Source organism: Nannobrachium achirus, assembly GCF_963921795.1.
Source record: "Nannobrachium achirus genome assembly, chromosome: 24".
Lineage (NCBI taxonomy): Eukaryota > Metazoa > Chordata > Actinopteri > Myctophiformes > Myctophidae > Nannobrachium > Nannobrachium achirus.
In genome coordinates this window covers 31522669-31594757 of record NC_137831.1, presented here as the reverse complement: position 1 = coordinate 31594757, position 72089 = coordinate 31522669, and the positions used below count along the sequence as shown (strand labels likewise).

General features: G+C 42.6%; 4 protein-coding genes across 4 annotated transcripts in view; 2 read left to right on the top strand and 2 right to left on the bottom strand.

Moving 5' to 3' along the window:
* LOC308280051 (low affinity immunoglobulin epsilon Fc receptor-like) overlaps positions 1-3336 on the top strand; it is a 9344-nt gene extending 6008 nt beyond the window's left edge. Inside the window, exons 5-7 of the mRNA XM_080720310.1 lie at positions 700-845; positions 1162-1268; positions 2909-3336. Of these exons, the coding sequence (XP_080576436.1) occupies positions 700-845; positions 1162-1268; positions 2909-3047 (392 nt within the window). The 3' untranslated portion in view covers positions 3048-3336. The remainder of the gene's footprint in view (positions 1-699; positions 846-1161; positions 1269-2908) is intronic.
* Positions 3337-14798: 11462 nt separating this feature from the next.
* On the bottom strand, positions 14799-40347 carry map3k2 (mitogen-activated protein kinase kinase kinase 2). The gene is made up of 17 exons (XM_080720303.1): positions 39935-40347; positions 37514-37586; positions 36341-36462; positions 34980-35020; positions 34275-34374; positions 33100-33213; positions 32555-32651; positions 31425-31555; positions 30863-30942; positions 28629-28693; positions 26961-27053; positions 22308-22562; positions 21423-21571; positions 19853-19984; positions 18227-18356; positions 16720-16897; positions 14799-15882 (listed from the first exon to the last, which is right to left on the bottom strand). The coding sequence occupies exons 2-17, from the start codon at positions 37566-37568 to the stop codon at positions 15663-15665; spliced, it is 1962 nt and encodes a 653-aa protein (XP_080576429.1). The 5' UTR covers positions 37569-37586; positions 39935-40347; the 3' UTR covers positions 14799-15662.
* Positions 40348-42311: 1964 nt separating this feature from the next.
* Positions 42312-50005, top strand: sumo1 (small ubiquitin like modifier 1). Its single transcript, XM_080720311.1, has 5 exons — positions 42312-42425; positions 42798-42872; positions 44194-44271; positions 47770-47841; positions 47995-50005. Exons 1-5 carry the CDS (start codon positions 42414-42416, stop codon positions 48061-48063), a joined length of 306 nt encoding a protein of 101 aa, XP_080576437.1. The 5' UTR covers positions 42312-42413; the 3' UTR covers positions 48064-50005.
* Positions 50006-60802: 10797 nt separating this feature from the next.
* fzd7b (frizzled class receptor 7b) lies at positions 60803-62476 on the bottom strand (the record flags this gene model as incomplete). The annotated part of the gene is made up of 1 exon (XM_080720480.1): positions 60803-62476. One exon carries the CDS (start codon positions 62474-62476, stop codon positions 60803-60805), a length of 1674 nt encoding a protein of 557 aa, XP_080576606.1.
* Between the last annotated feature and the right edge of the window lie 9613 nt (positions 62477-72089).

Genomic DNA, 72089 nt, shown 5'->3' with positions numbered 1-72089 from the left:
CTTTGTAGATTTGGATTATTATTACAAAACTTACATTAACAACTTCAGACCTACAGTATAGGCTTATAAACATTTTGGCCATTTGAAAATCTGCTATTTTCTAAATATTTGTACAAATTTGAAAACTTGAAATGGAACATTCTGCATAATGAGTACTTTTACGTTTTGTACAAGTACATTTTGATACCAATACTTTTTGAACTTTTTTGAACTTGTACTTTTACTTACCTCTGCCCCACATTTTTCAAATGGCCGTTCTAGCGCCACCTTGAGGCCGATGTTTGCAAAACACATTTCTGTACACTACTACAGATTTTGACAAAAAAATCACGCAAATCGGTAGACAGCGTCTCTACAGTCATGTGATCGACACAGATCTGTCTGATTGTCCATATTCCATCCTGATCTATGTATTGATGTTGATGTATTGATGTATTACCTTGCTATTGTAAGTCGCTCTGGATTAAGAGCATCTGCTAAATGCCTAAATAATATATCAGTGACAGTCACACATGAAAGACTTTTTAATACTAGTTATTACACATAAGTCTAAGAGGTGCAGAAACACCATCTAAATAGGTTTACCATCCACTATACATCCCTGACTAATACAATTATTACAAGTATGTGTTGTTAGAAATTGTTATCAGTTCATTGATAATCATTTCACTGACACAAAAACGTCCTTTTGCTGTTTAGTCAAGCCGTGTCCCGAAGGATGGAAGCCGTTTGGATGCAGCTGTTATTACAGATCTACTGGTCAGAAGAAAACCTGGGAGGAAAGTAGTAAAGAATGTTCAGTTATTGACGCACATCTGATGATCATTAACAGTCCAGCAGAAGAGGTTAGTGTGTCTGTCAAGGCCTGTCCATACTGTCTCCGAAACCGAACTTTTCGTCGGAAAGATCCGGTTCAACTACAAAATGACGTCATTCGCTACTTCTGAAAAACATTACACCGAATTAGAGTTTGTAAAGATGCACGTCGGAAAGTCGCAACTCTCCGCCGAAAAAGTTCGGTTTGGGAGAGACAATGGACAGGCCTTCAGTCTGTGCCAGATGTCCATCATCAACCCTTGTCTGTGAATTCTATGAATATAGATAACATCGAAGTGTAGTAGATCAAATATAATTATGGTCTAATTTTTGACAAATCATCAGGAATACATCAGAAATTGGCAGAGTGCGGTAAAGTCATGGCTTGGACTGAAAAAGAAGACTGGAAGTGGAACATGGAAGTGGATGGATGGAACACCAATGATCAATGCGTGAGACAAGTTTATCGTAATTCTGTCAAAGTCACTGAGTGGATGTGGTTAAATATAGTGGTGGGAAGTACTGTACTAATTTCTTTTACTTTACTGAAGTATTTCCAACATTCAATAATTGTACTCTAATCATTACACGAAACCGGTATGATTAGAGGTCCCTCTAACCTTTTTAGGTGTAGTTTAAGTTTATCTATTTGGTCATCAAAATTTCAAAAAGAGTTTTGAAAGCTTTTTATCATCAATTTAAATGTTCCCTTTAATATTGTGTAAAACTTACATACATTTTATCTCCATTCCAGAAATTATCTTGCCTTTCTTTTAGTAGACACCATGTCTCAGATGGCTGCTAAGGAAAGTGGACTTGAGATATGACTACTAAAAATTAGAGAATTCATAAATTGATATTCACATAAAACCAGCAATGTACTCTATTGCTGGTCATGTACACACACACACACACACACACACACACACACACACACACACACAGCTCCACTTCACACGGGTGTGATTTTTTTTTTAATAGATAGATGCTTAATCATTAAAATCACATTATATAGCTCTGTCCCCCAATCGCACTCAACCCTGTAACCTGTTACACAAGTCATGTTCCTCTCTGTAAAAAGTATGAACTGCCCCTTTAGTGATATCAACAACATGTATGGCATTCTACAAGTCTTCTGAGCTAGATGCTGCAGAAAGAGGACATTTCCCAACTTTTTACACCTATTTATAGTCATTTATATACTCATAGTGTTTTCGTAAAGCTTAACAACTCAACCCCGTTACATGAAATAAAGATATATGAAAATCTTTGTTATTTCAACAATGTATCTGACTTCCTAAAGTGGCTCCAGACCATGAATGCAGTTTTTACTATGGTGAAAGAAATGCAAATGCCCTCTTTCCATGCCATACCTGAAGGCAGCATTCAAGAGAATTGCCTTGTCCAAACTCTCCTGAACTTGAATGCAGCATCTTATGTTGAAAGAATTCCCCTCTCTGTGTAGAAATCCATGCCGTACTCATCTCCAGTCGACTTTATTATGCTTAGTTTTGTGTGGTATCAAGCACCGAAAATAGTCAACCTCTAAGCTCACAACGAGCTTGGAGGTCTGATATTTTCGATATTTTCACCAAAAGGCCCTTTTAGATAATTTCAGCCCCTGCCTCTTTAACATTCTCTGCACGTCCCTGGATGTTATTGTTTACTCTGCAGGAACTGGACCCCCGGAAAGTGCCAGCAGTGCAAGTTAACCCATTCAGAACGGGTACACATTATTGTGTATCATTATTTTATGCTTTAACTATTGAAAAATAGCAGATATACAAGCTCACAGCGCGGCACCGAGTGCCGCGCTGCGAGCTTGTAGATCTGCTATTTTTAAAAAATCTTGAAAATTTGAATTTTTTACCCGATTCTATAAGTGTCTTTTGAATCCTTCTAAGGTTTTTTGAAAAACCTATGTTTCTATGTCAGCAATCTGGCCAGCCGTCGTCAAAGAAAAGGTCCTTTTCACTTGACTGGAGCTCAGTTAGTCTGTTCTTGAGAGACTACTATGTCAGTGGTTCTCAAACCTTTTCATGTGAAGGACCCCCAAAATGATATTTATTTGGCCATTTTGTTTACTCTGCAGGAACTGGACCCCCGGAAAGCCTGGCAGCTACGTTGACTGGAACTGTGCAGAATACCAGCACAGTGATGGAAAATGGGCCGATGCAAAATGTGATGCTGAAATGAACGACTGGATCTGTGAGAAGGGTCGTTCCTCTTAAAGTCATAGATGAATCTGCAGCTTAATTAGTGCTCTGCTTTGTGAAGTTGAACAGTAGTAATTATGGTGGTTATGAGTACAATATGTTGCATAATCATATTAATACAAACCACTGGCAATGTGGTTATTCGGGAGAGTGTTTTCTGCTGGTTTTTCAGTCCGAGCGTATCAAAGGGTGCGTTCGGAAATGCGCACTGGGTCTGGTTAGGGTTAGGGTTAGGGTTAGTTTTTTTAGGCATAGTTTTTCTGAGGTTAGGGTTAGGGTTGGGTTTAGGCATAGTTTTACTGAGGTTAGGGTTAGGATGAGGGTTGCCGGTGCGCATTTCCGAACGCACCCTTTGATACACTCGGACTGAAACACCAGCAGAAAACACTCTCCTGTGGTTATTCATTTTGCTTAGTTAAAGTGGCAATATGTACATTTCTTTTAATTAATACGTTTGCATTTAGTCCAATCTGTATGGTATAGTATGTTAAATACAATATATTTTGTCTCCTTGCTTTTCTATTGAGACAGTTAGTTTGTGTCATGTCTCACCTAGACACAGGATCTGACACGAATTGTGACCTGATGGACAAGATTCAATTTATCCCCTGAGCAAGCCAGCAGGCTCTTTTAAAAGCTCTATTACAAATGTCAGCACTTGCACTGTAAGCCGGGCTCAAATCCAGGGAAAGAGGAAAGTCACATATTGCAGCTATGTAACATAGTAACATGTAACACCATCAATTTGGAGGTGAAGAATGTGAGAATGTTGTTCACTGAATACAGTGCAGTATTATTCAACGCCATTGTGCCCTCCAAGCTCATCACCAAGCTCAAGCTTGAATCCAGGATTCAACTCAGGATGTGCTTCTGAATCCTGGACTTTCCTGACACTGACAGACAAACCCCCGGGTCACAATCTCTGTACAATGTATTTACACTTTATTTATTTTTTTCTTCTTTTGTGTATATGTGTATATTAACATATCATTACTGTCGGGCAGAAACATCAAAAATAGCAGATCTACAAGCTCAAGCCTTTCGGTCTCTCTCGTGTCGGTGCAATTTCTTTTATGTTTTTGAATTTGAATCCTGAAAAGTAAGTCTTGGACATGTGAGGTTTCCACCCGACAGTGGCGATATGTTGTTTGTATTTCTGTTTTGCTTTTATTTCATGGCTTTTTGAACTTATTATATTTCATAGTTAGGAGGTTGTTGAGGAGGCTTTAAGTACAATTTTTTCACTGACAATGTTGCCACGTTTGTATTAGATGTGTAAGACAAAAACTATCCCATTGCAGTGCTGTTTGAATAAAATATTATTTTAATCAATGTGTATGTTATGTTTATAGCAAGGGTTTCCAAAAAAACCTTTTGACTCAGGGCACCCCTGTAAATAACTTTTTCATCCACGGCACCCCTGAATTACACTGTTCATTTTTTGAATCTTACAACATATTGGAGAAATATCCATTTCCACCAGAACTGACTGGAAATAACACGGGGGAAGTTTCAATTTTTCCCATGAATAATAGCAGGTACTCATGCTCGCAGCATGGCACGAAGTGAGGCACTGTGAGCTTTATATCTTATATTTTTGAATAGCCAACGAAAAAAATCTAAGATGACACAGATGCAATCCCATACAAGTAACGTAACGGCAGGGGAAGTAGCTAAGAACGTAGGCAAAGATCTCAGCTATCCGGTTGCGAGTTGGAGTCTGTAGATCCAACCATGTGCTGTGAGACTCTGTTCATGCAATTCGAGGCACATACAAAACAGAACAAGTACAAAACTATGGCACCACCTCTTTAACCACTTGAACCTCTGTATACCAATTCTGGGGTGAACGTTATGCAAAAATATAGCCTATCAACAAGCTTGTGAGCTTGTAGATCTGCTATTTTTGGTAAAGAGGCCTGGTGTTCCGTATAGAGCACACATGGGCAACATACGGCCCGGGGGCCGGACCCGGCCCCTCGACCATCTCAAGACGGCCCTCAAAGTCCTCAAGAAAAACAAAATTACCTCCATAAAATCTACATCTTAAGAGGCAGCATCATCTTTTTAGGGAATTCAATTCAACTCCAGTTAATTATTAGTAACTCATACGTAGGCCTATGTACCATTTGAGTATATTCCATCCATTTGTACTCAAATGTTAAATGTTTATAATGTACAGTACAAAATGCCATGGATCCATATTTATAAAATAATTCATAAGCCTTAGAGACACCACGCAAATAGGCAATATGTTTGTTGTGTCTATCAAATTCATGCCGTTTTAACTTAATTCAGCTCTATGTGTTTCAAGTTTCAATTGTCCAATATGTGTGGCCCTTCACTCACTTTATCAAAGTCAGTATGGCCCCCTGGAAAGAGATGTTGTGCACCTTTGGTATAGAGGCACATGGGTACCATCTGCTGGATGAACATAATATCTAGAGATGGAAAAAACAATGTCTTATTATTCAGGAACATGGTGAATTGGTCATATTTAAGCGGAACACCGGGGGAAAGCAGAATAAGCATTATAATACTTCATCTTTCTAGTGAAACTGACCCTATCGCTCGTCTTAAAAGCAGAACAAATGTGTGGGACAGAGGAGCAGTGTTTCAGATACAGCACAGAGACAAAGTGCAGCAACAAATACGGGACAATGTTACTTCAACTACTCAACTCGATCTCCAGGCTGCGGGGGAAATACTGTAGGTCGTGCAAGTGCACATTTTTGAATATTTTTAAAGCGAACATTTGTAACTCAAAATTTGCTTCTGGGGTCCCTGGGACAAAATATTTTGAGATGGGCTCCATGGCCAAATAAATACATATCATTTTGGGTCCTTGACATAAAAAAGTTTGAGAACCACTGATTAAGAAGGATTTAGAAGACATTTTTAGAATTGGATCAAAATATTCAAATACTTAAGAAATAGCTGATCTACAAGGTCGCAGCGTGGTAGTCTGTCACACTGTGAGCTTGTATATCTGATATTTTTTAATAGAAGATCTGTAGAACAGCTCATTTCATTTACACTTTTGTGGAGTTTATCTTGAATTCATTTTAATTGTTTTAAATTAATTTCATTCATGAAATTCCTTTGATAAGTCGTTTGAATTTCTATTTAATGTATGAAAAATATACATTTTTTTTTTTAATCTTTTGAAATAACAAAAAAATAATAAAGAAATCAGAATAAGGTGGGGGATGATTACTTGCAACCCAGAAAAATCGGTTCGTGACCCAAAATTGGGTCCCGACCCACTGTTTGGGAAAGTGTATGACATTGGACATTGTAGGGCAGGGTTCCCCAATTAGTTTTCCCCAATGGCCGAATTATGTCTAGGGTACCAAGCTGAGGGCCACAACATTGCAGGGGGCAAGTAGCGTTCCCGCTACTCCAGCGACAGTTTTCGTCGTTGTCGGGTGAAAATCTTGTATGTCCAAAACCGTTCATTTTGAATTTATCATTTTAGAAATGATTTAAACAAGTGAAAACAGCCAATCTACAAGCGAGGCGTTGTGTATTGTAGATCTGCTGTTTTCACTACTTTTGTACGACAGCCTTATATGATTTGGGAAAGAGCATACAAATTAGGAGATACGAGATTTCCACCCAACAACGACAATATACTAGTGTTGTTGCTGCTCTTATACCACCATTATTACTGGGGTTGGTGTGGGCCAGACAGTAGACCCCCTGCGGGCTGCAAATGGCCCGCGGGCCGCCTATTGGGGAATCCTGTTGTAGGGAGTCTGAGGGACACTAGGGCTTCGTGTGGTTTTGAAATCACACAGACAGTCACACCAGGGACATGAAATAAATATCTTTTTATTGATTTCATCATCATAGTCATAATTGTCGTGGTAATCATGAACACAGAGCGTCCGTCTGTTCCGACACCCCAGTCTTGAAAAAAAAAAGCAACTATTTCGTCAGCACTGCTGCGTCTCTCAGGACCCAACCATGCATAAAATCTCCCATTTTTTTTCATATTTTCTAAAAAAAGAAAAAGAGGTAAAAGTAAAATAAAAAATATATATTAAAAAATTATACGTACCACTGATATACAGATCTGATATAAACAGACTCATTGGTCACAAACCAATCAGAATTATAAACATGGCTTCCTTTACAATACACAGACCAAACGTGAGGGATACAAGTGACGTTTCTTTTTAAAAAGGGTACATTTTAGTTTTTTCTTTTTTTTCTTTATTTTATACATTTGTACATGATTTAATGTTTTTTTTCTTCTTCCAATTTTCTTAACATTTAAATTTTCCTCCTACAGTCAAAATGCGCAAGGCATTTTAAGGGGACGCAGTGTCCACCCGAGCACAAACTGCAGTAAACGCACGTGCACGACACGCAAACACACACACTAAAACAGACGCACGCACGCACGCACACACACACACACACACACACACACACACACACACACACACACACACACACACACACACACACACACACACACACACACACACACACACACACACACACACACACACACACACACACACACACACACACACACACACACACACACACACACACACACACACACACACACACACACACGAGTGGCAGCAGTGGCTATAGACACAAACGACCTTGTGAAACTATTGGCGTATGTATTGGAGCAATTCTGTAGGCCAATGCAGTGTAGGGATGGGACGATATGAAAATAACGTTACGATTATCGTGACCAAAATAATGGTGAGTTACGATGTCATCGGGATAACCAAAATATCCGCAACATCCATTATTCTGGGGGCGAACGATTGGCTATTTTTGGCAAAGAGATTTGGTAGAGAGTGAAAAAAAGACTGTTATTTACAGGTCAGTTTCACCTATATTATAGAGGGGTTAAGTGGTACCAGATATGCACTTCAGCAAATAAAAGGTGAATTGATCCCGGTGCATGACGGAGGACAATTTCAGGATAAATTTAAATCTCCACAATACGATTATTTTGAGTGTTTTCTATCACAATAAACTGTAAGAACGATTATCGTCCCATTCCTATGCAGTGGAGAACACATTGGCAAGTAAGAGACAGAAAAGTATCTGTACTCTAACAACATTTTATGCTTTGCATCGTGAATCATAATTTTCTGGGTTACACATCTCCATTCGGAAACATTGCCATTCAGAAGATTGACTTCCATTATTCTAAATGGAGGTGTCACCTAGACCTAACCTAAACCCTAATCTCAGTGGGGGTATTTCTGAATGGAGATGTTTCTAAGTGGGGGTGTTTCTGAATGGAGGTCTGCTCCCCATTTTCTGCTACACGGAGGCTCCTTCCTTGGTAAGAAGCCTACATTTTCTCCACTGCATAGGCCTATTTGTCCATTACATGTATTCTTAGGGATCCTTGCCGTTGGGCAGGCACATGTCTCCTTTCCAACAACCTAAGAGAGCTAACTCACAATGGTGAATTTAGGCCATCAAACAGTGAAAATAAACCGTTACATTCATGTAGAATCCTTTGCTAACTGAACCACAATTAGCGCACAGACACAAACACACAAACACACACACACACACACACACACACACACACACACACACACACATTCACTCACTCACTCCTTTACCTCTGTGTAAAAATAAGAATCAATCTTAAAATGTGCAAAAGGTCAACATTGCTGACAAAAAAATAAAATAAACGAACAAAAAAAAGAACACATGCGTCCGTGCTTAACCAAGTCGTACAAACGACATCCGAAGCGGAATCGTGAAGAAGCATCAGTGATTAAAAAAACAAAAAATGGTAAAAGTAATATATATCTTTTTTTTCAGATATAGTGCATAACGGTTAAGTTTGTATCAAGGCTCCCAGCACCAGCAGAGTATTCAACAAGCGACGCACCAGTCGTGAAATGTTTGAGGGAGTGGTTAACAATGTATACCAGGGCTATGCCGCCATGTTGAAGAAGCTCCAGCAAAAATTTTACACACTTTAGTGCTAAAGCCCAATTTAAAATTTGACACACTTTAGTGCTAAAGCCCAATTTATGCTTTGTTGCATGAAGTGCGCTTTATGCGTTTCTTCATGGCCAAAATCTGATGGCTCATTATGTTTTCACTCAGAATTTCCATAAGGCAGTGGTTCTCAAAGTGGATTCCAGGGACTCTGTGGGTTCCTTTATGGGGGTCAAAATGTACCCATGCAAGTCTGTAACTCTGACAGTGTACAAATGGAACCAAATGGACCCTAACGGGTCCATTTGGTTCCATTTGTATACTGTCAGAGTTAAGGGGAGACCTTGAAACGTGAAGTTTGAGAAACACTGCCATAAGGCAGTCTCTTTGTTTTCTCCATGAAGAGACCACTATCCTGTCTTGTCACTATTCAAACATGGTTGCGTGTCCCTCCTAACCATTGGCAGCAACTTATAAAACACTTCATGACTGGTTCTCTCTGTTGCCCAATTTCTTCCAGAGTACCATACGTATAGTACCAGTTAAGTATCACACACATTTATGGGGCAATGCCCATAAAATGACCAGGACTCATTTGCTTCTGAGAACCAACCTGAGGCAACCTTTATGGACTACGTCGAGCTGAATTAAGGGCAGCTGGCGAGAGAGCCAATGATATAAACCAGACAAGAATGGAGTCATTTCATAGAAAGCAGTTAAGGTCCATATTTCTTATTAAGCAAACTGACAAAACAAGTGCTTTTGCAGCAAGTGTGTGTGTGCGAACTACAGTATGCTGCTGTGGTTTGATGTGGCCCCTTAACTCATTAACTACCATTGACGAGATCTGACAGACTTATTGTTTTATCGCAGTTTAATCGTGTCCTGCCTCTGAACACCATATATGGTTCCCGCTAGGCCAGGCCCATTTCCGTATCCGGAGATTTTGATCTACATCCGGGTCAATGTTATTGACGTCCACAAAGGGTCGATTACCTCAGAATCTATTAAATAATTATTACAAGTAATCAGGGGGCAATTTAATTGGAATTAGCCAAAAGCCGCTTTTAAAGGTTCTGACCTATGGGTCGGAACCATCTTTCAATCAAGCTGTCCCTGTCCCACCACACAGTCCAATCTATGCTATGCCAAGTACAACTTAGGAGAATAATGTCCACTGGAGACCGAGTGCTCCATAGAGAACTTGAGGGTGATTTTTTACTCAAGACTGAAAATAGCTCACAACACGTTGTGCTGTGACGCCTTGTCAACATGTAGATTTGCTATTTTCAGTGTATGGCGCGGCACACGACAAAGTAAAAATCAGGCATTTGGTAAGCTTGGCCAATGGAGAAACTGAAGCTGCCGTCTTAGTAGCTCTGGTCCATGGCGTTAGAAGAACTCCTCCTAACGCTATGGACCAGAGCTACCATCTTAGCAAAGCACCACACACGAATGACAATATTGTTGTGGGGGATGCTGCGGCGAAGTTGCAATCCTTGTTAAAGATTTTACTCATACCGAGAGGCTTGTGTATTCTTTTGTAATGCTACGTCTTCATTTGTGGTCTCTCCGTATCCTGTTATTGAACTTTATCCTGTTATCAGCGATCCGAAGTTCAAACTTTGTTTTGATACATTACTTTTGGCATGTGTAGTAAAATGTGACACTGCATACCCTGTTTATGGGCGTTTGGATATAGGCTGTGCGTACCTTAAAGCAGAGGAACGGTACTCTTTTAAGTGCTCTGACCTTATCTCTTTTATACTGAACACCTACCTCTTCAGTGTGTATCTACTTTGCAGACTAGTGGAGTGTGTAAAGCTTAATAAAGTACAACCAAGCCGACGGTTCGGCTGAAAACAGCAGGGGGGTTCTGGGCGTTTGGGGTGGTCTCACAGGCTATAATCCTCACAGTAGAAGTCAGGATTCCGATTTTATGTTTATTCATTTTTAAAGCTGCTTGGCTGTCGCCTTGGTCACGTTTTAGCCAATTAGAGAACTTATAATACAACACCGTGACAACACCTCCCCCGCTGTTGTCCACCAATGGTCAGCATGGTCCATTTTGACCATGAACATAACATTTGACACCAAATACACCAGTATAAACAACAGTGGTGGCTTTGACTGAAGCACATTTTGTAATGGTACCATTCCAACACTGGAGTGTACGAGGACCCCCAAACATCTGTACGATGCTGGATGTTCCTGCGCGTTGTGTGAAGCTTTTTATCTTTGACAGATCAGTGCAACGACTTAAGCTGTCCTGGTCACTAGTTCCAGGCAAAGTACCTGTGGCCCCTGATGGCCCGGTATCGAGTAGCTAGCTAGCAAGCTATGAGCTTCTTTACAGGCAAACGGATCTTCACAATCGTACCTGGTTTGTTAGGCTAATAAACAGCCATTAACAAATGAGAAAGAGGGATTCTGCACCCAGAACACTCAAACGAATGTTCTTGCATGTTTACGCCCCTCGGAAATATGCACCAATTTGAGTCTACAGCACAACAAACATGGATAAACGTGTAGGCTAAATCATCAGCGGGTGAAATCTAGCCAAAACTAAACCTGACAATACCGGGACAGTGTCATATAGCCGTACATACAGTATGGCCAATCGACTGTGAGCGTCCCTCTCCCTGGCCGTCTATCGCTGAATTGCTCAAACAGCCCTGCTGATCTAACATGAGGACCTAGGTGCCTAGACCAGTGTTTCTCAAACTTTCAAATGTCAAGGTCTCCCCTTAACTCTGACGGTGTACAAATGGAACCAAATGAACCCGTCAGGGTTCATTTGGTTCCATTTGTAGGCTGTCAGAGTTACAGACTTGTATGGGTCAATTTAGACCCCCCTAAAGGAAGCCACAGAGTCCCTGGAATCCACTTTGAGAACCTCTGGCCTAGATGCTTGAAAAACAGAACCCGTCTCCTCCCATTCCAATAGTGGCAGGGTGACATGACCACAGCGGTGCCGTTTTAAGTGCACCCACACAGTTGAGACAATATTCCACGGTGGCAAAGTTAGGGGCATAAGTGAGCAACCTCCGGTTTTTGCTTTGGTTGACTGGCTGGCATATTCAGTGCTTCATTTCAAGCAGGGCAGGAAACTGCCTTTTCAGCACAGCACCAGCTAATTGAAATAAAAACAAAATGACCAGTCATTTTCACTATTTTTACAAGCTAGCTCAACAGTAAAGGAAAACATTTGACCACAGCATCTGACTGGTCATGAATCCCAACCTTGACGGTTATTTTTCAAAGACCACAGGGGTACAGAGTAGACATTCCGTCGTGGTTATTTTTTTTTTACCTGACCCAAGTGTTGGTAGATAAACTGACCCAGCCACAGCTAAACGCTCACCAGCGGTTGTCTGCCGACTGGTGGCAACGTCCCGCCACGTTACCAAGCTATCTGTAGCTGAGCTGAAGAGGGGTAGGGACCAGAACATCCCTGCTAACAGACAAGGCTGAGGTGGACGTCAGGGCTGAAATGGAGATCACAGCCGGAGTGAAGCTAACGGAAGTGAAGGCAGTAGATCGAGGAGGCACGTACACTTAAAACCATATAGACCTGGAACAGATTATTACTTTAATCGTTGTTTTATGCTTTAGATATTGAACAAAAATCATATCTACAAGCTCACAGCGCTGCAAGCTTGTAGATCTGCCATTTTTGAAAGAAATCGTGAGAATTTGTGCAAGTCTTTGAATAAGTTTGACACGACTCCTAAATCTCAATCCCTAGGTTTCTGAAAAACCCATGTTTCTATGTCAGTGGTGCTCAAGCTTGGACCAAGGACCCCCAAAATTATATGAATTTGGCCACGGACCCCCATTTCAAAACAATTTGTTCCAGGGACCCCCAGAAGCAAAATATGAGTTACAAATGTTCGATTTAAAAATACATATATTCAAAGATTTGCACAAATGTTCAGGATTTTTCAAAAATAGCAGATCTACAAGATTGCTTGTATATCTGCTATTTTTCAATAGTTAAAGCATAAAATAATGGTTAAAGTGGTCAAAATCAGACCTGGTCCACACAGACGTCTGACAGTTAAATGTCAGAGCTTCCTGTGGATGCTAGAAAAGCTTCCTATGCTGTTTTCTTTTTCTATTTGTCGTTTTCTTTTACAAAGAAAAAAGGCACACGGCACAAAACAAAAGACAGGGGGTGGGGGGTGGGGGTCGAGGTCAGACGAGTAAACTAAACTGACAAATGGACATGTAAGCAGGACGACAGGAAACCCGAGAAAGACGATGACCGGAAATGGAGTGTGGTGGTGGTGGTGGTTCTCATACTTTAATTTCAAGGAACCACCATAACTCAAGAGTGTACTTCGTACATTCTCAGGGGCCTTTTCCACCGGCAAAAGAACCGGTTCGGGTTCTTTCTCCCGCCTATGGGATGAACCAGAGGTGAGCTTTTCCACTGAGAACCGAGTTGGTTCCGAAACGTAAAAGTTGGTTCGCAGCCAGTTCGCAAGAACGAACCAAGGTTCCAAAAAGGTTGCCATCCCATAGGCGGGAGAAGTTCTTTGCCGGTGGAAAAGGCCCCTTAAGAGTTACAGACATAGAAAGGTATAGACGCCTCCTTCGGCTCTGGGGCATATGCATCGCAGGACCCAGGGATTCTGCATCGCTTCCGCGTGCATCGCTTCCATGCGCGTCCACAGAAACGGAAGTCGGTAGGCCAATCAGAGGCAGGTGGGGGCGGGTCTTTTCGTATGTCGCTTCTAAAGAACAGCCGAGCAGCCTGTGCAACATCAGAGGAACTAGATGGAAACATGCCAATAAAGCTCGATGGGCCAGTAGTCACTCTGACTGGCAGCGGTCCCTCAGTTCTTCCGGACGTCCGGCCTCCAGTTGTTACATGTCGCTCCAATGACGCTGCAGCAGCGGATGAGGTATCTAGCTTTTTATGCCATTTTGGAACCCACTAGAGCAGTGGTCCTCAAAGTGGGGTCTAGGGACTCTGTGGGTTCCTTTTGGAGGCCTAAATTGACCCTTACCCGTATGTAACTCTGACAGTATACTAATGAAACCAAATGGACCCTTACGGGTCCATTTGGTTTCATTTGCATACTGTCAAGAGTTAAAGGACCACTTCACCTCTGGGACAACCAGATCTTATTTTATTGTTGTTTGGGACAGGATCAACACAATCCTGAGTTATTTGTTGTGTTCAATCTGTGTTTTTAGATATTTTAGTATTTCATCATACAACAAAGCATCATTATAATGCTTTGTAGCATACTCCCAAACAACAATAAAATAAGATCTGGTTATCCCAGAGCTGAAGTGGTCCTTTAAGGGGAGACCTTGACATTTTAAAAGTTTGAGAACTACTGCCCTAGAGGAATCTTTAAATGGAACCGCTAAGGAGTCGGACTGCTACGAGGGAATTAAGGAAACGGCATCGTGAACATCCTAAAGGAATCTCCAACCCTAGTCAAGTACGGTGTGTGGTCACTGAATGGGATCTATGTCAGTGGTTCTCAACCTGTGGGTCGGGACCCCCAGGGGGTCCCCAAATTATTTTGGGGGGGTCACCAGATGATTAGCTTAATGTGCAACATTGTTTTCTCACTCGACAGAAAACAAACCAACTTAAGGTTTAAGAGTATAGAGGGTATCTGTACATTTCTAAATTGACAATTTAAGGACTTTTTAACACCTCTAAAATGACAAATGAAACATTGGTCAAATTGTTAAATATCAGAAACAGAAATTGTGAAAATAGCCGATCTACATGCTCACAACGCCTCGCAACGCAAGGCGTTGTGAGCATGTAGATCTGCTATTTTCACAATAGAACCATGTTATACAAAATGTAATGCCTCAACTCTTAGTGCTCGTCAGGGTGGGGGGTCCCCAGTTAAAATATGGTTATTTTGGGGGTCGCGGCCTGAAAAAGTTGAGAACCGCTGCTCTATGTGACACTGAGCTGTGCTGGTAAGAGGGCGTACGGAGGGGACGTAGAAAGGCAGAATCGTGACAGCTGGGGGTGTCCGTCTGGGGTTATGAGGAGTGCTCTCTCTGCTTCCCGTGTTCTGACCGGGATCATCTCGTTTAAAATCTATAGCAGCGGGTCCGGGAAAAAACAACCCAACAACTGGGTTTCTTTTTTTTGTTGTTGCAGCAGAGTACATTCTGGGGTCAGGTCGAAAGGATCAGGTGAAGAGGGAGGAGGAGGGGGAAGCCACTCCAGATCCAATATCCTATATGCTAGGTCCACAACACCGATTTAGTCCCATTCACAAAAACAAAACAAAAAAGGAAAAAACGTTTGGGGGAAAGAAATCGTACAAACATAAAAAAGGAGAGACATTTTCAAAAGGAGTTCATCTCATCTTTTAAGGGGGGGGAAGTGCTTAACCCCCTTTTCTATGTGAAATTAAGGTGCAACTTTGTCTTAAAATAAAAACTTTTGCGTCCTCCGACGGGCGGACCTCCAGAAGGGACACCCAGGAGGAGTAGGTCACCGCCCCCCTTCCCACCGACACTCCGGCTTTCCCGTTCGCTAAAGATCCTCCCGGCGAGTTCTTTCTGGTCCAATGGGAGGGGGGAACGGGGTCAGAGGATGGGGACACCCTATCAGGTAAGGCCGTGTCTGGCGGTTCGGCAGGGGAGGGCGAGGGGAGAGCGAGGGGGGGGGGGGGTTCAAGGTTCAAAAAGGGCCAGGGGCTAATGTACAAAGATGTGCCTCAGTAGTTCGTCGGCGGACGGCCTCTGCTTGCTCTCCACAAAGATCCGCTTGAGGAAGTCGCGGGAGTGGTCGGAGACGTGGCCGGGCAGCGCCGGGTTGGTGGGCTGCGTGGCGATCTTGAAGATGGCAGCCATGGCCTCGAACTCCGCCCACGGCGGCCGCTGGGTCAGCATCTCCACCACGGTGCAGCCGACGCTCCTGCGAACGAACGACAGGGAATGGAATGAACAGCGATGACGGCATCCTCCGAAGACACAAACAAGTGGGTCGGGAGCCGTTTCTATGGGTCGTTTTTTATTTTTTAAGTTTTAATCTACAAACTGGGCTTTCAGACTTTCACTTGTTTGGGTACCGGTAAAGACATCCAACTTCTCTTATGTGTCTCAAAACATAAACATTCCTGTTTATGGATATTGAAAGTGTTGGACCGTATAGCAGTGGAACTGGTACAGGTGGCTAATGGACTAAAGAGGTATCACACGGAGCCTGATGAAAAGGGACAACAAGACACTGGCTTGTAGTCCAAAATAATTGCTTATTATTATTATTATAAATAATCAATTAAATTGATTAAATGGATTAATAAGATTAACTGTGGTACCCCTAATTGTCGGTGGAACATTGCAGACAGTAGACAAACTCGCATCAGGAGCGTGTGTGTGTATGTGTGCATCCCCCTGAGTAGGGATGGCACGATATGCAAATATGCAAAAAATAGCCGATCTACAAGCTCACAACGCGTCGCAACGCGAGTTTGTAGATCGGCAATTTTTGGGCAAAGACATTTGATAGAGAGTGAAAAAAAGACTTATATTATACGTATATTATCACGTACCTTTTACCAATTATAGAGGGTTTAAGTGGTACCGTATATGCAGCTCGGCAAATAAAAGGTGAATTGATCCCAGTGCATGACGGAGGACCATATCATGATAAATTAAATCTCCACGATATGATTATTGTGAGTGTTTTTTATCATGATAAACGATAATATCGCTTATCGTTCCATCCCTACCCCTGAGGCTCCAGTCTTACCAGATGTCGGCCTTCCTGCCGTAGCCCTCTCCGCTGATGACCTCCGGGCTCATCCAGTAGGGGGTGCCGGTCACCGACTTGATGCCCGTGCCCGAAAGGCAGATGGTCTGCAGACGCCTGCTGGCCCCGAAGTCGCCCAGCTTCACGTTCCCCACCGAGTCACGCAGGATGTTGGCCCCTACGGGAGGAAAAGGGGTCAAACGATCAAGCCACTGGCTGAAACACAAAACGGCATTGGCCCATGTGCCATGCTTGGCTTCTCTCCCCCGAACGCAGGTCAATTAATGTGATTGTGTAGACGCTCGACAGAGACGGATGCACCACAGCGGATTCGAACTCTCGGTGGTGGTGGGCAGGCACTTTACCACTGCACCACCCGAGCGCTATAAATGCCTAACTTGAACCTGCAGGCAAACTGTAGTCTTGGGTTAGTAGAGGGTTACAGCTATGCACAGAGACTATTGAGGACAACAATTGTCAGTTAAGGACTGTCCATACCGTCTCCGACCTTTTTGTCAGAGAGTTCCGACTTTCCGACATGCAGTTTTCCTAACTCTAATTCGGGGTAAGGCTTTTCAGAAGTTGCGAGTGACATTTTGTAGTTGAACCGGACCCTTCCGACAAAAGGTTTGGTGGTCGGAGACAGTATGGACAGGCCTTTAGTTTCCCAAAAGACAAATGCACATGTGTAGCCTATAGGCGTAGCCTATAGGAAATCTCTGCGTAACCAGTACATCTGGCGATAAATTCAACGTAGGGGCTTGAAAATATTTTTTTTCTCTTTTTCTCATTTTTATCTCTTAACTCATTGAGTGCCTATCCCGAATTAGTTCGGGATATATTATCGCATCCCAGAGTGCCTATCCCGAACTAGTTCGGGATATAAAAAAAAAAAAAGTGAACATGATTTCAATCGCGATTTTGCATGTTCCACCCCCATACAACCCCATCTAACATACAGGGCAGCCATGTTTGTTTACATAACATGTAAAACATAATGGCGATTATCTCAAGAATGCCTGAACGGATTTCCAATCGGATTTTTTTGTTTGAAAGCTTTGAACAAACTGCACAAATCCACTCCAATGCAATCCAGGATTGCATTGGATTTTTTAGAGCTCATTCTTCTCTGTTTTTTTCCCATGCATGAGGTGTGCAAGGTTTAATCATGGCTAAGTTGACGAAAATAAGGCTTCTAAAATGCTTGGTAGCCAATAGCTAACTTCAAGCTAACTTCATCCTCTTCCTGTACATGCACAAAGGAAAGTGTTCAGGCAAGTCATGGCTGCAGGGCTTCTGCATATACCAGCATATCTCTATGGGATTTTCTATGGCCACTGGGCGCCCTCTAGTGGTGAAAGGGGTGGCACTAAATGAGTTAATTGTTTCCACCCAGTTCAAGCCCCTACAGCGAATTGAGATGTCCCCAGATGTGGGTGGAGATCTCCAATGTTTGGGTATGACATACAGTACATGTGCACACACGCACGCACACACACACACAAACCTTTGATGTCCCTGTGGACGATCATATTGCTGTGGAGGTAGGAGACTCCCTCTAGGATCTGGCGCGTGTAGCGCCGTGTCACGTTTTCCGTCAACGCCCCGTAGGACTTCAACTGGTCTTTGATGGAGCCCTGGAGAGCGGCAGGGAAAAGAACACGGTGAGTACCTTTCCGGAACGACGTGACTATTTTATACTTTAAAAAACTATTAAACTAGAAGCAGTGCTCTTCCGAGCACAGGTCTCCACCAGGCCGTGCGTCCTGGTGGTGCTACCGTATAATAGGCCAATGTAAAAAGGGTGGCATATGTTCTTCACCTTAGATCTTTCATGGCAATCGGACGCTGCATGCATGATTTCAAGCATTGTGTTCCAAAAATGTGTTTTGCTAAAGTCTACCTGCTGGTGGCGCTATAACAGGACAATGTTAAAAAGGTAGCATTTGTTCCTTGACCTAGTGGGAATATGTGTGGCAAATGTCACGGTAATCGCAAGCTGCGTTGATGATTTGAGGCATTTTGTTCAAAAACGGAGCAGTCCTGCAAACTTTGGAAGCTAATATTAGCCAATCAGGATGGAATGTGAAATATCAGACGGATCGGACTTGATCACATGACTATAGAGATACTGTGTACCGATTTGCATGATTTTTGGATAAAATCTCAAGGAGTAATATCCAAAAATGTGTTTTACATAAGTCGGCCCAAAGGTGGCGCTATAAAAGGCTGATGTGAAAAATGCAGGGCAAAGGTTTATCCTTAGCCTCTAGGGAGTGCGCTTACAACGTTTGAAACTGATCGGTGGAGTTATAGGTAAAACCACAAATCGGGCTGTTATAGCGCCACCATGAGGCTGATAAAAAAAGAATTAAGTGGCATTTCTTCCTCGGCCTTGTGGGAACGTGTGTGCGCGATTTCATGATAATTGCACTTTGCGTTTGTGATTTGAGGCATTTTGTTCAAAACGGCTCAATCCCACAAACTTTGGAAGCCAATCTTAGCCAATCAGGATGGAATATGCAAAATCGGACAGATCCGTGTCGATCACATGACTGTCGAGATATTGCCTACCGATTTGTAGGATTTTTGGACAAAATCTGTAAGAGTAGTGCACAGAAATGTGTTTAGCAAACATCGGCCACTAGTTGGTGCTAGAAAAGGCCCATTTGAAAAATTTAGGGCAGAGGTTCTAGATTGGCATCCAGGGAATGTGTGTGCTCACTTTGGCAGCGACCGGGCCAACGGCGACTGAGATTTGGCGTTCACAAACTGCGAGGACGCACGGACGCGCGGACGGACACACGGACGGAGGGGAAAACATACTCTCCCTCAGCCTTCGGCTGGTGGAGACAACTATGGCTATTAAAAAATAGCAGCTACTTGTAGTTCTGCTACTTATGGGGGGGGCGGGGGGGTCATGAAAATATGTGCAAATCTTTTAATATACATTTTTGATTTTGATCTAATCTTTGCTTCTAGAGGTCCTCGGCACAACATATTTTGAGATGGGATGTCCGCAGCCAAATACGTATATTTGGAGATCCGCTGCACAAATGTAAAGATGAGAAACAATGAGAGAGACAAGGGACAGACAGAGAGAGAGAGAGAGGGGCATGGGCAGGGCTCTCACCCCTGGCATATACTCCATGAATATGGAGAGGGTTCTCTCCGTAGAGTCTCTCAGACAGCCGTAGTACTGGACGATACGCTCATGGCACAGGTTCTTCAGTAGCTGGATCTCACACTCCAGGGCATTCACCTCCTGCAGAACGGAGCAAATCGTTAACCCATTTAGGCCTAAAATGATTTATGCGTTAACAACTGAAAAAGATCTACAAGCTAGCAGCGTAAAAGCGAACATTTGTAACTCAAATATTTGCTTCTGGGTGGTCCCTGGAACATGATGGGGGTCCGCAACCAAATACATGTAATTTTGGGGGTCCTTGACGTGAAAAAGTTTGAGAACCACTGATTTACTTTCCAGAACCAAGAACTTGCAAGAACCTGTGAAGTTCTGAGACCAAGTTCTGCAAACGTTTCTATATAACCAGACCTAACCGGGAACGTCCCAAAAAAAAAAAGAGCAGCAGCGTTGCTGGCCCCTCCCATAGGTTCCCAGAACTCAAGTTTAGTACTACATCAAAAAACCCTAAAAAAGGTTCCCAGAAACTTGTCTGAATCCGGGCCGTGCGCTATGGAAACAAAACCAGAACCAAAAAAGAAAATTGGTTCAGGTTCTGGAAAGTTCTAGTTCCACCTCGTAGTGGAAAAGGGGCTTACATATATTATATTTTCTGTTAATCCCATGATCCGTTGTCATTTTTATCAATCTTCTGTTGCGAGTCCTATGAGCTTTTCTTTTAGCTGCTGGTATTAACAGCCTGAACAGGATTGTTAAATTCTGTTCTAAGATTACAGGAGTTAAACAAAGAGACCTTTTTGTAAGTAACAAATCCCCTGTAAAGCTGAGAGCATTTTTGGCTTCTCCTGGACATGTTCTAGCAGGGCGTTGCTATACGTTTTACACGCTTGCAAAACTACATTCTAAAATCGCTCATCCTCACGGTAGTAAGACTTTTGAATTTGTGACTTTTTTAGCCTCGTTTTTACCTCGTAACTTGAGAATATTTAAAAACGTGTTATTCTGCATGGAGCTCCTTGGGAGTATTTGTTTGATTGTATGTTGTTCTTGTATGTTTACGCGTTGCTCGTACAAACTAATTGCTGTATAGTGAGATAAAAGCTTTTTCACGATTAAGTTGAGTGCTTACAAGTTACGACACTTGTGTTGTGTGCTGCCATCCAGACAGTGACTGAAACTAAATCAAATCTTGCATCTTTGAATAACGGTATATATATTTTTCAAAGGAAACTTCTGTAACTCAAATCTCAGCTTCTGGGGGTCCCTGGAACAAAATATTTTGAGATGGGGGTCTACGGCCAAATACATGTAATTCTGGGGGTCCTTGACGTGAAAAGGTTTGAGAACCACTGATTTAGAAGAAGGATTTAGAAGACATTTACAGACTTCACAATTTCTCCAAAATAGCAGATCTACAAGCTCGCAGAGCGGCACTCGGTGCCGTGCAGTGAGCTTGTATATCTGCTATTTTTCTATAGTTAAAGCATGAAATAATGCTTAAAGCGGTTCAAGTCTTGTTGTCAAAATCAACACTGCTGCCATGGAGACTCTCTCTCACCTTGCTGGTCTCGGGGCTCTCGGGGTCAAACTGGACCTGCTTCACGGCCAGTTCCCGGCCGGTGTCGGCGTCGTAGCAGAGGAAGACGCGGCCGAAGGCTCCCTGGCCCAGCAGCTTGCCCAGACGCCAGTTGGTGGGCGCCCGCGGGGCTGGTTGAGGAGAGGAGAGGAGAACATTGGAACCCATAATTTTAGTAGCATAGTTCATTTACAGATAAAGTATTAAAAACAAGAACAAAAAAAGGGAGTTGTCATCAGTAACCCTGACCAACTTAATCCATTATAACCAGGAAAGCATCTGCGTTTCTTTGGCTATCAAAAATAGTAGATATAAAAGTTCATAGCATGTCACTTCGTGCCGCGCTACGAACTTGTAGATCTGCTCACAGCGCAGCACTTGGTGCCACACTGTGAGCTTGTATTGCAGATCTGCTATTTTCCAATGGTTAAAGCATAAAATAATGGTTAAAGTGTTTAAAGTCATCTCTGTGTCTTAACACACTTGTTGCCAGGATTAAAAAGCGACCATATGTCTTCAATTGCCAATATTTTACCTTTTAATGTGCACGATGGTGCACAGGTCATGCACGGATAATGCACGGATCGTGCACCACACGTGTGCACGCCATTCACAGCTTTCAAACAAAACAATCTGCTTGGAAATCCGTTCAGGCTTTCAGGAGAGAGAGGCTATAGTGTTTTCTTCAAATGTAAACAAACATGGCCTCCATGTTTGAAAGATGGAGCTGTTCTGGGAGTCAGACATGCATTTCGCGATCGTGATCATGCCGAAACAGGAAGTAGGGAGAGCAAAAATAAAACGGCCAACTCGGGAAACTCGTGTTTGGCACAGGTTGTTAATGGGTTTCCAAGGACGGGGACTCACAGCGGCTGGGGGGGCTGATGTCCATGACGGAGAGGGTAGGGGTCGACGAAGGGGCCGCCTGGGGGTTGCTGGGCTCGATGTCGCTGCCGCGCCGCGGCCGCCTGGCGGCGGGGCCCGGGGCCTCCTCCAGGTCGGGCGTGAACACGCTGCTGCCGCTGCTGGTGCTGGGAGACTGGAGCTCCGTGGGACTGAAGCTCACCGGGGAGCGCAGGCCGTGCACCTGGGTCCGCCGTGCACGGGGGAACGTCTTCCGACCTGCAGGGGAGGGGAGGGGAGGAGAGGAGGGCAGAGGAGAGGAGAGGGGAATTTATCAGGTGAAATTTATACATTTGCGGAAACTTGCGAAAAAAACTGCTGGAAATGCTAAATAATGTGAAATATGCGGGAGAAAAAAATGTATTTTCCCACACCCTATGGCAGAGATAATCAAATAGCTGAACCTGTGGGCCACGCCACATTACAAAAATGACAAGGGTCGAGGGGCCAGTTGATGAAATGACAACAATACTTGATAACATCCGTCTTTCATTTCTGCCTTATATTATCGATCTTAACACATCGGACGCACACGTGGTTTTGATGTCTTAATTTGCTGGTGCCCATGGCAACGCGTCATTTTACCTGGTTCTCCTCCTACCTGTCGGACCGGACCTACCAGGTCTCATGGAAAGGTTTGCTTTCATCCCCCCGAACCCTCCAAACGGGAGTCCCCCAGGGATCCGTACTTGGCCCTCTGCTGTTCTCCCTGTACACCAAATCCCTTGGTGCTGTAATCTCTGCTCACAATCTATCATATCACTGCTACGCTGATGACACTCAACTGTTTTTGTCCTTCCCCCCTTCTGCCACCCAGGTGGAAGAGCGCATTGCTGCATGTCTGGCCGACATCTCACAGTGGATGTCAGCCCACCACCTCAAGCTGAACCCGGACAAGACGGAGCTACTCTTCTTCCCAGCTAAGTCTTGCCCCATGCAAGATCTCACTATTTCCATAGATAATGCATTGGTGACTTCAGTTCCGACTGCTAGAAACCTTGGTGTGGTCCTGGACACCCAGCTATCATTTAAGGCACATATTGCATCAGTCACCCGGTCCTGTAGGTTCACACTCTATAACATCCGTAAAATCAGACCGTTCCTCACCCAGGAGGCAGCGCAGCTCCTCATTCAGACATCTGTCATATCAAAACTCGACTATTGTAACTCTCTCCTCACTGGTCTCCCGGCATGTGCACTTAAACCTCTCCAACTGATCCAAAATGCCGCGGCACGACTGGTCTTCAACCAGCCTAAGTTCTCACATGTCTCTCCCCTTCTCCGCAGCCTCCACTGGCTCCCGGTTGCGGCCCGCATGGAATACAAAACACTGATGCTGACCTTCAAAGCAGCCAAAGGTATGGCTCCTCCATACCTCCAAAAGCTGATCAACCCCTACACCCCCACTCGTTCACTTAGATCAGCCAACACAGGGATGCTGACCGAACCCTCGCTAAAAACTCCAGGGCAAAAATCCACTCGTCCGAGACAGTTTGCCCTCTTGGCTCCCAAGTTGTGGAATAAACTCCCTGTCGCACTTAGAACAACGGACTCACTCGCTACCTTTCGCCGTGGACTGAAAACTCACCTTTTCAGACTCCACCTAAACCCTTAGCACTACAGTAAAATCAATGACCATACATGAAGCATTTGTTTGTTAGGTTTCTTTAGAACTTGATTATATTGTGTTTTTCTCTAGATAGATATCCATTTACATTGTTATATTGCTGTTAATGTACTGACCTATTATCTTGTTTATTATTGCGATGTTGTATCTGCTTATTGTAAGTCGCTTTGGATTAAAAGCGTCTGCTAAATGCCTAAACTGTAAACTGTAAACTGTACCTACCGGCGAGAGTACTGGCGAGAAAAGTAATCCGAGTAAATGTAATCCGAGTATGTCCTGTTTATTTCGCGAAAATCTTTTCTTTCAGTCAGGACCGTTTTTTATCATTTCTAAGCCACAGTGTTTGTGTTACGGCATGTAGAAGAGGCTGCCGTTTTGAGAAAAAAATGAAAAAAGGAAGAGAATCCGGAGAACAGCATTTTTGTGCAGCCGCTAAACAGGAAGTCAACGAGACACACAGCACGTCCGGGTGACGTAATTGCGTGCTGCATGTTGGGAAATGGAGTTGTTTCATCACCGCGGTAGCCAAGTGCAGTAGCTACAGTACAGTATAGTTTACTGTACAACGCGTCAAACGCGTCGTGGGCCTCCAGCAACATCAAAGAAATTGACTTGTAGACACCACGTGGGCATCCGATGTGTTAAGAACTGACACTGTTTTCTGGTAAATTAAACTAAGTGGTATTGAATTTGCATGAGATGGTAAAATGAAAGCGAAAGCATCCGTCCATTTTGGGTTAAAGAGTCGCTTCTCTGCATCAACTTTTCGGCACTTGCTAAGGCTCATCTTTACAGCTGCTCTGAATGAGCGTGCGCAGTTTCCCCATCCTGGATGATTATTAATGGTATTAATGGTATTAGCCTGATTTCAGACTAAGCTTCCTGAAGCTTGAGTCTGACATTGTCTCCATTGTAAGCGATTACAAGGGAGAGGGGATTGGTGGGAGGGGTTGGTGTTTGACTGACGGACCCTTGCACAGCTGTTTCTGCACAGCACTATGTTCAGAGTGATTATGTACATACTGTACCGTTGTTCGTAAGATTAAATCCAAAAACAAAATAAAAAATCACACCCGTGTGAAGTGGAGCTGTGTGTGTGTGTGTGTGTGTGTGTGTGTGTGTGTGTGTGTGTGTGTGTGTGTGTGTGTGGATCATGTGTACCGATTTTTGTGACATTTGAAGAAAATATGTAGGAAAAGGAGCAAAAAGTGTGTTTTGGAGAAAATTCAAGATGGCGGAAAATCTATCATGGCGCAAATGGGCGTGGCCTATATGGGGAGATGCGTCATGACCCAAGGAATCCAGGGAAAAAATATTTTTAATTTTCCGACCTACGGTTCAAGAGTTACAGGCCAAAACGTAAAGTGGGGTGTTATGGCGCCACCATGCGGCCAAATGACACAATTATTTTTTATTTAATCCTTGAAATCATTATGAACCTCCTCTCCAAGTCTTGAAACTCTAGCCCCTATGGTTTGCGAGAGACAAATAATTGAATGTGAGTTTTTGCGATTCCCATTATAAGTCAATGGGGAAAATTAATTCACTAATAAATTAATATCAATTAAACTATTGAACCTTTCTCTTAGCAAGTTACTAGCCCACGATTCCCGAGTAAGCCGGTCGATTTGACATATGGCGCGAGTGTGTGGTGGCAAAACTGTGGGACTAGTAGCGTGCCGAAGTTTAGGAAGTTCAGGCTACATACACACAGACACACAGACAGACAGACAGACACACAGACCCACACAGCCACGTATAGGGAGCCTGTGCTTCACACAGCTCCAAAAAGTACACAGACCTGCGCGCGCATACATAACGTGAGTACATGCGAGAATGAGTGCTCGCGTCGCGTATCAATCAGACACCATTCACATCAGCCGTTTCAGACGGGGGACTATTAACATATTAAAGATTAAAATAACGCCCGAGTGTCAACAGCGTGAATTAACATAGGAATCAGACTGTATGCAGTCGATCAGACAGTCACTCCTCTCCTCCCCCTCCGAGTCTGCACTGGCAGTCAGCTGAGTCTGTAACAACTACACTTCCTCAATCATGTTCAAGGCTTGCACGGTCCCTGATTTGCTTGTCGTTAGACCCACCTCTGCCTCAGACTCTCATTGGATAATACATCCTGGTACTGAAGCAACTCTAGGTTCAAAATTACAACACCAGACCAAGAGAGGCAGTCCGCTCTGAGAGTGGTCGGGGTCTATGGTCTGGAGCCAGGCTAGTATGGTATTGGTTCTCCCAGCGGTCCTTTACGGGGGGCTCCAGCAATATTTATAAATATCATAAAAATCTATAACTATTTAACCACTTTGATCATAATTATATATATATAGTACACTGGCTATTTTAAAATAGACGATCTACAAGCTCAGAACATCACTAAAGTGACATGTTGTACATGTGATCTGCTAGTAATCTTGAAAATAGTTGATTTGGAATTCTTGAAACATAACAACACAACTCTTGTATGGGGGTCCCTGGCACTAAATACTTTTTAGATGGGGGTCCGCAGTCAAATACACATTAATTTAGGGGCCCTTGAGTGAATTGAGCTATGCAAAACGGACATTTTGTCTGCCTTTTTAACTATCTGCCTTTCAATTACCATGTGTCAAGGCAAAGAATTACCCTATGACCTATGTCGTCGCTAAGGATGCAATACAAAACTCTGGTTTATTATGTAGTTTTACACTCTCTAAAGGGATTTAAAATGTTATGCTTACAAGGGTTGTTGCTATCTGCTTCCATGGAATACTACTACTTTTGTCTGAGGTGCAGGTTTGCTTTGAAGGTTGTGAAAATAGAAAAATCGACAAGCTCAAAACACCTCACACTGCTTTTTTCACAATATTTATCTGTGGAACCGAGCCAAAAACAAAATGTAAATGCCTACAACTCCAAGTGGTTGTCAGGGTGATTATTTTGGGGTCTGAAGGGTTTGGGAACCCTTGTTCTATGGTGGTGAGCAGACTCACCGTCGCTGTAGTCCTGGAGGCCAAAGGGAATGCCGTAGCGTCGCGGGTACGTTCCACCCTTCCCCGACTTCTCAAACACAGGGATGTCGTACTCTGCAGGAAGGAGCAGGACAGAGAACAGGATCACATCAAATCTATTTATATAGCACATTTAAAAACAACTCACGTTGTCCCAAAGTGATTTACAGGTCAGAACAAACTGCAAAACAAAACAGTCAAAATAGACCACACAGACATGGTAATCAAAAAGACGAGGCAAACCCCACATCATATTAGTGAAATTTCATCAGGGGGATTCAAAGGCTTGAGAATATAGAGGGGTTTTGAGTTTAGATATGAAAGACTCAAGGGAAATATCTACCGTATTTTCCAGACTATAAGGCGCACTTAAAAGCCTTTAATTTTCTCAAAAAACGACAGTGCGGCTTATAGTCCAGTGCGCCTTATATGGATCATTCATTGACATTGACATTCCCTTTAGCACAGCTCCATCTGTTGGATGCATAACGCAACGGTAGCGTCTATTATGTGCGCCTTATAGTCAGGTGCGCCTTATATATGAAAACAGTTTGAAAATAGACCATTCATTGACAGTGCGCCTTATAGTCAGGTGCGCCTTATAGTCCAGAAAATACTGTAATACAAGAAATATTATTTCTGCCCAAACTCCCATATATCTTTATATCTACATCACGTCTTGGCATAAGCCTTCCTTCATTGTCATTTCTCAATCTATCTTAGATACAGATATTTCTGACAGAGCATCAAACCAGAATGGCAAAGAAATACACCTGTGCATTTGGGAGGCCACTCAAAAACCTGTCTAGCAATGCATCCAGCGCGGCAGAGAGAGCACACCCTCCCTGTCATCCGAGGAAGATGATGAAATGTGTACTGTATATGTTGCTGGCGACAAGGGAAACCACCACCTCCGCCCACCTCCGCCAAAGTGCACCGCCCTTACGTCTCACGAGAAGTCCATCTAAAGCACAGTGCTTATGTTAAGTACTGGGCTAATGTGGCTGTATCCAACCCAGACTTACACAAACTCATCATGAGCACCGTTGTGCTCCCTGTCACGCAGGTTAGTGTGGAACATGCATTTTTATGCCTGTAGTTTTATTCTTTCCCCCAATGAAACCATCACTGATCAAAGCAATCCTAGAAGACATTCCTATAATTGAACAAACAATTTGGACTTTCAAAGTGATAAAGCCATGGATTAAAGGGACATCTAGTGCTACTAATAAAAGGTGTACAAAGACATTGTTAATTTGTTTAACATTTTAGGATTAAACAAAATGGAATGTTTGAATAATCATGTTTTTGAACATACTGTGTTTTATTTGTAATATTTTTCTAGGGATGCTAACTGCTCCAATTTGTGACTTCACAACGGTTTCCTAGGGTCAAATCACATGGGTTCAGATCAGAGCCAATCTCCAGTAGGAGGCGTGTCTGAAGCCTGTCCTGGACAGGAGTCTCATGACGTAAAAAAGATGATGATTCATGTATTGTTTGTTTGAATTAAAACTAACAGCAGCACATACACAATGTGTTTTGAGTATATTGCAGATATTAATGAAATATTATTTTCTGCAAGTGTCACCTGGGATTACATTGCAACAAACCACGTTTCCACTACATAGACAGACAGAGACACCTTACCTGGAAAGTCTTGGTGGTTGTCTGGGTAGCTCTGAGCCCGGGGCATCCTGGACTTGGGGTAATCACTGTGCATGAGTCACAAACAAACAGGGAACCCTTAGCGTCAGTGGACAAAACCTTAGCAGTCCAACACACAAGGCCTACAACACAACAACATTTCACAGGCTTCTCAGGTGATGCAAAACAATCGCTACCAAAGAATACGCCATCGTTAACCTCACTGTGGGGGAACTACAGCGTTATTGTCTCCACCAGGCCGAAGGCATGGCTGAGACTATGGCTGCGTCCAAAATTAGAAACTTGTCTATATGGGGATCCTGATGTAGCGGACTATAGTAGTGAACACATCAGCAAATTTCGGACAGTACTTGGGTCGCCATCTAATTGAGTCTTTGTTTTCGCACAGTTAAAACGCCAGTGCTCAGAGCAATAAATAACTCCCTATTCCCCAATGATTGTGGATTGTAATTACATACCAACATGTGCAGTGTTATTATGAGAAATAGGCCTATATAATTATTTATCGCAATTCAATAAAAATAATGTTAAATCCTTTTTTATTTTCTTTATTAATTCATGGATGAATGAATATGTTTGTGCCACAATTCATTTGTCTCACAAGCAGACAAGTACACCCATGTTTGTTATAAAAATAGGTTCATTTAAATATTATCATCATGATTATCAATAAATAAATATGTTCGTACCACAACTCATTCATGCCTGCCGGCATGCGTTGTTGTCAAACAATGAGATTAGTATCACAAATTAATAAAATAAACACACTATACACAACAATATTCAAAATATAAATCGTATCACATTGTATCACAACAGCATATTTATATTTCATTTGTCTCGACATCCTTAGCTGCAAGACGAGCTCGAGGCTGTGGAAGGTTGGGAAGAAAAGAGAACAAAAACAAAAGCCACAAGCGTCTATTCTCGTATATTGTCTACATAGACAACTTTTGAGCTTTTTTCATAATTTGTTCTCTGGTGACAAGGCTGTGGACATTTGTACGCGTTGTTTTCATTAGCCGGCTATTCTGCTACGGGGGGCTCCATTGCGTTTGCTCAGAAACTGGTGGCTAGCTGCATTGCCTCCTGCCCAGAAAAGTGCCTGCAGGAGGCATGCGCATGCTCAAAGCGCAAGACAGCGGCCACAGCGCAGTGCATTGTGGGGTAGCTGCACTTGACTAGTGACCATCGACTGTATCCTACAAATCCAGATGCATTGTGGGATATTTGAGTCCACTATATTAGGGTACAATAATGCTCACAATACATCCGGACACTACTTCAAAATGGTGGAACCACCATATAATACACTATATTAGGGATAGGGGCTGATTTCGGACGCAGCCTATGTTTTGCATCCTGTCCGTCCAGCCGTCTGTGAACAGCTAATATCCGGCACTGTTGGCTTTATAGCAGCAAAACTGTGCAAACACACTCCCTGGATGCTAGAGCAGACGCTCTCTTCTCAAATTGGCCTGTTATAGCACCACCAGGAGGCAGATTTTGGCTAAACACATTTATTCATATTCTGTCGGAAGGGAAGTCGTTTAACTCATTTAGTGCCACCCCTTTCACCACTAGAGGGCGCCCAGTGGCCATAGAAAATCCCATAGAGATATGCTGGTATATGCAGAAGCCCTGCAGCCATGACTTGCCTGAACACTTTCCTTTGTGCATGTACAGGAAGAGGATGAAGTTAGCTTGAAGTTAGCTATTGGCTACCAAGCATTTTAGAAGCCTTATTTTCGTCAACTTAGCCATGATTAAACCTTGCACACCTCATGCATGGGAAAAAAACAGAGAAGAATGAGCTCTAAAAAATCCAATGCAATCCTGGATTGCATTGGAGTGGATTTGTGCAGTTTGTTCACAGCTTTCAAACAAAAAAATCAGATTGGAAATCCGTTCAGGCATTCTTGAAATAATCGCCATTATGTTTTACATGTTATGTAAACAAACATGGCTGCCCTGTATGTTAGATGGGGTTGTATGGGGGTGGAACATGCAAAATCGCGATTGAAATCATGTTCACTAGATTTGATGGGGTCCAAAAAAAAAAAAAACATTTTTTTTTTTTTTTTTTTTTTAAAGCCGAACTTGTTCGGGATCGGCACTCTGCGATACGATAATAAAGCCGAACTAGTTCGGGATTGGCACTCAATGAGTTAAAACAAAAGTGAAATAATGGCCGATATATGAGCCCTTTGTCTGACCTGTCCAGAGGGCTGTCTAAGGAAGGACAGCTGCCTGACGCAGAGTTCTCTGGACTACTCATGGACAGCGGGTCCAGCATCTGGAGAAAGAGACAATATAGTTGTGTTAGAAGAGATCAGAAGCTCACAAACACACACAAACGTACCAGTGTTCCTCAGTGTTGTTTTTTCTTTTTTTTTTTACAGCAAATTTTTGATTTAGTTTTAGTCATACTTTAGTCGTCTGAAATGTTTTAGTTTTCGTCTAGTTTTAGTCGACTAAATAGTAAATACCATGATATTTTAGTCGACCACCACTTAGTTAGCTTAGTTTTTATCTAGCTTTTGTTTCCATTTTGTCAGTGACAAAAGGTAGTCTTTTTTTCCACTCTCTACCAAATGTAAAGGCAGATCTACAAGCTTACAACGCTGTGAGCTTGTAGATCTGACCCTGGAAAATGGATGTTGGGGATATTTTTTTCACAATAATCGTGACATGACATTTTCATATCGCCCCATCCCTAACACACACACACACACACACACACACACACACACACACACACACACACACACAGAGTACCTGGTCCATGCTCTCAGGGATGAACTCCCCCTCACTGTAGATGCTGGTGAAGGAACCGTTGCGCGCCACCTGCTGGAGGGCGTCGGGAATGTAGCCAGGCGGAGGTGAGCTGCGGTCCGTAGAATGAGAGCCTGGGAAGGACAGGACACATCATTATTTTAACCCGTTTAGACCCGTTAGACCAGTGGTTCCCCAACTTTTTAGTGTGTGACCAAAATGCAAAATTTCCCCGAGACCAGACCTAGTGAAAACGGCAGATCTACAAGCTTGTAGATCAGATATTTTCACTACTTCTTAAACATTTGTTGTCAAATTTATGGAATTTCTTAGATTTGTATTTTATTTATTTATTAAATTACTTCTTTTATTCATGATAATCTTAGCTTTTTGTGGAATGTTTTTTGAAAATGTTTTGACAAAATAATAATTAAAAATAAAATGTATTTAACAAAAAAATTAAGGGACCCATAAAATAGTCTACAGTTCCCATGGAATAAATCTTAGATATCATGACTGAAGGTTTATTCATGTATTTCCTTCTGGTAGGTCTAGGTATTCATCATTCTAAACCTTTATAGCTGCTGATTTACATATAGCCAACCAGTTCAAGAATCCACAGATTTGAGGCATTATCCTTTGCTTTTATGACATTTCTGAGACCATTCACGTTTATGGACAATACTTTCTACTCTTTCAGGACAGATGACCTGTGTTAGCTGATCTAAGTGTACAGAAGGGGTGTTTTTTTCCATCAATATTTCCATCTTTTTTTTGTCTGTAAAACACTTTTGAACTGCACATCTTTGTATGGAAATCCCATACTGTATAAAAAACAGATTATTACAAATACAAGAACGGTGGGTACAACAACCTAGTCGGACCCTGTCAAATCTGGCAACCTCGGAACAGTGGATCTACATATCTTTTCACTTAACAATAAATAATTACTACTTTACATTTAATATCATTTCGGACCATGTATTCAATTCAAATCCCGCACACATGTTCTTTAATTCTCCCCATCCCTAAGATAATTCTCGGACTCTAATACGCTAATATGTATGAATGTACGAGAGGTGCCAAGTATTCTGTAAAAAAACTGTACCGACTGTTCCGGTTACCATTATTACCTATCAAAGCCAGCATGCTCTTCCTTTCTGCGACGCTGAAGCCTGTGTTGTCCAGGTGTTCGTTGGACGGTAACAGGTCCATGGGAGAGGAGGTGGTCTACACAGGTCCAAAAAAACAGAGCAAACCTTTAACAACCTGCCCTAACAAACCGACACGAATAAGGGACTATTTAACCCCTTTCGTGACAGCAATTTATGAATTAAACCTATAACTTCTGCCAGCGTAACTTTCTGTGTATTTACGGTGTTTTCCGACGGCTGTGGAAAGCTATAACTTTCTGCAGAAGAAGAATTGAACCCTATGGAGCAATGACTTTCACTTCAGATAAATAAAAGGGTGAATGACGGAGGATCTGTTGCCCTTTTTTTTTAAGGGCAACAGTTGTATAATCGCCCGACCTACGGAACTCGCCTGTCGGCTCGTTCCTGCGGTAAGGCTGTCGTGCCGGATAACCGTGTTATATGCACACCCTCTCGTGTAATATTGCTTAATTATCGTCCCATCCCCATGAATAGGGACACTAGGGTTAAAAGACAGCCTGTACCTGCGAGGAGAGCTGCAGCACCAGCAGGATCTTCAGACTCTTCATGTGAACACTGCGGTCCAACAGCTCCACGGCCTTGTCCAGGTCGTCCTGAGTGGTCAGAGGAATCACCAACTGTGCAGGGGAAGAGATGGGAGACCCCAGTCATGCGGAGGATGTAGCGCTGACGCAAGTCAATCAATGTATATGCACCTAGTAATACAGTAAGACGCCCTAAATGCGAGGAGCAAGCAGAAGAATCGACCACACTGGTAATCATGAGATGGGCATTCGCAGATATGGGCTTAATATTGATCACATCAGGGATTCTTGGCCATACATGTGACATGAGGCAGGACGCATGCACGAACGGACAGACATGATCTGCAGGTTTTCATACCCAGATATGGGCTTAATATTGAAGACATCACGTGTATTACAGCACTGATTCCCAACACAGGATCGGGACCCATTTGTGGGTCGTGGACACATTTTTATTGGTCCCCCTCATTTTTGGTTTAATTAATAAATAATTAAAAATCTAAGAAATTACATAAATTAGAAAACAAATGTTTTTAACAAGTAGTGAAAATGGCCGATCTACAAGCTAGCTCAAAATAGGCCCTGGAGTGATCTTCTTGTTGATTATTGGCCATTGACTGGCTGGCCAAATAAAACTTGACTTTGGGGGAAGGACTAGCAACACTGCACTGTCTACTCTGATTAGTTACATGCTTGCATCACTCAAGCGATTGATGATGAAAGGGAAATGCTGTGTTTCTAAATGTATTTTGTAGAAGGACTATCCGTATAATAGAGAAACCTGTGAGAACAGGGAGCTATGAGATCCAAGCAGCTCAATCTCATTATTTGGTCAGAGGACATGCTTATGAGGCGGAATGAAAACAACACTACTGTAACCATTTCCTCTTAAGTCAGCGGAAACAACAACAATACCTAAAACTGGTTCTAAACACCAGTTCCTGGTTGCTCATATTTTGGGCTAGTTCTTTTTTTTTTCTTGTGCAATCAAAAGGGGCCATTAAGAGTAAATGCTAGAACCAACGTCTGGTTGGAAAATATTACATTCTTTTCTTCTTTTTAAAAGGGTATTAAAGGTTATGTCAATTGTCACTTTACTGACATCTGGGCCCACAGTTTGGGAACCTCTGCTCTACAATAAATACTCCATCTACCTCGTTGTTGGTGTAGTGAAGGTCCATTGTTTGGCCAAAGGCCACTCTGGCTTTGGCCTTCAGATCGTCCAGCTTGACAGGACGAGGGAACTGCAGGATCCTACAGAGAGAGGGAGAGAGGGAGAGGAGAGTCCAAATAGAGTATTTTACTGAGGAGAATCACTACAGTATTGTGTACATTACAATATACACATGACTCATGCCATGAGAACATTCAAGTGTAATCCAGGAGATTGCATTACAGTGATGCTGTAACAATGATGAGTCAATCAAGTTTAGAATACTGTACATTTCACCCCCAAGGAAACCTCAACGGGCTTCACAGGAAAAGCATTCATAAAATATAGTAAATATTTCTGTACAGATGAATTTGACCCATTAAAACTGGGAGGGTATCTGTGTCATTTTAGATTTTAGCATTGATTATTCTTAAAATAGCAGATATACAAGCTTACAGCATGTCACTTCGTGCCACGCTGGGAGCTTGTACATCTGCTAAAAGTGATTTAGAAGGCATTTGTAGAATCTGTCTCAGGTCTTAATGGGTTAACATATTAAAATGAATCTAAGACAATTGGGGTGGGTGGATACAGAGCTATGGGTGGGTATCGTATCGTATATTGTTGTTTTTCTATCAACCGGAAAAAAACATAATTTGAGGAACTGCACGACGGTTTGAAAAAATGAAAAGAAATCAGTGCTTACCTCTTCTCCCCTTTAAACTCGAACTTCACTCGCACGTCGTTCTATTGAAAAACAGAGACAGAAACAGTTTGTTAGACAAACAGTCACGTTACCCGATTTTGCGCTATAAACCTACACAATATGTCTAAACAGCTGCAAGGTCCGCTTTCTACATTCATCAATGGCACTGGTACTTTTAAATATCAAGTGTGTTGAAGTACACATTCTCAACTGGATGAAGTCATTCAAGTCATTTATCCACATGTAAACTTTCCGCTGTCCTTTTATTTACTGTGTGTAAATATGTAGGTCATGTGTTTGTTTTCTTTGACTGAAACCTCTTCCCCTTGCCTCCCCCCTCTTCTTGCCTTTCTTTTTTACTATGGAAAAAAATATATATTTCACCCAATTTCTTTACTTCTGTAAACCTGTGATGTGACAATAAAACTGATTCTGAAAGATTGCTGTTTTTTTGGTCTTTATAATTATGACTGTGGTACAGCAAACTACATTTCCTATATTGCACAATGATGCCTTGAACTTGCACTGCAATGGTTTACATAACACATGAGGGGTTTTCTCAATCCACAATCCATTTACTATTATCCGTCTTTTGTGTAAATGTGGAAAAATTATGCAGCAATTCTCAACAAAACATAATGCTTCAATACAGCCGATATGGCAATGGCATACCATTATTAATTATGCAAACAATGCATCACAAAATACTACAACACGTGTCTATTTGCACAAACCTCATCCTATAGACCGATTTCTCAGGGAAGCAACCGCAGTGTCAAGCGGCACCTATGTGCGTGTGCGTGGCTTTGCGCCAACACCGCAGCTACACGGTAGCAACACGGAAAAAGGTCTATAAAAACAGGACACCTGAGCCAGAGTAACTAATAACAATAATGATAACTACAATCGTTTCCATAGCGCTTGTCATGCAGCGGAAATAGCTCAACGGAGTATTATGACAATTTACATGACAATTAATTGTCACCTAAATAATTGTGATTAACGATTTAATTGTGTATTGTCGTTGACAATTACATTTCTGTTTGGCTTTTAAGCTTTGAAGTTGCACATGGCAGATATGACACATAACCTAAATATACAAAGAAGTGACCGACATATTTGACAACTTTATACTTAAAAAAGAACATTGATAGTGGAAATAGACAATCTACAAGCTCACAACGCGTTGTGAGCTTGTAGATCTGATATTTCCACATTTTTCAAAATGGAAACTATAATGAAAAAATAATTGCGATTAGACGATTATGTAATAATTGTGACAGGCCTAACAATGATAACTACAACAATCATTTCCATATCGCTTTGTCATGCAGCGGAAATAGCTCGACGGCCAGGCCAACCTGGTTCTTGGGCGACGAGCTCTTGGGTTTGCCCAGGTCTGACAGCGACATGGCAGGACGACTGGAGTGGCGGTGCAGCTCAGCCAGGTCCTGCATGATCGAATTCAACGCCTCCTGCTCATCTGAAAAGAAACATCCCACACATTCTCTTAGGTCTCGTCCCTCTCAAAAGGGATGATGATCCACTGGGTCAATTATTTTACTTATTTTAACTCATTGACTGCTTTCATTCAAAGTCTTTCTGGGTTGCCTGCCGCGGTTTTCGTACCTTTTACTGAAAGTGCGTCCATCATGCACGGATTGTGCATGATCCACGTGTACGTTGTGGTCCGTTCGCGATTACAAAAGACCCCATCTTAAGCCATGCTACCGTTGCTGAGCTAGGAGCAGTGTTGTTTACATAGGAAGTAAACACAGGCAGGAAGTGGTCAATGAGCAATGGGTTCTTCCGGCCATAAAAAAATAATAATAATCTGATCCAGTTCCGTTTTCCGGTCCCAAACTGGAAGCACTATCTTTGGGGCACTTGGGCATCATGGATCGGCGACCCGATTTTGGATTTTTTTAAATCAAATCGAATTAATAAACTAAACTAATCTAAACTCTGGAAACTCTGGCTTGGGCAGTCAGAGACACAAAATTCAGGAAACTTGGGTCTTGTCAGTCAATGAGTTAAATCAGGTGCTCTTCACAATGGGACAAGGTTAACAGTAGACAGAGAACATAAATCCCAGACACTCTGATGCAAGATCTGTTTTTAAAGATCCTTTAATTAAAGCATGGCTGGCTGGACAGGAACAAACGCGTTTCGACAAAATATCTTCATGGCTGACGATGCTTTTTTGATGGATCTTGCAACAGAGAGCCACGTTTTTTTCTACTGTGCCAGTTATAATTTGCTCCAGAGAGGAGCATCGGGCAAACGTCTTATGATTTACAGGAAGATTATTGTAGAGTTTCTGTAGTTATTTCCTGGCTCTTAAGGTTTTGTGTATATCACAGACTATTATACCATGTCAGAGATTGATTGATTGATTCAGTTTCGGTATGAGATTTCAAACGCACACTCACACAATAGAGGATGTTGGATTCTTTCCAATAGTCAAATGATCATAAATAACACACCCACTCCCAGGCACACATACGCACACACACGGTCAAATGAACACATACCCATCATCGTGGCACGTTGATTGACCCAGGAGTCCAGGAAAGAGGATTCACCCATCAAAGGGGCTCCTTTCTCCTGCAACACCAGCGGACATAAATCATAAATCCTGACATTGTGCTGAACGAGATGTGATATAAGTAGAGATGTAATGGGAGGGGACGATATGAAATGTCGCGATAATCAAATTATCCCTAACATCCATTATCCAGGGGTAGAACATTTGCCAAAACATAGCAGATCCACAAGCTCACAACTTTGTGAGCTTGTAGATTGGCAATTTTTTGGCAAAGAGATTTGGTAGAGTGAAAAAAGACTGTATCAAGTACGTTATTTACAGGTCCGTTTTACCAATTATTGAGGGTTTAAGTGGTACCAGTCCAGATATGCAGCGCGGCAAGTAAAAGGTGATTTCACGATAAATTAAATCTCCATGATACGATTATTGTGAGTGTTTTTGATCAAGATAATAATGATTATCGTCCCATCCCTAGAGATGTACCGATACGGGCACATGTCTATCTAGGACAGTGGTTCTCAAAGTGTTGTCCAGGGACCATTTAGGTTCCTGGAGGGGGTTCAAAATGGACCCTTGGCACACGGTCTGTAACTCTGAAAGTGTACGCCTTACGGGTCCATTAAATGGACCAAATTTTGGTTCCATTTGTACACTCTTATGTGGGTCCTTGAAATTAAAACAAACTCTTTGAAAAACACTGATCCGGGAAATATATTACAAAGTTCCACCAATAATTGTGTGCAGCTACAAGTTAGTAAAATAATAATGTATAAATAGTACAGTTATAGTATAAACAGTAGTGTAACATAAACTGAAGCATTTAAAATACAAAAATAATTGATGACTGCAAGTGGCATGGTATCGGAATGGCATAGACTTGACATACTGTATGGTACCCGCCAATACAGAGACTACCTGTTGATTAACTATAGTCAATCAAGATGGCCCATGGAATTATTAACTAAATGGATACAGTTATTAGATTAGACTAGATGTCTTTATTATCCACAAGGGACATTTGTTTTGCAATGTGGGATATTGATTGAAGACTTTATTAGAAGTTAGCATAGGAAAAGGTACAGTTTTGTGACAGTACAGTTCACTGTTACAAGGTCAACTAAAAGGAGATCCTAGTAAGCTTTTCGGCTTATTTACATAGGGAACCTTTATGTATCTCATATAATATTGTTATATATGGTTGTTATGTGGGATATCATAAGTTAACTGATACACGGACAACTAAAGGGATTTAAACCACAAGAAAGCTCGCTGGCATGTTTAAATTGTGGTCCTTTTGTAATTAATTCATATAAAATTAATATGAATATCATATATAATAGTTCTATGCAACCTTCTAATAAAGTCTTCAATTAATCAATCAATCAATATGGTTATTACCTGCAGTGCAAATTGACGCATATGTCATCAATACCATCATAATAGACTAGAAAGGGCTGCAACATTGTCGAGCTTTACAAACAAACAGTATTTGCAAGGTGACAAGAGAACACAACAAAGTTTGTAACAGCTACACAGCTACTTTAGCAGCACTTGTTTATGACTTAACTTAGCTGACGTTAGCAACTTAGCCTACTCGCAACCAGGGACGTTTCCCCTGCAACGTTAATTAATTAGTTCATTCGTTTAGTTAATTAGTTTGTCGACAGTCTGAACGAGAGGCTGCAAAAACAAAACAGCAAACGCAACGACGCAGTTTGACCGTCTGAAGTTATAGTTCGCAGGGATAAGCTAAGTGGCTAAACGGCTAGCTTATCACAGTTCCGTGTGTCGACCTGGAATGTACACAAATACCCAGGGATGCGTCAGTGACGTCCCCGTCCGTCACGCGGAAGTGCTTCAGACTTATTATATTTTATTGTATTGTTTACTTATATCAACAAAATATAAACATTAAAAAAAGAATTTGAAGGAACAAACAGCAGATATAACACTAAAATATACAACTTCAATTTTGAAAAAAAGAAATAAAGGATAAATTAAATAAGCTCGAGGTAGGAAATGCCATCACATTCTTCTGGTTTTCATAGCTTTTAGTGTTTTATTGATTTACAGTGTTTTACGTTTTCAAATTATGACAATAATAAGGCCTTTAATTACAATAACACTCGGACGTTGGTTAGCAAATTTGGTACAATGAATATGAAAATTAGCAAGAATTAAGTTAAGGTTGATAACATGGTTGGTGACGTTTGTGACGTCACCGTAGCATCCTCTTGGCGGACGGCGACGGCGGAGCTGTCAGTGTCAGGCTCATCGGTGGCTAACTTTAGCCGCTTTAGCACGTCGCGTCAAAGCTAAAAGAATAACAAGTTTCCCCCCGCAGGCACACACACAAGCACGCATGCATCATATTGGACCCGTCGTGTGCCGGGGTTGTCTTGTTTACCTGGGATCGATGCGGGTCGTGTCACTTCCTCATCCACGGGGGCCCCGGAGGGGTCCGGGGGTCCCCGGGTCCGGGCGACTAGTAGCGGCGGACAGGAGCCCCGGGCCCCGCGGAGCGGAGCGGAGCTTGTTTGAGGAAGAAGTTTTGGAAGTCCGCCTCGAACTTCACTCGAGTCCTCTGGGCCGCGATCGGTCCGTCAGGGCCCGCAGCAGCGTTCCGAAGCAAAGCAGATCCACCACCACCAGGCACGGGTCCCCGATTATCCCTGATCCCTGATCCGACGATGTGACAGCGTCCCCCGGGTTGCACTGGGTCTGACACCTCGGTTGTGTCTCCGATGGTAGTTTACTGAACTGCTTTCAAGCTGCTGCACATTACCACCACCATCCGAAAGACAGGCCGCCGTACTAGCACTCTCTCTCTGCTGCCTGGCCTGCCCCCCCAAATCACAACAACATACACACACATACACACACAGGCTGTGATGTCACAGGAACGGATGATGCGATGATGCTGCACCTGACCCCAGCATGACATCACACACTGTGAATTCCTGGAATATTATTGAAATAAATAAATACTCCTGAGTCCTGAAGTAATAATGTCCATCCCATTCTCCTGCGGCTGCTGCTACTCGAAACTTGAAATAGGCCTAGTCTTCTAAGCCCATAAATCCCTAATTTTCTAACTAATCCCTTTTCCACTGTAAATATATTTTTTATTCTTTTTGAATGATTTTTCCCTTTTGTCATTAAAGTACTGTGTTCTATCCGTCTGTCTTTCAACGTTAATATATGAGATAGCTACATAAAGTTGTTCCTGTGTAAATACGCCGAAAAGCTTACTTGGATCACCTTTTAGTTGACCTTGTACAGTGATTTGTTCTATCATGAAACTGTACTTTTCCTATGCAAACTTCTAATACATTCTTCAATCCTCAAAGTCAGATCATCATTTATAAATGGGAAGAAATGCTCTGTTCATGTTGTTACTTTGTATTCACAGTAAAATTCCTCAGTGTTAATCTTATGTTCATTGCTCATCATTGCTTATGTTCATATGTTCATCAACAGGCTGGTATTTATAATTGATCGATGTAAAACTGTTTTAAAATATCCATAAACTGATTGATTGATTGAATACATCGATCGATTGATTGATTGGTTGATTAATTGATTGATTGAATGAATGAATGCTTTATTAACTAACAGTTACCAATAAATACATAATAATAATCACTAGAGACAAAGTAAAGTGGCAGGAAAACTCAAAAAGGTTTAAGGTTGTATTGTAGGCTTCCATCACCAAGTGAGGAAGATGACAAACTTCAATTGTTCAAGAAGGAAATAATGAATGATGAAGAATTCAAGAAGACACAGCCCCCTGTTTGCCAAGTCACAGAACAGCCATTCTCACCTCAGAGATGCAGAAGAGGCCCCTGGGTCAATCACTTCTTAACCAATTAAAGCAGGGGTCTTCAACAGGGGGTCCAGTTACTACAGGGGGTCCTCCAAATCTTTGTGTGATAGAAACTTTTTAGTTTCTCCTTTTTTATATTAACCACTTGAAGCCTGGCGTCCATATTTGGAGAACTTTGGCCAAAAATAGCAGATCTACAAGCTACACAACGCCTCTACTGTTTTCACTAGTTTGGGTCCTCCTGGGCAAATTTCTCTTTTGGGGCCACGCACAGGCTAAAAGGTTGGGGAAACATCTGATTTATGCAAACTGTAATATGCATGCAGTGAAAACACAGTTTGCAGTTTATTAAAATTATTGCTCACCATTCACCGAATAGAAAAGAATAACAAAGGCAGACTTTACATAAATATACATACTCACATACACACACACACGCACGCACGCATGCACACACACACACACACACACACACACACACACACACACACACACACACACACACACACACACACACACACACACACACACACACGTTAATGCCACGCCAGTGTAATAATAACCAATACACATGTTAATGCCATGCCAGTGTAATAATAACCAATATGGTTACATCCAGTGATGGAGAAGTATGCCTACTCGCCACGTTGCGAGCTTGTGAGCGGCTATTTTCACTACTTCTATTAGCCTATATTATTGTCTATTATTCATGTAATTTCTTAGATGTGTACATGTAGGAGAAGAAAACTTTTACTCGAGTTGTGACCTTATACTCTATGGTCGTGACTCGTGACCCAGTGTCTGGGAACCAGTCTTCTGTGTTCTAAGAAGCTCTTATTCTGAAAAGAAAGTGCCAGTGTCTGGGAACCAGTGTTCTAGATTCTAAAAGCTCTTATTCTGAAAAGAAAGGGCCAAATGGTGTATCCTAGCATTTCCGGGTCAGTTGTGCTCATAACAAGCGGTCAGGCTGAGTGAAGAGAGAGAGAGTGAACATCTGACTGAAGCCTTTAATTCACAGTCAACAAACCAAACCCCTCACAACTCCCACACAAGGAATACCATGTCAGATACGGTATGTTGCATGCGTGTATTACACCATTCGTGTGCGTTTCGGTGTGTGAAACGGAAAGAACACAACTTTCGTGCTTTTTAAGTGGCATACTACTAGCCACTCGGCTAACATGCTAGCTACTAGCATAACCAACTAGCCGCAGGCCCCTAAACGAGTCCTTGTTGTTGTTAGCAAACATCAGCTAGCTTCATTACGTGCGTTTTTTGTTCTTTTTTGCAAAGTCAGGTTACAATTTGCGAGTCGACTCAAAAGGCCCACGTTTTTCTTGCGTTACACATTATTGAAAAAGTAATGGTTTTTAAAATGTCAAGGCCTGTTTTAAAACGAGGCTGTTGTTGGCTAGCTAATGATGCTGACCATTTGTTTTGGTAGGAGACAAAACCTTCCAGCCAAGATGGGGGGGATAAGAAGGAAGGCGAGTACATCAAACTCAAAGTTATTGGACAGGTAAGTAAGAGTGTTATGCGAATAGCTAGGATTCATGTTTAATATACAGTCCTTCGAAGGATAGAATGTATGCTCCTCACCTGTATAAGACTCCAAATGGAAACATGTCCCCAGGACTGTTTAGTGTACTGTTCTGCTGTTTACATAGCAAATTGCAACACTAGAATTCTTTTAATATGTTGAATCTAGGGTTGCAATACCTCCCATTGGCAGCCAATGCATCCAAACAGTTTTTTGGCTATCTGATTGTATTAAACAATTGCGGCTTTATGGAAAGCTTCAGTTATCCTCTTTCTATCTGCAAAGTGTTTGTTTAATATCAAATCCACTGAGTAGACATGTTATGAGGTACTTTCTGTAAAGAAATTCAGTTCAGATATTAGAGTTTGTAAGTGCAATAGTAGCTCAGTGGTCCTATGTACCACCTGGTTCTTGCAGGAGGCAGCGGCCGGACGTTGCCTTATTGAAGATGAGCACTTCCAAAGTTCAACGCAAAAAAAGTCTGCTCGGATTAATTTACAGAAAGTAACTCATGACATGTCTACGGTGGATTCTGTCTAAAGTATTCAATCAATCAATCAGTCAAAACTCCATTCATTACTGCTCATCTAGCCGCAAATTGCAACACTAGATTTTTTTTTAAATCAGATGAATCTGGGGTTGCAATACCTCCCATAGGCAACCAATGCATCAAAAAAAAAATTGCTATCTGATTTATTAAACAACGTCAAACTCACCAATACTGCGGCTGTATGGAAAGCTTGATTTATGCTCTTTCTATCTGCAAAGTGTTTGTTTCATAAAAACCCAACGTAGACATCTTATGAGTTATATCTGTCAATAAATCCGAGCAGACATGTTTTTTCCTAGGTGTTGAACTTCGGAACCTCGTCTTCTATAACGTCATGTCCCGCAGCCTCCTACACTAGGCTATGTGACATTTAGAACCAGGGGTTACACAGGGCCGTTGAGTGACTTCCCACTAGCGCTTCCAAACTCCAACACTTAGAAAAAATAATCACCTGAACTGAATTTCTTGACAGAAAGTAGCTCATAGTCATAACATGTATACGGTGGATTTTTCTGAAACACTTTGCAGATAGAAAGAGGATAATGCAAGCTTTCAATAGAGCCGCAATATTGGTGAGTTTGACGTTGTTTAATACAATCAGATTTGTATTTTTATGCACTGGATCCCTATGGGAGGTTTTGCAACCCTAGATTCATCCGATTAAAAAAAAATCTAGTGTTGCAATTTGCGGCTACTGCTCTTCAGTGTTGATGTCTGTGGTGATGATGAATATGTTCTGTCTGCCTCCAGGACAACAGTGAAATACACTTCAAGGTGAAAATGACGACACATTTAAAGAAGCTCAAGGAGTCTTACAGCCAGAGACAGGTAAGGTTGAGAAAGAACCAACCCCATCCCCATTACACCAGCTCACGTCACCTGATGGTAAACTGCCACTAGTCCATGATCCATACCCCAGGCTAGCTCTGGTCCATAGCGTTAGTGAGAGTTCTCCCTAGCGCTATGTTCCTCTACCTCCGCCTTGGCTTGGCAAAACCGGAAAGCCGGCTCGTCTTGTTAGAAAATAACAAAAACTGTATGGTATCAGTGGGGAGTTGAAAGCGTACTCTACTTAGTGGACTTAGTCTGGGCCCCCCACCACACACTTCACATGCTTAGAATACATTTCTAGGGCGAAATGAAAAATATTCCACCGGATGGTGACTCATTCTCAGAGTTTTTCACTATTTGTCATTTGATACATTTCATTTCACAGAATACAATGTAGTACAGTGACCCAGTGAGCAATCTGGCTAGCCATCATAAAAAAGAAAATCCTTTTCTTCATCAGAGAGTCTGTATTTGAGAGATTACCCAGCGAGTGAAATGCTACACAATTAATACTAAGGTATTTTCTTTTTTGGTCCGTCATAGTTTCGTTTCTGCCTATCGCCAATGGCACAGTTGCCCACAAACAGAAACACCTGTCCTTAATCCATAAACAAACTGAATTAACAGTCTGCATCAGGAAATTACTTGGTACCTTTTCATATTGAAAGTGAAACGCAGCCAGCCTGTTTAGCTTGGCTTAACCACTGACATTCGTAGCGATTTGTGTAGATCTTGTTCACAAAATGCACCAGGATTCCGCTAGGCATATTTTTGGACGGCCAAAAGATAACATTCTGCTATTATGTGCCAGCCATCACCCATGATGTAATACAAATCATGTGTGTGTGTGTGTGTGTGTGTGTGTGTGTGTGTGTGTGTGTGTGTGTGTGTGTGTGTGTGTGTGTGTGTGTGTGTGTGTGTGTGTGTGTGTGTGTGTGTGTGTGTGTGTGTGTGTGTGTGTGTGTGTGTGTGTGCACTGATTACTGTACACCTCGTTAGTCGTTACTGTCGTTTTCTTTCCATCACTCAATCATAGATCCACTGCACTAGCGACTGTTCCCGCGTTTATCCTATATCCCATTTTCCTTGAGCATAATTTATACTCCAGCCAGCAAGGATGACACTTTACCCCTCACAAATGTTTTGGCTTGTAGTTGTCTTTTTGTTTTATAACACTGTCTGTCCTGCTACGGAGTATAAACGGCTGACTATGGTTCGGTCTTTAGTTCTAATCTTGTCATTCAACCTTTACCTACATCATTTTATTTAGTGTTTTTTGTTAGGGTAATGTACTAATGTTTGCTTTCACAATGTCATTGTCAAGGAAGTAACTTTACTGCAATTTGTCACCAAGTTCTTCCATCAGTTAGTTAGCTCCAACGCTTTCTCCATGTTATAGACAGAGTCACTTTGTTTGTATAATATAGTCTCTGTTGTGTGGACACCTCAGGTGTCCAAAACAGTCCTGCTTTTCAGGATTCAAATTCAAAAATAGCAAAAGTAGCAGATCTACAAACTCAAAACACGTTGCGTTTCGAGCTTGTGGATCTGCTATTTTTGAATACTTTTGTGTGACGCTGTAGTATAATCAAGTACGGCATTCATTTATGGAAATAAGTCGGGGGGCTTTACAGATTGTAGCATTTCACTCATTGCAACGAATCGGTGGAATTGATTTGAGACATGTATTCAACTTTGATTTGCAATATGAGTATAATCTGGAGATGACTGCTTGAATCTATCACATCATGGTCCTTAATCGTAACCTACTGCTGGGATGTGACGCATTGACTGATAATGAATTGCTCCAAATGTAATTTTGCTTGCACCCTTTGTAAGAAATCCTTTCGTTGCAAAAGGCGGAAAGGTCTTTTTCACCACCACTGTTACTCAGGCCTGTGTGTTAGGCATGCCCCCAACCTGGGGGCATGCATGCAAATCAAATCGTTCTTGATTGTATTACCTTCCTTATTGACTTATTTAATGAATTTGTTATGGCATTTTATGATATTGTTCTCTCAGAATCGTACTTTCTACTGTGGGCAAAAATACCTTGTGCATCTACCTGTAAGGGCTGCACCTCAGTCTAGGTATCAGAGTGGTGTGGGGCTCTGATTGGCCCCCACCATCCTTGTTGGACTTGGTTTATTGTGAGTGAAGACAGTGTGCAGGACTCTTTTTCTCCAATTCTCAACGACACTGTTCCAACGCACCTGTCCTTGTAGCTGTGCAAAAGGCCTACCACAAACTGATAATTCACTAGTCAATGAATGTGGTTAGAAGTCTATGTATTGTGGGTGCTCGGGTGGCGCATTGGTAAAGAGCAAGCCCACCACTGGAGGTTGTGGGATCAAAATCCACCGTGGTGCATCCGGTTTTGTCAAGCGTCTGCAACAGTGGTTCCCAAAACTTTTAGCTCGAGACCCAAAAGAGAAATTAGACATTTGCTCACAACGCGTTGCTTCGCGCCACGTTGAGACTCGAGAGCTTCTAGATCGGATATTTTCACTACTTCTTAAACATTAGTTTTCTAATTTATGGTATTTCTTCGATTTGTATTGAATTTGTTTAATTCATGAATTATAATTTTTTTCAGAAAGGTTTTGAAATAATAATAATAATTTAAAAACAAAATGTAGGAAAACAAAAAATATGTCCGCGACCCAGTGTTTGGGAAACAGTGGTCTACACAGCCTTCTGATTGGTCCCTGACTGGCCAACCAGAAAAATCATTCACTTTTGCTACGGGGGGCGGAGTTATGCTGTGGGACAAAGTCCTTTCGTTCTTTCACAGCGGTGCGGTGATGCGTGGCACGGCTGCGGCGCAGTACGGCGCTGCGCGGTCATATCGATTTCGATAATTATAATGAATAAGCTTCAACAAACTAGTTCACATGAACGATATCGATGTAACTAAGATATTCGATTGGGTACATGTATTTTAAATGGGCAGAATTGCAATTAAAATGCATTTTATGTTGAGAGCGAGGCTATAGTTCCTCATTTTCCCGGTCAGTGTGATTCACCCAAGATGCACTGCTCTCTCTCTGCCCTCTGCCTGTTTCAGAGGATTAAACTAATTAAAACATGTATTTTCGGGGGAAAACCCCTGTTTTGCAATGTAACTACTGTACTTTTTTGTTCCTTTTTTATTAATATCAGTTAGATGTTTTTATTTTGGTACTTTAAATAGCAATAATGAGGCTATGAAAAATCTTATTTTTATAATGGAAGTGAATGGGAAAAAAAGTCTTCCCTGGCTTTTTTTGTCATAGGGTGGGACTTGACAAAGGGTGAATTGGCTCTTGTTTGGGCGGGGAGGGTGATAAACTGATAATTGTCACTGCATGTAATCCTACGAGCACCTGTCAGCAGGGAGTGTTGGGCGGGAGGAGTAGGACGACATTCTTCACCGTACAAAGATCAATATAATGTTGAACATTTACCTTCCTTATGGTTACTGATGATGATGCTATGTGTATGTTCTTTTTACAGGGGGTCCCAATGAACACGCTACGGTTTCTCTTTGAAGGCCAGAGGATCGCAGACAACCAGACCCCTAAAGAGGTAGCTGCACCGTTTTCCCTTCCTGTCCTTTACTATGGATTTGTGCAGGTTTTCCGAAAAGTGCATCAAAGTTCATTTATTGGTAGGCTTCCATTGACTATATTTCTTCTCTTGTCCTCAACTTAACTTAAACAATGTCTTCTCTCGTCTCAGCTGGGAATGGAGGACGAGGATGTCATTGAAGTGTATCAAGAACAGACCGGAGGACTTTGGAACGATTAAAACCTCCCGCATTTCATTTTATTATTTTCCCTTATGAATTTTATTTTGGATTTTTATTTTGTAATGTACATTATTGTTATTTTTTTCTTGCTTTTTTCAAACCATCTGGATCGATCCGACTCTTATCAGGGCTTCCTTAATATGCTTGAGTGGCGAGAGTCGAAAGCAGAAAGAGCGAGACTGAGGTAAGAAGGAAGAAGATGAGCTGTTTCTTTGGCTCATGGAAAGGTGTGACAAATCGCTGCGCACATCTTATAACAAACACAGGGACACAACAGCCTTGCCCCAGTGGTGCATTCTGAGTGAATGCCCCCTCCCCGCCCTCTCATTTTTGTCTTTTTATTGTTTTCATTTTCATGATCTACTTTTGTGTTATTTTTATTTTATTGTAAACTTTTAGCAGCAGTAGTGCTACCCGGACAACTGGGTGTGATCATATGAAGCAGTGGGGCTGCCATGCGTTCGGTTGTGCTGTGTGCGTTGTTGGTACCAAGTAAAGGCAGTTTGTCTGTGCCCTGAACCTAGTTTTGTTTGAGAGGCGCTGTAGAATTGTTTGGACTAGGCTGTTTGTTTTGCATGTGAGTTTTATGTCAACGATTAGCATCTTCACCGTTTGGTGTGCTTGTCCACGAGTTCCTATGCAAAGTATGAATGGACAAAATAAAACAAGGTCAAATTAAGACACAAGGTGCTATGTTTTACGATGTGGACCCCAGCTCCGTTATATCTTTAAATGGTTGTTCACGATACACATTTAATGCCATATGCTGCTAACGGATGCTACCTTCAGACTGCATCACTAATGATTAATTGCACCGGAGTCTCTTGCCCTTGGCATTTCAATAGCAAAATAAGAAAAGAAAGACATTTTAAAGGACAAAACGTACTAAAATCTGTGACAGTTTGATATATTTTCATTTCACAGTAGCAAAATGTAGTACAGCGAATGAACCTCATTTCATTTTTATTTATTTAAAAGTTTATCTCATCTATCCACAACTTTCCAACGTCCCATCGTGCATTGCGCAGAATTTGCAGGCAGCTTCCGGCGCCGCAGCCTAGAGTGATCTACCAGCTCACAACGGTTGCATCTGCGACGCGACGTGAGCTTGTATGTCTGCTGTTAACCGGAAGTGTCCTGCAAATAATGCTACATTAAATTCTCGTGGAAAACAGGTGGATACCGTAGTTTCCGTAGGTATTTTGAACTATAGAATCCCATCCATAGTTTCCATGGGGATTTTGGACTACACACCAAATGGCAGAGATGTTTTGGCCATGGTAGATTCTGTTACACCATCCAAATGTGTGGATGCGTCCCCCTTAAAGAGATGTCTTTTCTTCAATTGCCAGACATGTGGTGGCGGATCATCGGGTGGCTAAAATGCAGCCATGCGGATCCGAGGGGGTTTGTTAAACATGCCGGAGTCCCAATGTTGTGCCACGGTATAGAGAACTGAGTGTACCGATCAAAACCATGCAAGGCGTAGCATCCATGTCAAAAAGCAGTGTATACAAACAATATCTGATCCCCATTGAGATTAACTGTGATATGCAATTGCCCTAATGCTCCTGCCAATTTCAGAAGTAATAATGCTGGAAATATTCCAACTTTGAGGTGATGGGACTTCTGCTTTCCCTTTATTATAGATGGCTGGAATGTTATTAATATTTCATTCTCTTCTAAATCTTATTAAAATGTCTTTATAATAAAGGCTCTAGAGGTTGTGTTGGTAGGTTACAGTGCTACCTGTTAATAGACAAAGTATTAGAACTGAGGATTAACCTCAGGCATTTTCATTTCAATCTAAGCACTACACGGGTTGATTTTCTTTTTCTTCTGCTTTATTAGATCATATAGATTGTAAGGGAGACGGGAAGCAAAGGTCAGAGAGAAGGGAGACGTGAGGTAGTCTGTGGCCTAGCATTAAAGGAGTAGTTCACCCCCAAAATGACTTTTTTTCTATTGATGTACCCCCATTGATTCCGGATGGTGACCCGTTTCGAAACGGGTCACCATCCGGAATCAATGGGGGTACATTTATTGTTATCACATTTTTGTCTTAGGAATGTGACAAAAACCAAAAAATATTATTGAACTCTACTCTCTATGGCGTGACTAATCAATAGAAAAAAAGTCATTTTGGGGGTGAACTACTCCTTTAACTGGCTGAGCCACCGGTTGATTAGGTTGAATTAGCTTCTCCCCCCACTAGTTGAATGTGTATTTGACCACATGAACCCTAGATTCTGGGCATGTCATAATAGGCGAAAATAGACAAACATTTAGCAAAAATAAACAAAATGGTGTTATGTAAAGTTTTGCTATTTGATGTACAATGGAGTGTAAAGGGGAATTCCGTGGTAAATAGCGTTTTTACCTTGTTTTCTTGTTATTTAGCCTCCAAAAAATAGGTCCGGTGTGGGTGTTTTTCTAATCCAAAAAAGCTTTAGTATTCATTTTGTCCGAGCCATGGCAACCTTATACAGTTCACAACGGCAGCCTTGGGCCATAAGCAATTCCGCTTATTTACATTGCGCCTAAATCAATTTTTTCAATACTTCTCTGCTGTTTATAAACTGATGAGCTAACATGCAGAAGTTACTCCATTGTAATGTTATTGTTGAGATACTGCCCTAAAACAGTTCACTCGCATTCAAAATCTCTTCTTGTGAGACTAGATTTAGAACGTGTGTGTATAGAGAGCCGATATGATATGAAAAAGTGAATTTTAAAGCGATGTAAATAAGCAGAATTCCTTATGGCCCACTGCTGCTGTTGTGAGCCGAAATTGACAAGAATGCTTTTTTGGATAACATTTTTTTAAAAGACATTTACCACGGAATTCTCCTTTTTAAAGACAAAATCAGCCTGTGTAGTGGTTGTGATGAAAATCTGAATAGACTCCATGGTTCATGATTGGACACTATTAATAATATGTACAGTTACAGCTAGAATGCTTGTCCCTATTTTGGCGTTTATCATGACTGCTTATCTCAGATGGTATTGGGGATACAAATATTGTCAATTTACTTTTTTTTTTTTTTTCATCTTTCATTAATGTCTATGATTGCTTTCAGGTATTCTAAGTAAAATTGTTTAGATATTTCTGATATGAGGATATTCTATGATTTCATGTTTGTTTAAAAAAAAAGAGAGATGAAAACTAGGAAAAAACTAAACGTAAGAGTTTTACTCTGAGGTCCTTACACACCGGGAACATGACAACTAAACTGGAAAAAGAAATGTTTCTGTGACTTTCACGTCAAACAATTCAGATGACGCCAGGTTGATGCTTTTATTCAACCTCATTTTGTGTTATCGCTGCATTATTGCGTTCTGAGTGGATGTAGTTACGACACAAACAGTTTGAATGAATGCAAATCATTCACACAAAATGAAGGCTCCTTGTGTGTAACAACCTTAATTGTTCAACTTGTTGTCCGACCAAGGCAGGGAAAGATTAACATGCAACATGCCAGTCATTTGAAAATGGCAAAGCAAAGGCGTTGCCATGAAAAACTATAAGTAATAATCATTATTCATTATTCATTGCTAATTGTTTGACCTGATACAATGTATATGATTTTTATTTTATTTTTTCTTATTATTGTGCTCAACTTGTATATTTTGTATTCAATAGTGATATGTGAGCGTGACTCTGTGTATCTTAAGTGTTTATTCTTCATCCAACTTGTACGCTGTTACAAAGTTCGCCCTAAAGCTTCACATCATGTGTAATTTTATTATTGAAGAAAGTCAAGTCACTGGTGTGTGACATAAGGTTTAAGATGGCCAACCAGAGATGGTTTTAAATAAATACGATGCTCAGCTCCCTCATGTCGATGGACAGTCAACCTTCACACCTTTTATTATCTCTGGCTAAAAGGAACGACACATCCTGGGTGTTCTCTATACCTCATTCTGTCAGCTTGAACTCTAGTGGACCCTCGTCACTTTCCAATATGCACCTCCATTTAGACGTTCGGGAGCAGTCAATCCCCCAGCCAACGTTGCCTGCCCCGGCCATCCACTTTTTGCCTGATCTCAAATTCTATAGCTGTGACTGGGTGACTTGCGGTAGTTGAAGATGGCTGGACATGGGCCAACTGTCCCATGGATGGTTTTAATTCCAACCACATGCTGTACCCAACTGGTTTCACAAATTCACACACCTTTAACAAAAGAGAGGCTAACTAATTAAATTAAATCAGCTTGTGCAGTGTTGGGTTGGAATGGAAACCTATTTACTCTCAATATTGTTGTTTGTAGCCATGTCCAAAGTGCAATTGATGAATCAGGGGTTTCACAAATAACAGTTTGATGTCGAATTGACTACGGTTGCCCAAAGCAGCCAGTTTCAATGGTCAGATCATGAACTGCAGTGTGCATATTCACAAGAGTTCACAACGCTCCCATATGGGTATATGCGCACTTAGAGATGACCTGCCACGGTAAAAGATGACCTCAGACAGCTCTTCTCAAGGTGGCTGAGTATTCTTTTAAAGTAGACTTTGAAGTATCGGATAACATTTGAATTTGACAGTCAAAACTCTAATTGGCAGATTCTGTACATTTGTGTTGTCTGAAAGATAAAATACACTAGCTTAGCGTCGAATCAAGAAGAACCTTCCTTGTGGTCCTTGTTGTGTTCCAGTGTATGTACTGATAAAGGTACTACCACCAGTACCGCTATTGTCTCTGATATACACACATCCGTGGACGGGGATAGTTGTTGGTGTAATTCGACTACAGAAGTTGTCTGTAGAAAAAAGAAATGCTGTCTGAATAGTGTGGTTCTCAACGCTGATCCCCAGGAAGCATGGGAAAGATCCTCTACCTGGCATACCTGGCATGGGAGCCTCTAGTCTTGTGTAGACAGACGATCAGCCATCTCTGGGTCTGGTGACATCTAAATTAATCGAATGGGCCAAAACTGTGCGGATACAAGTCTGACTTTTGTTTTTTAACATAACAGCATTGTAAATGCCACGGCCATAAGGCTGTCCTTGACTTTGGGATGGTAGGTTTGTTAGTGCTTTAGATTTTTCCCCAGACGTGAGACTAATGCAATTAAGTTGTTAATTGAGTTCACTCTATAGTATGGGGTAAGGAATGTCCCTGATTTGCCTGGAAACCAGACGAATCTGCCAGTGCAAAAGAATAAATAAATTGCCCTTATCTACACAGTGATACGCCATAGCCATGTGATATGCCATACGCAGCAATAGCCATGCCAGGCTAGTCTCTGATTACCAGTGTTGAGAACCACTGTTCTAGCAGAGGATGATGGCACAGCTACACCATCCATCCAGGACGTGACAGCTGGGATGTTTCCTTTTGTGTTCAAGTCGCAACTCTTGCCGTTAACACTGATCTCACTGCGGTGAAAGGATTACTTTATGATAAATAGAGGGATGTTGGTGCAGATGGTTTGAAAATATTGAGGATGATTCTTTTGCTTTTTGGAATAAAATATTTAAAAAAGGAGTTTGTGCATGTCCTTATCTGCAGTACTCTAAAATTGCATTTGTCTAGGCTAGTCTTATTTTGTGTGCTTTGCTTCATTTTCTTTTAACCAATCCTTAGTACTTTACAAAGGTCCCACTTGGCACTTTTAAGTAAATGTCTACACTACACTTACCAACTTAGTACTGAGTACACTGGTTGTCTTGTGTAAGTTGTGTTAGAACTAGTCAGTGTTGGGGAAGTTACTTTGAAAGTGTAACTTGTACAGTTACAAGGAACTCTCACCATGGCAGTAACTTGATAATGTTAAAGTTATAGGCCTACCCCTGGAGAAATGTAACTTATAAAGTTTTTACATAGAAAAAGTAACTTGAGTTATTATTTTTCAGCGTTAAATTGAGAATGTACATTTGGTGTAGGCCTATAGGAAACAAATATAATATCCTACACAAAAAGTCAAATGCCAGCAGAAATGTGCCTCTCAACTGAGTTTAATATTTAAAAAAAAAAAAAGGTTGACATTTTCTTTAGTAAACATCTGTGTTCCTAAAATAAAGTAAAACAAATAAGAAAATCATGATCTGTTGAGGACACTGTTACACAAGTCATGACATTTGATCGTCAATCTTATCACATCTCTATGCATATTATTAACGCAACTGTTACATGACATTTGATCATAACAGTAAAACTATACTTAACTTTACTGTAAAAATATATTGGGCCTATGCCTCTTTATTTAACAAAGGTTGACATTTTCTTTTGTAAACATCTGCGTTCCTAACATAAAATTCCACAAAAAATAGGATCTGTTGAGGATAGCCTACTATACATTAGTCATGACATTTGATCTTCAATTAACTTAAGTGTAAAAAAAATAATAATAATAGAAAAAGACTGGTGCCTTGTAAAGTGATAGCTACACCTTGGCTATACATATTAATTAAACTGTTACATGACATTTGACATGACATGTAACTTTAACTTCCCAACACTGGAACTAGTTTATGCTTACAAATATCAGATTTTGCATCATGTAATTTTTCCCAACTGGTAATTTATTTCCAGTTAGTGGCATGGTCATGCGACAAAAGTTTAAATTAGGCTTTAATGCCATTCAGATCGTCTGAGATCGATGGTTCAAAATCAAATAGATGAAGACAAACGCTCTACTGAATGCAGTAGCGCTCTTTTGCCAGCAGATGGCACTCTTGTGCTATTGATAAAAATGAAAGTTCAGTTCAGACATAACAATTCATGTGGAGTCATAAGATTCTTTCTGCTTTTACAACTCCAAACTTCACACCCAAAGTTAATTCCTGCAGCAATTATGTCATATATTTGATGTATTGTCCAGTGTCCATACATAAAAACTTTCATGTAAGCCAAGAAGGTAGAATATGTTTAATTGAACTGTGAGATGATTTCTCTATAAGAAATGTGTTGAGGCTCTTGAGCACTACCAAAATGTTAGCCTGGTTTAAACTGCATGTAATAGCCTTCTTTTGGAAACACAGACATCATGACCTACTTTATGAACGCACACACACACACACACACACACACACACACACACACACACACACACACACACACACACACACACACACAAACAAACACACATCACACTGGTGTTCTATACTTGTGAGGACATCAAGTTCTTACTTAGTTAAATCATGCATAACTCTAAACCCAACTACCCAAAATGTAATCTCTACATGTCTAATCTTAACCCCAACCTGAATCTTTTATAATTGTAAACCCAACACACACACACACACACACACACACACACACACACACACACACACACAGAGATGACCAACTTAAAGTTGAATTCAAAGTGAGTTTGGAACTTCTGGCGTTTTCTTGCGCCAAACGTCTCCAACTAAGCAAAGGAGGGAGGGAGGGAGGGGTAAAGGTGAGCATATATACAGCAAAAGGAAGGGGGACTCGCTTGAAACATGCTACGCCGGGAAAGGAATATTTATTTGGACAGCGTCTGATTTCATGGAGGCCCAAGCAAGGGGAGTCGAGTCTGGGGGCGAGGAAAAGAGAGAAGGGGGAAAGAGAGAGAGAGAGAGAAGAGGGAAGAGAGAGAGAGGGGAGGGGGGTCAGTGACCATTGACCAGTGACAGGATAAAGGAAACGGAGCGGTGAAGGTAGAGGCGGAACGGCCGGGGAGGGACAGGGGGGCGGGTAGGGAGAGAAAGTGAGATGGGGAGGAGGAGAGGAAAGCAATAAGGGAGAGAGAGAGGGTTAGAGAATGAGAGAGACAGAGGGAGAGAGAGAGAGAGAGAGGGGTCAGGGCAGTAAACAGACCCCCAGTCAGTCCCAAGGTGCCTGGGCCTGGGTTAAGCCTGGGCCTGGAGGAGCTCACATTTCCAAGGCTGGGATACCTCACAGTGGCAAAACATTACCAGATGTGGGCCAGCCAGGAGAGAGAGAGAGAGAGCAAGGAGAGAGGGAGGCAGAGGGGGAAGGGACTGGAACTCTCTTTCTGTGTGTGTGTGTGTGTGTGTGTGTGTGTGTGTGTGTGTGTGTGTGTGTGTGTGTGTGTGTGTGTGTGTGTGTGTGTGTGTGTGTGTGTGTGTGTGTGAAGAAAGAGAGAGAGATTTTCAGACAGAAAGAAATATAGGCTCAAATCTCAGGGCTAGATTTGTAGATAGAATGTGGTTGGGGAACACCACGCCATTTTACGCTGTGTTCCAGCGCGTGTCCACACACAGCAAAAAATGAGATAACACAAACACGACCTACAACATTAGCGGGTGAACATCCCCCCTCTGGCCTTACGAAACGATAGCATCTGACAGCGAATAACAGGCTTTCAATTGCCCTGACATTTTTACTGATTGAGTTATGTCGACTTGCAGCGGCCTTACGTGTTTGTGTCAGTGTGTGTAGCCTGGAGGGACTCGACAACACAGCAAACTTCAGTAGTGTTCATTTAACTATCACGGTTAATTGTGTTTAGTCACTGCTGCACACAGGAAACTAACTCTTTTCTCCACCCAACTTGCCACAGTTGCTTTAAGATTAGTAGATGTTTGAGAATACACTTTTGCCCAAACACAGGATCTGATGCAACAGGACCCCTCTATTGTGCTATTAAAAGAACCTACACATTTTGGTGGGTAGGAATTAAACAGTCTTGCGAGCCTCTGCCTTATATTAACCAGGCCACTGGCCCAGTCGCTTGTGTTTATTTCTCTAATGTTGGATACAAGATCGACTTTGTTGCTGTGTATAGTAGACTACTGTCCAAAGTTTTTTCCAGTGACTTTTACCATGTCACCAGCCTGCCTGGTATATAAGTTTATATCTTTTCTAGCTTAACCTTACCTGTGTCTAGAATAGAAGACTGCAACCTCACTAGGATATCGCCAGTTGTAAGTACACTAAACCCAGTCAAGCACTGTAGTGTTTTTAAAGCTCTTGGTTTGTGTGAATTTCCCACCCCAGCTGCATACCAGAAACAGTGGCTCAAAATGCGATTAGTGTGCAAATCTTCTTGAGGAGTGCCAGTTGTACGGCGCTCGCTGGCCACAATGCCAAGGCCCACAGGTCACACAGTAAGCAGACAGCTGTGTGGACCCACCTGTGTCTCTGTGAAGGCAGACAAAGAACAAAATGTGTGAGATGAATCCTGTGGAGAAAGCAGATGGCTTCCTCTTCCGTTTTGCTCTGAGAAAGTCTGGAAGACACATAGGCCTATTATTCCATATCTCCCCCATCGGGTCATCATAATCCCCCCCCCCCCCTAGCCCACGTAATCATTCTAGGGACACATGAATATTTGTTACGTATATTATTTCGGGGCGTAGCAGCCTTCACACATTCACAAAAGAACTGTGCTCTACTGTTGCTCTGAATCCAAGTCCATTTTAAAGTTTAGACAGACTTACTAACTAGAAGCTGGTTGCATGTTACAGCTTAGATGGTACACTGTAACCTGTAACCTTCTAGTTTACAACAGCAGGCTACCAGGAATGTCTCTTGACCCACTTGTTGTGGGAAAGCTGGGGACTGAGTGTAGCAAAGGATCCGTTTTTCAGCATGGTAGCATGACACAGATTAGCACGGGTCCCTATAGGTAATAATGTACCACCACACTTCCTCTCAATGACGCCTTCTGTCTCTGGTCTAGACAGGTTTAAATGAATTAATGGATGCCACTTGAACAAACATGGGCCTTGTGTCCTCTTAAGCCCAGCAGGCTGTCATTTCAAACACCATCTACTGTGGTGTTGAAGCGCCGTTATAATATTGGCTTATTTAGGACTTCTATTGAAAGACACCGTTATAAAATGCACTTTGTATAAACATAGTGGCATTACTCCGAATGTACTTGCCAATTTATTCGATGTGTTCAATATGATGCAAGCTGATAGCGGCTGGGGCAATAGAATTTAAAGTAGGCCATCTCCCTCAATAGCTGAAGCTTATTTTACAGTATCATATATCACAATATGTGGAATAACAGTGTAGAGTTGCTTTCAATGAGTACTAGGCCTGATATGTGGATGCAACAATATTTTCATCGTGTTTCTCACATTTTTGATTTTGAGCAGTTACCCAACTACTGTAATTCAGACATACCAAAAAGAGAAATATATATATATATTTTTAAAGTGGCCAAATTATTTCCTTTACTCCTCCAGACCTGAGACTTTCTAATCTAGAGGGACCCATTTTCACATTTTAAGAAAAGGAATCTGCCATTTTCACTGGATCCCCCGGTAAAACCTATCATTTGTCATTTGGGTCTTGATTTAAAAAAGTTTGGGAACCACCATTCTAGACTAGAGCAGTAAGTCACACTTCTCCAGCTGTGTACTAGTAAGACGCAGAGAGGGGTTTGGCTTGTTCCTCTCAACTTCTAGCAGGGCCAGAACAAAGGGAAAGTAGAGAGAGAGAGAGGCTGGGGCTGAGGCTGGGGGGTGGGGGCGCACCAAGAGAAAGAGGGATCAGATTTCACGAGGAAAAGAGGGATAAGCTGCCTTGAGGCATTCTGGTAATTCCTCTCCTTGCTCAGAGACGCTCAGGGCAGGAGCCAGTCCAACGCTCACTGGTTCTCCACCTTCCTGCAATAAACCCACTGGTCATTTGTCAGTGTAAATTTATGTTATCAGTCTTAAACCCTGTATACTTCGTTGATCGGAGTCCCCCAGGGGTCTACTCTACTTTTAGGTACGCTCCGTTTTTTACCCCCTCAACACCAAATCTTTTTGGTTGAAAATACCTCATCTACAAAGCTCACTCAGCCTGATGGCGAGTCTGTAGATCAGCCATTTCCACCCCAGATCCAAATGTTAACGTTAAAGGAGTAGTTCACCCCCAAAATAACTTTTTTTCTATTGATTACTCATGCCATGGAGACTTGAGTTAAATAATATTTTTTTGTATTTTTCGCATTCCTAAGACAAAAAATGGATTATAGTGAATTTACCCCCATTGATTCCGGATAGGGACCCAAATGCATTCAGGTCCCCATCCGGAATCAATGGGGGTACATTTATTGTAATATAATGATTGTCTTAGGAATGCGACTGAACTCAAGTCTCCATGGCACGAGTAATCAATAGGGGGAAAAAAGTCATTTTGGGGGTGAACTACTCCTTTAATGTTACGGCTCAGGTGGTTAACAATATTATTTTGGACTCTCATGCTTCTTTAGACCAACATATTGTTGCTGTCGGGCGGAAACCTCTCATCTCCATATTTTAACTTTGTGCGTCCCCTACTTGATTATACTACAGTGTCACAAAAAAGCTTAAAAAGTAGCAGGTCTGATCAACAAGCTCGGAATACAGAGCGAAGCAATTCGAGCTTGTTGATGTGCTATTTTTTTATTTGAATCCTGAAAGGTAACCGTTTTGGACATAGGTTTCCACCTGACAGACGAATATGACACAATGCAATGTTACAATGCAGAACTTCGCCTAAGCACCTCAGCTCACCAATAACACTCAAGAAAAGGCCCATTTTTTAAAAACTGTAACATTTTTATTTTGTAAAACTGTACAGGGTACAAGCTGTGTAGCGTTGGGGGGCAAAAACAATCACTTAGAACAAGTACAAAAAAAATCTTATAAATACATAAGTTCTTTTCAAAAGGGTGGATATTTACAAAATGCATGACCTACAAATGAGGCAGCTTTGCTGATTTTCTTTTTAAAAAAAAGTCCTGCACAAAGGCGCGACCCCGAGCGAGTTTTTCCTCAGCCGGTTTCAGTTGCGTGCACACGTGATTGTTTTGGGATGAGTGCCCAAGTCAGTCTATGCTACATGAAAACTCATCAGCAACAACATGGCAAACAGACAATCGTGACGATAAAGAAAAAAAGACACTTATTTACTAAACATTTCATATCAAATGCCTGAAGACATGGAAAATGAGGGGCGTGAAATGGCACTGATACAAGTTTCATTCCACAGTATCTCACATTCCCTGTAGCTTGATTTATACTTGGTTATGTCTCGCACCAAAAATAGCTGATTTACAAGCTCACGTGGTCTCGCAGCATGCTGCCTTGTGAGCTTGTAGATCTGCACTTTTTGGTGTGAGACACGCGCAACTAAAGTACAAATCTGGCATCTCTCTCGCTCTACAAGACAAGTGTGAAAGAATGGAGATTAAACAATAAAAAATGTGGACAAGATTGCTGGGGGTTATGGGAGGGGACAAAGCAAAGGCAGACATTGTCATTGTGTGACTGAAAAGTTATAAAATATAAAAATAAGTCTTTTGGGTACATGGCACATTGTGGTCCTCCAAAGGTTCATTATTCATGTTTCGACAGTACCACTGAGCTCTCGCTCTGTTTCAAAGGACCTGAAAGAGTGTTCAGAGGAGCCACATGCCAGATCTACATCCGCCATCCTGTTAAAAGCGAACAAAAGGCCCAGTCAAAAAGGTTCATTTGGGAGCCAGAAGGAGGCGCTTTACAGAATAATGTCCAGCTACGTATTTAAGTGTTCAGGCATTAGTCCACCTCACGTACAGTTCTCTCCTTGGCCCAAAGCCTTATCTGCTGCTCAACCCCACCCAGCTGTGTGTCAGAACTACACGGCCTACAGTCCAGTGTTTCTCAAACAGTGGGCCTGGGACCCCGAAGCGGGCCGTTGAGATGTCCCGTCAGGGGCCATGAAACATAGAACCATCTTAATAGAGGATTATTGTGTAGCTAATAATGTGGGCTTCTCGTCTTCAAAAACAATAACAACAGGTCCTGTGTGTTGAGCAGCTGAGAACCCAATGGGCCTCTACACCGTCGTCTCGCCCTGGTTGCCACTGCTTAACCGCTTGTAGAAGCGGCGCCACGACTGCAGCGTCTTCCCCGACCAGATCCAGAATCCCGAGGTGATGCCCACGATCATGGTCATCAGGTATTTGATCATGAACACTGTGAAGTCGGGCGAGGCGGGCGCGAAGTCGCCCGCCGGGCACGGCACGGCGAAGCGTTTGCACGTCTGCATGTGCCACGTACGCTCCCACTGCGCCCGGAAAGCCTGCTCGTAGAAGTGGCAGGCGATGACAATGGTGGCGGGCACCGTGTACAGGACGCTGAACACGCCAATGCGCACCATCAGCTTCTCCAGCTTCTCCGTCTTGGTGCCGTCGTGCTTCATGATGGTGCGGATGCGGAACAGCGATACGAAGCCCGCCAGCAGGAAGGAGGTGCCGATGAAGAGGTAGACGAAGAGTGGCGCCAGCACGAAGCCGCGCAGGGCGTCCACGTCGTAGATGCCCACGTAGCACACGCCGGTCAGGAGGTCGCCGTCTACCTGGCCCATGGCCAGGATGGTGATGGTCTTCACTGCCGGCACCGCCCACGCCGCCAGGTGGAAGTACTGCGAGTTGGCCTCGATGGCTTCGTGGCCCCACTTCATCCCTGCCGACAGGAACCATGTGAGCGACAGGATCACCCACCAGATGGAGCTGGCCATGCCGAAGAAGTACAGGATCATGAAGAGGATGGTGCAGCCCTCCTTCTTGGTGCCCTGGGCCACCGTCTTGTACCCGTCGTCCTTGAACTTGTCGATGCACACCACCTTGTCCTCCAGGAGGAAGCCAGCGACATACGCCACTGCCACCATGAAGTAGCAGCCGGAGAGGAAGATGATGGGCCTCTCTGGGTAGCGGAAACGCCTCATGTCCACCAGGTAGGTGAGCACCGTGAATAGGGTGCTCACACAGCACAGGATGGACCAGATCCCGACCCACAGCTTGCCGAATTTCAACTCCTCCTCGCGGAAATACATGAGTCCGTTGGGCTTGGATGTTTCACAGGGAGCCCCGCAGTCCTTCACCCCCAGGAACTGGTAGTTGAGGTACGAGGGGACCTGGAGCTGCAGAGGGCAGGAGAAGGGCTGGGGAAGGCGGCCGATGAACGGCGGCAGGGTCAGGTCGGGCATGCTCGGCGGCGGGTCAGAGGTCGGCGCGTCCGTGTCCGAGGTGTTCTGGCCCACGCAGATCTCCAGCCCGCCGTGCACGGGGAAGTTCTCGCAGCGCAGCCGCTCGGGCCACTGGAAGCCGAACTTGTTCATGAGCGCCTCGCAGCCCTGCCGCGCGCGCTCGCACAGCGACCGGCACGGCGGTATGGCGTTCTCCAGCACCGTGCACACCGGCGCGTACATGGCGCACAGGAAGAACTTGAGGTCCGTGGAGCACTGCACCTTCACCAGCGGGTAGAACTGGTGCACCTCCAGCCCGGCGTCCTCCTGGTTCGTGTGGCCCAGGAGGTTCGGCATGATGGTCTGGTTGTAGGCGATGTCCGTGCACAGCGGGATGGAGATGGGCTGGCAGAAGCCGTGCTCCGGGATCGAGATCCCCTTCTCGCTGTTGTACTGACTCGCACACGGCCGGACGAGGAGCACGGCGGCCACCAAACAGCCCGTTGTCCAAACGCACAGCCAGCTTCTCCTCCACACCGCCATGATAGAGATCTGCTGCCCCCTGTTTGCTCAGGAGGGGGAGGAGGAGAAAAAAAGTAGTTTACCTAAAGACTCAAGAGTCTCCGTCCGTCGGTCCGAAGCGTAAACCGTTTCCAAGAATCAAAGAAAAAAAAAAGGGGAAATTAATGACAAAAAAGAAGAAAAAACTAAGTCCAGTTGTTTCCTCGGTGCGGCACTTTGAAGAAATCACGGTTCAGACTGCCTTCTTCAACACACACACGGCTGCTGCATTCCTTATTCCATGGCACTCTTCAACTCTCCAAGGAAAATGGTGGATTTGTCCGTTTTAATTCATACTCCACTTTTTATCAGTAAAAAAAGGCAACAAACGTCGAATAGTCGGAAAAACAATGTACGTTGCAAAACCGAATTAAAAAACTATCCGCGTTTGACCTCCTTTTCTCGTCTTCCAGTATGTGTGTGAATTAAAAAAGTCCGTCTCTCGGGCTAAATCACATGAAAAGAAACGCAAGTCCTCTCCAACCAACTCCACATGACTTTACTCCCACCGTACGTGCTTCTCCTCCTTTCTTTCTTTCCTTCCCCGCAAAAGCCACAAAAACCTCGGAACGCACAAAAAAAAGCGACGTTTTTTTTTCTCTCTTTCTTTTCTTCCGTCCTTCGTTGTTCCGTACGTTTTTAATGTGTGCGGTTTTAATGAGCTCCGGCGGTAACGTTAAGTTATTGTTTCTTCAGTGATGATGGGAGCAGCAATGAGGCTCCTCATCAGAATGACTCCACACACTCCGCTCTGCCTGCCGCCGCGGTTTCCAGGCGCCCCCCACCGCGAGCTCGAGCTGCTCCTCCAGTGGTGGAAAAAAGTACTCACATTACACTTAAAGGTCCAGAATTCAAAATGTATTTGAGCTTTGTAAAAGTACAAAAGTACTGGCATCAAAATGTAGCCTACCAAAAGTAGAAAGTAGCCTAATGTCCCATTTCAAGTCTTCAAAGGTAGTCTATACAAATCTTTTGAAAATAGATTTTCAAATGACAGAAATGTAGGTCTATATTGGGCAGAAGCTGGTTTAATGTAGGCTATGTTTTGTCATCAAAATCTAGAAAGTATTAAGTAACTAGTTCTAAAAATAATTATAGTGGCGTAAAAGTACAATATTTGCCTCTATGTAGAAGTAAAAGTAGGCCTACTGAAAATAGGAAATACTCCAGTAAAGTATAAATATCTCAAAAATTGACTTAAGTACAGTACTTAAGAGTAAATGTACTTAGTTACTTTCCACCACTGCTAACGTTGACTTCACGGCACGCACGGGGGGAGCCTTGAAACCGACCCCCGCCCCTCCTCGTCCAATCGCGCGCTTTGTTTTCTCGTGGAGGTCGTCGCCGATTGGCCGGAGGGGGGATAAAAGGGGCGGGCGGTGGGTGCCGTTGCAGGATCATTCAATCCGTATGCCGTTGCCTGCCCCGCTACCTTCAGTTCAAAGTAACTTTCAATTAAATGTTTTTACTGCGGCAGGGCACTGCAGCCACTGTAATGTGACTGTAACCGCGCAAATGCTTAGAACTAATACTGTAACGTCACTGGAAACCGCACAGAGACTTGAGTAACCAAGTATTTGTGCCCGGAACAGATCATGATTAACTTTAAAAGGATGGGATATTCAGCATTACATTTCTTCTGGACTCAATCTTTGAGACTGCTCTCTCTCTCTCTCTCTCTCTCTCTCTCTCTCTCTCTCTCTCTCTCTCCTCTAAATTCAAAGGAAGGGTCTTGTTAGCATGAGAAAACATACATTTACATTGCCAAAGCAAAAGTTGAACAAAATCAAAAACTAAATAATGTATGTACAATTAAATGGGAATACCGAGGTAAATTGGTTTAAACACAAACTGTGCAGGGTTATACACACAATGAATTCCATTAGAGTGACTATCTCTCTCACACACAGTCACACGCACGCATGCGCACACACACACACACACACACACACACACACACACGCACGCACGCACGCACACACACACACACACACACACGTACGTATGTATGTGTGTGTGTATTACACACATATATATATATATATATATATATATATATATATATATATATATATATTCTCAGTTATAAAGACCAGCAGACTGTGGGGGCTCGAGCTGGTACAATGGTGAACCTCATATAGTCCCCTAACGAGGTAATTTATGCACAGCGTGCTACTGTTAGTCAAGAGATTGTGCAAAGTTAAGACCATACGCCAGCCCCTATGACAAACAGCGACAATAATGGCCATATTTATGACACCGTGTGGAACTGAGAATGTGGGCCTGCTCTGCTCTCCCTCTGGTAAATCGCAGTGGTATGCAGAGGCTGTGGTCTGAGCCAAGGACTCCATCTTACAAATGGCTTGAAGCTCCTCAGCTGTTGGCATGTGTACTTTAGAGAGACAGTCTTGTGCGTGCTCGCGCGTGCTTGTGCGTGCTCGTGCGTGCGTGTGTTTAGAGAGAGAAATAGTCTGCATGTATATGTATATTTCTGTAAGAGAGATAAGTATGTGTATACTGTAGCCTGCGAGTGACAGAGTATGTATATGTGTATATCTGAAGAGGGAGAGAGAGAGAGAGAGAGAGAGAGAGAGAGAGAGAGAGGGAGTTTCTCTCACCTCCCCCCACTCCCCACTGACCAGATTTTAACCCCTCTCTCCCTTCCCTTCCCCCCTCATCCCCTGCCTACAATACCACAAGTCACTTTTATTCTATACTGCTGATGCAGGCAGACAGGCAGGCACAGACAGAGGAAACTGTGCCATAACACTTGCCTTATCATTAAAGATATGTTTTGAGAGAGGTATCCAGCAGTTACGTCTACCGAGGAAGGCCAGCAAAGATAGGCTATCTTGTGTGTTGTTTTGATTTCTTATAACCTAATTACCTTTTCAGGCCATTTGTTTGGCATATCGTGGGTCGTCACATTTTAAGAAATGTATTCCATCCAGGTTTTAAAGACTAGCTGGAGAACATCCCATTGAATTGAACTCACACAGCCCTATAGCAACATTGGTGTATAAAGTACTCAGGAAGCCATACTTGAGGAAAAGTAAAGATAATCTTTTTATACTTGAAAGTGACTCTGTCAAAAGTTATAGTCGTCACCCATAAGAAAATCACTCGAGTCAAAATGTTAATCCAGTTACAAATCGTACAAACGGAACCTAGCAAGTTCACACAACAATTTGATTACAATAAATGTACCCCCATTGATTCTGAATGGCGACCCAGATGGGAAGTAATGCATGCTTGTGGGTCCCCATCCCAAAAAATATGATCAATTTTTATAAATTGATAAATTAACAGTATTTTACTGTGGGCCTTCCTGTCCTAAATGTTCAGGCCGGTTAAAATATACAGTGCTCACTGTGGTGAGCCTCCTTAAGCTTGCTGTATATTCATTACCTTGACTCACTCGCTGTATATGGTGAGGAAGCCGGCAATGTCAAACCAGGCCATCGTAAGAGATCCAGAGAAAACATCGCTGATCCCGGGTGGATTAGCGCAGTGGTGCCCTAACACAGTGCTTCTCGACCTTTTCAGGATGCAAACCCCCACAATAATCATATTTGAGAAAGGGGACCCGACCTCCCACCCTGACAAGCACTCCCGAAGATAAATATTGTGTCAAATAGCAGATCTACAAGCTCACAACGCCCCGTAACGCGAGGCGTTGTGAGCTTATAGATCTGCTATTTTCAAAAGGTTTGCCTCTTTCTTATTATTTGACAATTTGGCCAATGTTTGAGCAGTTTTTATATTTTAGTATAGTTTGTTCATGACTTTTGAGGCAGTAATGGTCTTTTTTCTTTTCTTATCTTTTTTTCTTTTTTAGGAATGAAAAAGGTCTTAAAATCACTTGTGATTCAGCAAAATCACTAAGCTGTCAGCGATTTTGCAGAACCACTACAGTGATTTTTTGAAATAGCAGATTTCTCACATTCGCAGTAACCTATTTTAAGAGACATATTTTGGATAGCACGCAACAATGGAGAGAAGTGACCACAAAGGCAAGTATCTTTTGGCTTGGGGCATGGTGTCGTGTTTATGTACTGAAGAAGATTAGGCTATGCAAACGCTATCAGCTGTGGCCTTTCTTGTGGGACATTTGCCACCCTGCTAAACTTGTCTTGACGAGAGTGCCAGTTGTTCTCGCGCGAATATGCATGGGGCCACAGGCCGAATGAGACAGCCCAATCATGTTATGATTCTGTAGCACAGTGATTCAAATCTATCTGACTTCCCTTAACTATGACAGTGTACGAATTCATTTGTACACTGTCAGAGTTACAGACTTGTATGAGTCAATTTAGACCCCCCTAAAGGAACCCACACAGAGTCCCTGGAATCCACTTTGAGAACCACTGCTGTAGCAAACTAACAAGGTGTCTAATGTCAATGTAGTGGAGTAAAAGTAAACAATAGATTTACAGAAGTACTGTAAGTAACATCAACGCTATGCGTCGTGTTGTAAGCTTGTAGATCTGCTATTTTCACTACTTCTTCATTTTATTCATTTAATTATAGAAATAATTTTATTCATGAAATACTTTTGGAAAATGTTGGAATAGTTTTATTGCATTTCAAAGCAGTGCTATTGCAATATCCTATCGGTTCGAGTAACCGGCCAATTGGACAAACGGAGCAGAATATTCACATTCCGTCATGGTGTCGCTCACCGGAAAAACACGGCATGACTATTGGCTTGAAAATAAATACATGTTATTTTCCGTCACGTGATGGAATGTGAGTTAAAACGCGCTCTGGCGCAATCCGGTACTCCAGGGTGGTGTCGTGTTTGTGGTGGGGTGGGGGGGGGCGGCTGTAGTCAGAGGAGGAATTGAGCCTTGATGTTGTCCCGAGTGCCACAATGCGAGCTTGTAGATCTGCTATTTTTGAAAAATCTTTGAGTATTTCGACTATAAATGTCTTCTAAATCCTTCTAAGGCTTTTGAAAAATGGGTTCTCAAACCTTTTCATGTCAAGGACCCCTAGAATTATATGTATTTGGCCACCGACCCCCACCTCAAAATATTTCGTTCCAGGGACCCAGAGAAACACAATTTGAGTTACAAATGTCCGCTTTGAAAATACATATAGCCTATTCAAAGAATCCGGTACATTCTAGATCATTCCTCCATGGTGGGGTTGGTGATCCACAGGGCTGTGTTTGTGGTGGGGGGGCTACAGTCAGAGGAGGAATTGGGCCTTGATGTTGTAATGTCTCCCCCCCGGGGTGTGTGCATCTTTGACCATCCTCCATTCTCCTCCAAACTCTGCTTTCCAAAATGGTATCATACCCCCGAAACCGCGCTGCCAGCCAACCCACCCACCCACTACCCAAGTCGCTTGAGAGAGAGCAGAGAAACACGGACCCTGAGGTCCGCAAATACGAGCTATGTATTTATAACAACCCCCCCGGGGTCCTGCATACATACTGTATAGGCCCCCATATGGGAATGCTTTGGATTAAGGGGTGCTGGAAGCAGGCAGTAAATGAGCTTGCAGAATGCGTGTGTGTGTTGACTGTGTGTGTGTGTGTGTGCGTGTGTGTGTGTGTGTGTGTGTGTGTGTGTGTGTGTGTGTGTGTGTGTGTGTGTGTGTGTGTGTGTGTACGCGTGCTTGTGCGCGTGTGTGTGGGAGAAAGAGGAAGAGAGTGTGTGAGGGAGAGGGTGTTTGAAATTAAAGTAGCTTCTGAATGATTCACTGAAATTATAAACTTACGCACGCACACACACACGCACACACACACACACACACACACACACACACACACACACACACACACACCGGGGCGACTTTCAAATCAAGGAGAAAGAACCATGGCCCACCCCTCTATCTGACATGAATTACAAGCTTGGCGTGAACAGACACTCATCATCTACAGTATACATTGATAGTGCTGTACAGGCTTAAGTCTACTACACTCCTGGTGATAAGGGTCAGACCGCGATCCCCGTCGAAACCGCTGATTTCCCGCTGTACCACGCTGCGATGCCCGTAGATCCCGGAAATATAATTAGCTTTAATCATTATGAAACAATTAAAAGTATGATCGCTGTATATAGCTGTTTCGGAGTCTTAGGCCCGCCTCCTAACTGTATCCTGCCGTATTTCCGGTTCTGACCGGATCTAGGTTTCCGTATCCTGTCCAAGGCCCAATCGTAGCTTCCGTCCCATCTGTTTACTTTGTAAACAGAGGAAGGATTTTTTTTATTTGATAGCTGTTTGATTCTTGTGCCCGCCTGGCATATGATCCGCGCACATATCGTCTGCTATGTGTGCGAACGTGTCCACGTGTTACCATAGCGCACAGCTGGCCGTTTCCAATGTTTTCTTATGTAAACACTGGCGGATACAGCAGGGGTAACAGCCTGGCAACGGATTTGTCTATTCCAATGGATTTCTTTTTATTCTAAAGCTGTCATCTTGTCTACCGGTCTACTACATGAGTCGCGCACAGATCATGCACTATGCGTGCACGTGCCCACGTTAAAAGGTAAGGAAAATTTGGCAGGAAAACAGTTCAGCCTATGTTTAAAATAGCAGCATATGAGTTAAGCAATATTACACGAGAGAGGGTGTGCCATATCGTCAGATAGCATCACGCCTGCGTTGCCTCAGGAACGAGCTCAAAGGTTGAGTTCCGTTGGCAGCGCAGAAGTGATGATATCTGACGATATGGCACACCCTCTCGTGTAATATTGCGATTATACTGTTGCCCTTAAAAAAACATGTCAACTTCATTTTATTGTAATTAACATATTCGATAGGAATTTGTAATTTCTTAATGCCACATTTAGCTACTATATGCCTTAACTTCACATGAAAACTGCTAGCCTAGCTGCTAGCATAGTGTGGGGAGAGGGGAGCGCTTCAGCTCTTTTGCGACCAGCACACAGCTAATTTCTTTGCTTGATGAGAGCGTTACTGCTAGTTAACATACCGGTCACATGACTGTTTCAACCAATCAGATTGCTTTCTCGAAACTACCAGTTGTGTAATCAAGAGCTACACATCGAATTCTTTGGGATGGTGTTTTCTGCTGGTGTTTCAGTCCGAGTGTATCAAAGGGTGCGTTCGGAAATGCGCACCGGGTGTGTGCTCAGTGTAGTAAGTGCCTAAACCTAACCCTAATCCTAACCCTAACCTCAGTAAAACTATGCCTAACCCTAACCCTAACCCCAACCTTAACCTCAGTAAAACTATGCCTAAACCTAACCATAACCCCTAACCCTAACCACACCCGGTGCGCATTTACGAACGCACCCTTTGATACGCTCGGACTGAATCACCAGCAGAAAACACTCTCCCTTAATTCTTTCACTATGACTTGATGAATGATTTCCCATCAGGCCTTTGTTTCCCTTGTGGGAGTGCACTTGCGTTCACAATCAGAAATAATGTGCGTGTCCACAGTAAGATACTTCCTCTGGAATAGTGTGAGCCCAGACCAATATTAAACAATCGAGGACATTGCACAATATGTTGTCTGGTGCTCTTAAACAATATACACAACGATCTTTCTCGCTCTCTTTCTCATGCAGCACACGCATGCAGAGTCTGCAGACAGACAAGCACGCACGCACGCACGCAAGCACGCACGCACGCACGCATGCACACACACACACACACACACACACACACACACACACACTGCCGACCTCATCAAAGACACCTCCCATCCACTTAACGCCAACAACAACCGTTGCAGAGACTAAATTCGTCCCGGCGGCCATCATTAGACTGTCATATGACGGGAGTTAAAGCAGGACATTCTGACACTTCATCATTCATTTTATTGACTTTGTTCCACAATCTCTTTGCAGCATTTGCTTGTGTTTTGTTTTAATGTACGTGTGTGTAATTTGTGATGTTTGATTTGGTGCAGGTGTGTATTTATTTATGCAAGCGAAGGGGCCACCAGAATTTGCCCTTGAGGTATACAGTAATATCTCTCTCTCACGCACGCACGCACGGACGCGCACGCACGCACGCACGCACGCACGCACACACGCACACACACACACACACACACACACACACACACACACACGCACGCACACACTCAAAGTCGGGCCCCTTATCTAAAACATTATGATAGCTTTGATATGCTTGTTCATTCTTATTTGACCTGGGGCTTGTTATTTCAGTGTGTTCACCCTCTGTTCTCTGGAAATGACTTTTGTGGCAGTTGTTGAAGATCACTTAGAAGACTATAGTATTTAGTCTCTGTCGGGTGGAAACCTCATTATGTCCAAAATTCTAAAACATAAAGAGTATAGGCTAGCAGATCCACAAGCTCGAAGCCGCGTTTCAAGCTTGTGGATCTGTTACGTTTGACGCTTTTGTGTCACGCTGTAGTACAGGGGTCTTCAACGTTTTCAGGCCAAGGACCCCTTAGCTGAGAGAGAGATGAAGCAGGGACCCCCACAATCTGTTCATAGATTCCATATAGTTTCATCGTTTGACAGCACATTCATCAGTGTATTTTTGGATTCATGTCAATTTGTGTTTTCAGATATTTAACCACTTGAACCGTCAATATTTAATAAACTTGACCTTTCACTCTACTTAGTCTGCTTTTGTCCCCCTCTACACCAAACCTCTTTGCCGAAAATAGCCGATCTACAAGCTCACAACGTCTCGCAGTGCGAGGCGTTGTGAGCTTGTAGATCTGCTATTTTTGGCTAAAGTTCTCAGAATAAGGACACTAGGGTTCAAGTGGTTAATATAAAAAGGAGAAAAAATGTTCTATCACACAAAGATTTGGAGGACCCCCTGTAGTAACTCTGAGGACCCCCTAGGGGTCCCGGACCCCCTGTTGAAGACCCTGCTGTAGTATGATCAAGTAGGTCGCTAATTTACAACAACAAAAAACTCAACAAGTTAGAATAATTGAGATATATGTTTTTTGCCCTAGAGCAACGATTAGTATACTGCCTTATTCCAACCAAAATAATCCCCAATGAACAAACATATCTAACATATAATTTAGCGAATGTCTGTCTGAGTGTCTGAGTGTCTGAGTGTCTGTCTGTCTGTCTGTCACAGCGTTTCTCCTCAGTGGCTGGAGCAATTGATCTGAAATCGCATCACCATTAGCATATGAACACACCTGACACAACTGTGAAGCCCTTTTTTCACTTTCACAAATCGTTTAATTGATATTAATTTATTAGTGAATTAATTTTTCCCATTGACTTATAATGGGAATCGCAAAAACTCACATTCAATATTTTTTTTCTCGCAAACCATAGGGGCTACAGTTACAAAACTCTGAGAGGAGATTTATAATGATATCAAGGATTAAATAAAAAATAACTTTGTCAGTTGGCCTCATGGTGGCGCTATAACAGTCCACTTTACGTTTCGGCCTGTAACTCTTGAACCGTAGGTCGGAAAATTAAAATTATTTTTTCCCTGGATTCCGTGGGTCGAGACGCATCTCCCGATATAGGCCACGCCCATTTGCGCCAGGCTAGATTTTCCGCCATCTTGAATTTTCTCCAAAACACACTTTTTGCTCCTTTTCCTACATATTTTCTTCAAATGTCGCAAAAAGCGGTATACATGATCTATGAACCCATGC

What these genes read in the sequence shown, in the direction of transcription:
- map3k2 (XM_080720303.1), bottom strand. Translation starts at nt 37,568, where the DNA reads ATGGGTGAATCCTCTTTCCTGGACTCCTGGGTCAATCAACGTGCCACG. An exon ending in GAGTTTAAAGGGGAGAAGAG is followed by an intron (nt 34,375 to 34,979) that starts GTAAGCACTGAT and finishes CTCTCTCTGTAG; the next exon opens with GATCCTGCAGTTCCCTCGTC. An exon ending in TCATGGAGTATATGCCAGGG is followed by an intron (nt 18,357 to 19,852) that starts GTGAGAGCCCTG and finishes GCCGCTCTCCAG; the next exon opens with GGCTCCATCAAAGACCAGTT.
- sumo1 (XM_080720311.1), top strand. An exon ending in AACTCAAAGTTATTGGACAG is followed by an intron (nt 42,873 to 44,193) that starts GTAAGTAAGAGT and finishes GTCTGCCTCCAG; the next exon opens with GACAACAGTGAAATACACTT. An exon ending in ACAACCAGACCCCTAAAGAG is followed by an intron (nt 47,842 to 47,994) that starts GTAGCTGCACCG and finishes CTCTCGTCTCAG; the next exon opens with CTGGGAATGGAGGACGAGGA.